The sequence below is a fragment of the Tripterygium wilfordii genome, chromosome 12 (genome assembly GCF_013401445.1).
Source record: "Tripterygium wilfordii isolate XIE 37 chromosome 12, ASM1340144v1, whole genome shotgun sequence".
Classification (NCBI taxonomy): domain Eukaryota; kingdom Viridiplantae; phylum Streptophyta; class Magnoliopsida; order Celastrales; family Celastraceae; genus Tripterygium; species Tripterygium wilfordii.
The window spans coordinates 9,671,215-9,743,303 of record NC_052243.1 but is presented as its reverse complement, the minus strand read 5'-3'; the positions used below and the strand labels follow the sequence as shown (position 1 = coordinate 9,743,303).

Here is a 72,089-nt window from a genome sequence, read left to right as displayed (position 1 = left end):
TCCCTTCTCAATTTCTTCTTGATTCCCATCAATTCCCTCCTCAAACGCGATCACCACTCATTCTACGTCAAATGGTGTTATGATCATAGCTACAGAAGTTGAGAGAGGAGTATGATTACTATAGAAGATTGATAAAGAGTGCTCAATAAATAGTTTTGGTCAAATTAAACATCCATATGCTAAAGTAACGAGATTATATAGTAAGTAATAATATTTTTTAATATAAATTAATTTTCTTATTCACCATATATGGCAATGGTTGCGGTAATAACCGTTGCCTAAAAGCATAAACATTAGGCAACAGTTAACTCTAACTATTGCAAAATATTCATTTCAGCAATAAGTATACGATAACCGTTGCCTAAAAGCATAATCATTAGCAACCGTTGTTATAACTCTTACACTCTTTTTAAGTACAAGCAATGGTTGACTTTAACTATTGCAAAACATTAATATTAGCAACAGATGTACAAAAACCGTTGCTAAAAATAATATTTATGGCAACGGTTAATTTTACCTTTGCCAATTATCTATTTAGCAATAGTTTGGTAACCGTTGCAGGATAACCACTGCCATACACCCCAATTTCTTATAGTGCATATATCCTCATCAGCTAGAGGGGGATTAGGGTTATCTTGTTAAGGTTTCTGCGGTGCATTCACCCTTACAGTTAGGGCTTCCACCTATTCCAAGAGCTGGATGAACTGCTCTTCAGTGATGGGAGCATTATGCTCCTCAAGCTTGATCCTCTATGGGTTATTCCCTTGCAGGAACCTAGCCCTAGTGTGTTGCTAGTTTGTTGACATCTAGTCCATACCATTTTCAGCTTGGGAAGTTAGATGATTCCCATAGACGGTGCCAAACTAATGACGTCCAAAAGTTTCTCGATCTTTCTGACAAATCAAGTGGTCGGGCTAGCAATAAGAAAGTGAATTATCAACTGATGTTTGGTTACTTGCATAGGGAAAAGCGTGAGATATAGGGTCCTCGAGGTGAATCCTCAGGTGAGATGTTTCGATGCTCAGATTAGATGAAGTGCTATTAAAAGAGTTGAGTGTATTTGATGCTCAAAAGTACTCTCTCTTTTAAGAATCAATAGTTGAGAGTTCAGGATCGTTTAATTGGCACTGAAGGGTTTATATGAGTCTGAGTAATTTAATTTTAGTAGGAGTAGATCTCTTTCTTTATGATATTTAGGAAGATTTTCCAGAGAATGAATCTCAGCCTGATTTCATTCCTAATAGAGTTTGTCTTCCTCAAAATTCCCGATTTCCAATGGTGTTTGGTCAACTAAATTTTTTCAAGATGATGTTGCTCAATCTATTACCAAGACGTCTTCCTTTCTTGAGTGCATTGTCTATCGACTCTTTGAGTACCGTTTGCTTGGCTTGGCACCTCAATCATGGCTTGCTCAACAGCCCAGCAGAAACTTGTTCGGTTCCTCGATGATATGTTACATCGACATCTTCGTGCCATGTGTTGCCATTCTAGTGGACGTTATTTTTGATATTATCATGTGTAAATATTTAATCCACAATTCAATTTGAATTTATGATTATCACTTTATATCATGTTGAAAAAGCTGGTCATATATTCCAATTGATTAACCGTTTTATGAAAAGTTGGATGCAAGGAAAATTGGAGTAACAACCCTTATGAAACATTGTTAACATGTGAAAAAAGATATGTTCACATGTCAAAAAAGATATGTTCATTTATAAAATATGTGTAAAACCGTAGATTTTGGAGGGTCTAGTTGAACTAGTCTTGAAAATTTTGGGTGAAATTTGAAATACGAACTAAGGGTGTGATTGAGAAGATTGTCAAAGGTTAGGGGTAGAACAATTATTGATTGAAAAATTGTGGTTAAGAGTGGAAATAATGAAAATATTAACAAAAATAATATGCATATATTATATATATATATATATAACTAAACATCGACCTTGAAAACCTAAAATAAAAACTTACCTGCAATAAACTTAGATATTTTCTCTGAGTTCATTCTCAAACTTCTTGCATGTTCCTGGGAAAAATTTATCGAGTTTCTAAACTTTTTGTAGATATTCATTCATAGGTGGTGCAATTACAAGGAAATCCTGCATAAACTTCCGGTACTAGACAGCTATTCCATAAAAACTTGGAACCTCAACGGGGTTTCTTGGTGCTTCTAAGTTTTCTATTACTATAATATTTTCGTCAGCCACAAAATTCCTTGCACGAATACTACATGTCCAAGGTATATACTTGCTCCAAGTAGAATTCATATTTGGTCCACTTCGCTTAAAGCTTTCGATCTCTTAAGGTATCTAACATGGCACAGAGATGTTTAGCATGTTTATCAACTAAGATTTCATCAACAAATACTACTATGAATTTATCGAAATATTTCTTAAACACCCTATTCATCAAATCCATAAATGACGCGGATGCATCAATTAGCCATAAATCAATCTTTGGAAATACAGTGCCCCCTTTCAATATGTCAAATAGGTCATTAATTCATTTATTCTTAACTGTTACTTTATTTATTTATTATTATTTTTTTATAATCTAATAATCTATATTCAATCTCATAGACCCATTATTTTTTAAAAAATAATATTGGGCCTCCCTACGGAAATACGATGGGGCATATGAATCCCTTATCCAACAGTTTTGTGATTGCGTTTCAATCATTTTTTTTTATTTTATGTTTATTTTTTTTTCTTTGCGAAAGCCATTCAGTATGAGACATTGCTACTGACTTAGTTCTTTGCAACAGATCTATTTCGTGTACAAGGGGTAATCCAGGTAATTTCTCTTGGAATGTTCATATACTCAATTGTCACTGGTATGTTTTCTAGTTGTGAATCCTGATTTTTACTATTTATAATGGCATCCCCTCTCAATCATCTTTATCAGCTAAACAAGTGGTGATAACACTCCTTGGTAGGATCCTTCTTTCTCCTACAAACGTTATCCATTTTCCCCCTTTAGTAGGTGTGTATACTTCATTGATTAGAAAATCCATCCTTTCTTGGTTCCTGACTAGCCAATCCATCCTTAAGATCTTTTAAATCGTTATCCCTTTTTCACGCTATCCATTCGCCATTTCTATGGGGACACCAATTCAAGTGCATTGCTAAGTATTTGAATGGGGACTTTGCAAAACTCTAAATTTCAAAGGTTAGTCCATTCATAATATTTTCTTATATTTCACAAAACCATAAATTCTAATTCACCGCTCAAATCTTGATTGCAAAGGTTCAGCTTTGATCAATCATCTGCTGCTTTAAAAAAATAGCCAAAATATTACAACTATAAAACAAATGAAATTATCATCCCTCATCAAAACCTCAACTATCTCACAATTAACCATTCCACAACAACATTTGTTTGCATAATTAAATTTTCTAAGGAACTCCATTTTCAATAATAAGTCTCCTAATTTGGCATATAAATCATCAATTATACAAGATAATTTTAATTCGCAAATGCCAATGCCTATTTCAACATATTCTCTTGATTTAAAGTTCTAACAACATCATCGAGGAGTAAAATAACACCTTATTTCGTATACAAGGGGTGATCCAGGTAATTTCTCAAGGAATGTTCATATACTCAAAGAACCCCCAGTGAATTTGGAAGAAAATTTAAAGTTTGAAACGGAACCGATGGACATACAAGATTTTCAAGAGAAACATCTTCGAAACAAGACGGTATAAATGGTTCAAGTATTGTGGAGAAATAACGTTTTTGAAGAAATTACATGGGAGAGAGAAGACTTGATGAGAGCAAAGTACCCCGAACTATTTAACGATGGTCTCAAGAATTTTGGGGACAAAATTCCTTAAGGGAGAGAGATCTCTAGCATATGGAAAATTTTACCAAGTACGTGTTGAAAAAAAGAAAGAAACGAATATACAAACGTGTTGAAAATATATACATATCTATAATATCGATAATTGAATAATTAAATAGGAGTATGTTATTATGCATATATGAGGATTAATTAAAAATGTACGTTAAGCTTAAATAACAAATGCATGCATGAACATATATAGGTTTACGTAAAGTAATGATAGCAAATATAGACTTTGGATTTGCATAAATGAATTTGATTGATAACTAGCTCCTAATAAGACAAGTCACTGAGTCTCACATGAGAACAAATGGGGAATTCCTATGTACAAACCAGACTGACGAATTCGGGTAAAACCGTATATGGGTAATATACACTGGTATATTCGTCAATCTGGTTTGTACCCGGATTCCCCATTTGTTCTCATGTGAGACTCAGTAACTTGTCTTATTAGGAGCTAGTTATCTATCAAATTCATTTATGCAAATCCAAAGTCTATATTTGGTATCATTACTTTACAGACTCAATAATTTGTCTTATTAGGAGCTAGTTATCAATCAAATTCATTTATGCAAATCCAAAGTCTATATTTGGTATCATTACTTTACGTAAACCTATATATGTTCATGCATGCATTTGTTATTTAAGCTTAACGTACATTTTTAATGAATTCTCATGTATGCATAATAACATACTCCTATTTAATTATTCAATTATCAATATTATATATATATATATATATGTATATATTTTCGACATGTATGTAAATTCCTTTCTTCTTCTTTTTTCAACACGTACTTGATCGTCTGATATTTTACCTTTTTTTATACCTCACTTTTATGCTCACTTTTGTCCCTTTAATTGAATTGAACATGAATATTACACTAATATTCATGATTATTGATTTTCAGGGTTATGAGACAAAAAGTGATGAAGGCATATTAATATTAATTTGTGGGCCCGGCTGGTGTTAGGGAAAAAAGTGTCTGCATGTTCTTGTTGAAGAAATAAAGAATCATGCCTATCACGTGTTCGATCATATGCCTCACTGAATTTTGGGTCTTCGCAACACATGTTCTATTTTACTGCAGCCAATTAATTTGTGAATTCATGCTAGATGATTTGATTTATATACTTCTAACTTTCTAAGGGTGTTGACCACCAGCTATAAGGGGGAGTACGTATCCTGATTTTGATACACTGTCCTGCCATCGGTGATCCATACGTGTGCTGGATTGGAAATTTTTCTGGGAGCAGCTTAGGATTAACCAGAATGCAAGCCATACATGTGCAGAAAGATACGAATGTCTAGTTTCTACAGCATTTTACGGTTTGTCCATCCAAGGTCAGATGAAGAAGAAATTGATGATTTTGCGACAGATGCGCAGTGTTGAAGTCTACGCGGGAATTATTTCACAGATTTTTCACAGTCAGGTTGTGTTGCTCTCACTCAGGATTTTTTTTTCTCTTCTTTAAACTATTTTTTACATTATCCCATACACTGAGGACATTGCATAATTCAAGTGTGGGGGTGGGAATAGCTTGTTTTGAAGAAAAAAAATTAGTTCCTTCCAATGTGATGATGAGACATAAATTGTTTTGGACTAAAATTAGTTTGTTAGTAAAGAGAATTTTCACTAGAATTGAGCTTGAATTACAATTTTCATGGGCCAATATTAACATGATATGTTGATTGAGAAAGAAGCGTGTTTAGACTTGGTGTAGACTTGCATAATTACCCTTGTGAGTTTTGAGCCTATATGATCGATACATTATGCATATCAATCCAATTTCTTTCTTGTGTGCTCTCATGATTATACGTTTCTCTAGAACTTGCTTTAAACCTTTTTGAGACTATATTGATACATGTGATAACATGAATATGATTGAGGCATTAGGATGATACCACCATAGCCAAATTGCCTATATCCTAATGTATTTATCCACTAGAAAGCCCCTTTGAGCCTAAATAAGCCTTTTTATTCATTAAACTTATCTACTTGACCATTTAACCCGAAAAAACAATTATTTACCTAATTCCAAGGGATTGGTAGAGCATATCATGAGATTTTTCAAGTGTTGATGGTGATCAAGTACGTTGAGTTTGATGATGAAAAGAATCAAGTGTGGGTGAATTCTTGTTTATTTTGGGATGTTATTTGGTTGAGAATAAATGTGATGTCGAACACATGTGCATTAATGTGTCGAAAAAGAAAAAGAAAAAGAAAAAAAAGGAAAGTTTATATGCATAGTGCAAGAAATCTTGAAGTTGTGAAGAATTGGTGGAGTATTGAATATTGAGATTGAATAATGGGCCGACAAGATGATATATGCCCTAATTTTTGTGCTCGACTAGTTCTTTAGAAATTTTGTGATTTCCTATACCAATTTTTCTTTTTACCTTCACCCTTGACCCCATTACAATCTTGAATAAAGACCTCTTGATTCATGAAGTTACATGTTTTTAGTTGTGTAGAATGGGTGGACAAGCAAGCATATGGTAGGACTGTTTTCATGAGATTAATTGAGTACAAACACTTTACTACCACTAAATTGAGTGAATCTTGAGAGTATTCCTTGTGAGAAGTTGAAATTGAGTTTCAATGTGCACTATTTCGATTGAGATATGTTGTGTTGATATTAGCCTAATTCTAAACATATATATTTGAGCATGATTCTTTGTGAATTTCTTTAACTAATGACTAGTTTATAAGACATCTTTGGTGCTTGAGCGGGATTGGAAGGACTATTTTAAATGTTTGTGGGTGTCGTTCTGGTAAACCCTCACGAGACTATAACTCGTCCACTAAGTGTCACTGTGATTCCTGCGAAAGTGAGTTAGGTTTTTTATTTTTATTTTTTTTTAATTTGACTCGAGGACGAGCAAAAGCTTAGTGTGGGGGTATTTGATCATATGATATTTTACCTATTTTTATACCTCACTTTTATGCTCACTTTTGTCCCTTTAATTGAATTTTTTTTGAGTACAAGTACAAATACAATATACGACACACCACCAGATCAAGCCTATGAAAGTACATGTGTCAACAGGCCCCACGCGGGAGGCACAAATCAAGCCCACGCAAGGGCAAACTATCAAGCCCACGCAGGGGTAGACTAAGCCTACACACCTCCTTATAAATATTCAGAGGAGGTGAGACTAGAACCCATGACCTCAGTCAGGGACATGCAAAGTCATTACCACTCAATCAATGGCTCATTTGCGTCCCTTTAATTGAATTGAACATGAATATTACACTAATATTCATGATTATAGATTTTCAGGGTTATGAGACAAAAAGTGATGAAGGCATATTAATATTAATTTGTGGGCTCGGCTGGTATTAGGGAAAAAAGTGTCTGCATGTTCTTGTTGAAGAAATAAAGAATTCTCAAAGTCAAGAGAAGTGGGACCTGATGAACCAATGAAATCAAGCAAAATATGAAATAAGAAAAGATCTTCGTGGACCTATGCTAAAGGAAGAGCAAGACAATAAGTAAAACCGAATCAGATTCAAAGAAGTAATCCCAATTGGGCAAGAAGTTTGTAGCAATTGAAGGAAAACTACTGTATATGAATTCAATAAGGAGAAGGAGTGTCAAATTTGAAGGAAGCTTTTGTGAACCCTATAAAAGGGAAGGCGCCGTAGTAGAAGAGACACGAATTGGAGAGCCACATTCTCTAGCTTTTGTTCTTGTTCTTGATTCATGGCGTTCCCATATTTAGTTTTCTTGTGTTCTTATAACATGAGTAGCTAAACTTCTTTGGTAGGGCTTGATATAGCCTCATATGATTATTGCAAGTACTTCAATTAATTGAATGCATAATTTTGGTTCATGATTATTGTCTTTAATTTCTATGCTTATAATCTATTGTTTGTATGGTTGATTGGCCACCAATTGAATGCTCAATTAGATTCATCTAGGTAGGACTAAGGAACGAACCGAATTCACATGTCTTAGTGGAACTAAAATTAAGGAAATCAATTGTCGACTGCCACAAACAAGGTTTAGGGGATTGATTGGTTGTTATAGTTCTTTAGATCGTAATGAGTTGTTAGCCTGGGGTTAAAAACTGCGAATCGAACAGATTAATCCATTGTTAATAATATTTGTTGGCACCATGAATGAACGAACGAACCAACATATTTAAGAAAGAATCAACCCTTGAATCAGAACCATAATTGTGTGTTTGTTAATTGGATGCTTGTGATAGGATTACTAGGTGAAATCATTGCCCTAGTGTTCTTCTCATATTGATATCATAAAAATCTGAATTTTAATTCCTTTGTTAGTTTAGTTTAATCACATCATACATATTCTCATTCATCACCTTTTCTCAATCATTCATCAAGTTAGGTACATTAATTAGATTAATTAGTCTCCGTGGGATCGACCTCGTACTTGCATACATTGTACTATTCGTAGACTCTTGTGCACTTGCGAGAAATATTACATTAGTACTTGGTAAAATTTTCCATATGTTGTAGATCTCTCCCCTTTAAGGAATTTCGTCCCCGAAATTCTTGCAACCCTCGTTAAATAGTTCGGGGTACTTCTCTCTCATCAAGTCTTCTCTCTCCCATTTAATTTCTTCAAAAACGTTATTTCTCCACAATACTCAAACCATTCATACCGTCTTGTTTCAAAGATGTTTCTCTTGAAAATCTTGTATCTCCACCGATTCCGTTTCAAACTTTAAATTTTCTTCCAAATTCACTGGGGGTTCTTTGAGTACATGCGACTTATCGTAAACATACGTCCGTAACACTGAGACATGGAACACGTCATGAAGTTTTGACAACTTAGGGGGTAATGCCAACCTATAGGCCACATGTCCTACTCTTTGAATGACTTCGAAAGGTCCTATGTAACGTGGTGTCAATTTCTTCTGCTTCATGTCCTTTAACACTCCTTTCCATGGGGAAACCTTTAAAAACACATTATCTCCCACGTTGAACTCCAACTCTCTCTCCCTCGATGACTCCTGGCATGTTTTTGTCTATCATGAGCAACTTGGAGATTGTCTTTAACCATATTTGCCTTTTCTAGGGTCCATTCCATTATTTCCTTGCTAGCTAGCTGGCAAATGCCTTCCTCATCCCAACATACTGGATTTTGACATTTTCTTATGTACAATGCTTCAAAAGGTGCCATGTCAATGCTAGCATGATAACTGTTGTTGTACATGAACTCAACCAGTTGTATATATCTCTCCCATCCTCATTTAAAGTCCAAAACACGTGCTCGTAGCATGTCTTCCATCGTATGTATTGTACGTTCTGACTAGCCGTCTGTTTGAGGATGATGTGCTGTACTAAAACTTAGCTGAGATCCCAACATCTTTTGAAGTTGTCCCCAGAATTTAGATGTGAATCGTGTATCCCTATAAGAGATTATCGATTTGGGTACTCCATGTAATTGAACAATTTCCTTCATATAGATCTCCGCTAATTTCTCTATTGACTCTGTTGTGCTAACCGACAAGAAATGCGCCGACTTTGTAAGTCGATCGACAATCACCCATATAGCATCCTTTTCGGTTCTAGTCCTGGGAAGTCCTGAGACGAAATCCATTATGATGTCTTCCCACTTCCATTCTGGTATCGGTGGTTGGGTCAACACTCCTCTCAGGCTTCGATGTTCTATCTTTACTTGTTGACACGTTAGGCAATTTGACACGTAATCTACAATGTCCCTGCTCATTGCTGACCAAAAATAATGAGGTCGAAGTGTTCGATACATTTTTGTAGATCCTGGATGCATCGAATATGGGGGACAAGTGCGATTCCCAATTCTTTGGTACCAATAACCGATCTCCCAATCACAATGATGATCCATCTTCAGCAATTCTATATATTCGATTCTTCCCCTTTTTGATTTGCTCATACCACTCAACACATCTAGAGTCTTGCAATTGCATAGCTTTGATTTCTTCAGTCAATGTTGGCTGAGCCCCGAAATGCATCAAAAATGATCCTTTCCCAGACTCTCCTTCTGCATGTACCCCCGTCCTTTGCAGTTCGTATCCAGGTTTCGTCTTGGTTACACCATACCTTCGCTTCCTAGGCTCAAACTTCATTTTTCTGCTCAATGCATCTGCAGCCACATTAGTTTTTCCGGGGTGAATTTCTATTGTAAAACCATAATCTTTCAAGAATTCCAACCATCGCCTTTATCGTAAATTCAATTCCCGCTGATCGAGTAGGTACTTCAAACTCTTGTGATCTGTGAAGATACGGAATCTTACTCTATAGAGATAGTGTCTCCAGATCTTAAGGGCGAACACCACTGCAGCCAATTCCATATCGTGCGTCGGATAATTCAATTCATGATTCTTTATTTGTCTTGACACATATGCCACCACCTTGCCATTTTGCATAAATACGCAGCCTAGACCTTCGTTGTACACATCATAGTCGTCCACGTCATTTGGTAAAATCAATATCGGGGCACTTATGAGTCTTCTCTTCAATTCATTGAAGCTTCGCTCACAATCATCCGTCCATTCATATTTCACTCCCTTACAGAGAAGTTTGGTCATAGGAGATACAATTATTGAAAAGTCTTCCACAAACCGACTATAATATTCTGCTAATCCCTTGAAACTTCGTACTTCAGTGGGGTTTCGGGGTGCTTCCCAATTTTCCTTGTGTCCTAGAAATGTAACTTGTCCCAACCAAAATTCACATTTACTCAATTTAGCATATAGTCTCCGATCTCGCAATATCCCTAGCTAGCACAATATGAAGGTGTTCTGTATGTTCCTTGAGGGTCATTGAATATACCAAAATATCATCGACAAAAACGACTACAAATTTATCCTGGAATGGTTTGAATACTCCATTCATCAAATCTATTAATGTAAACAACGTTTGGAGAAAATGATATGTGTTGTACTGTATTTCTCTGAGGTCTTGTACCCAATATATATACATATATTGCTAGCTTGATTCTAAGATGTCTTATATAATTACAGATAATACAATTGCCAATATAATTGCTAACTATCAGCTAATTGACAAGCCAATATTATGGCTATTAGTCAGATAATTGATATGCTAATATCATGACAATAAGTCAACTGATATACAGCTAACAAAATCCATAAATGTTGTCGGAGCGTTTGTAAATCCAAACGGCATTACCAGCTAAAAACTTCCTTGTCTGACAATTCTAGTCATAATTAGTGCACCAAAAAAAAAAAAAAAAAACCTAAAATTCTTTTCCTCTTTCCTCTTCCACTCTCTTTCTTTCCTCGCTGCAGCACCCGTTGATGCAGTCGGAGCCGATTAGACGCCTTTGAGTAAACACTGGACGTTAAAGACAGCCGCCGAATTCGCGGGAGGTGAGGACTTGGAAGGTATTACCTCTTTCTCTACTTGCTCTTTCTACCCTCACGGGCTCACCATCTTCGACATGCCGTATTGGTGAATACGGTGGACGTCGGGCTGCCGAGTCACCACTATGGTGAACAAGGCCTCGAGACGAAGTCAACTATGCCCACGATAGTGCCGTTCGTTGCTATTGAGAATTCCTTGAACTTGCTAATGCGAGTCGTGACTCGGTGATCAAGAGTTGCATGTAACATGCTACTCGGCATTCATAGTTAAAGGTGGGACCGCATGCACTAGCCAAAAAAAAAGGGCAATATGGTTTAATATTCTTAGGTGCATCGGTGCATGAATTGAGATTTTGGTAATAGTTTATATACATACACATATATCGGCTATATATGTATATGTTTTAGTAGAGAGGATTGTAAGGGTCCAATGGCCAAGATGTGATTCTGGTAGATCTAACACTACAGTGGGCCCCGCCTAATGTCCAGACCCAATGGACCAGGTGAAGGCCCGAATATATGTTTAGATTTTGATTGGGGTCGGATAATTTATTTGCGGTTCAATGATATTTGTACAGGTGATCGAGAAGATGCGGCGCATATGTTTGTGTACTGCTATCGAGGTAATGATTCTATAATTCTTGGCCTCTAGTGCCCGATATTCTTCTTTCATATGATTCTATGAATCGCTCCTTTCACTTGACTAGCTCTCGATTGTTTCATTTTCCATTCTTGGAAATCAGGGTCGTTCCTTGTTTCGTCTTATCGTTTCGTGATCTCTATTCATTGATCTCGCAATAGTGTACCCGTTGATAAATTCCTTCTAGTATTGTTGATTGTTCATGATTGTAATTGTGCTTTGATATTCGATTGGTTGTTTGGATATGATTATCCTTGTAGTTGGTTATCTTGTGTGATTGATTCTCTTGACATGTAAACTAATTGGCATGAAACCGTTTGGGTACTTTAGATTGCTAGAAAATGTTTAAAATAAGCAAATTTTATTCTAAAACATTTTGACCTTAAAATTAAATATTGAAAATATTATTTATATTTCCTTATAAGTTAATGTGTAAATCACATAATAGTATTTTGAATTTGATTAAGTTCTTCGTAGAGTCTTGCATAATATTTTAGAAAATAAAATATATTTTCTAAACAAAGATTGAATCGTTTTGGGTGCATGAAAATTTCTATTGAAGACATGCATCATGATTGATTGGTTTGTCTGGATGGGTGTCGATGGTGTAGTTGGCATTAATGTGATAGCATTGTTGTTTGTGGTGTTGGCTTTGTTGTTGTTAACTTGTGGTTTGTTGTTAGCTATGTTATTGTTGTCTGACAGATTATGGTTTGTGGAGTTGTATGGATGGTGGTTGGTGCCACGGTCTCCGATGGTTGTTCCGGACTACCGTGTGCTGCTTTTGAGATTTGTCAATGGTTTTGTGTGCCACAACCTCCGACGGTTTTTCAGAGTATCGTGTGCTACTATGTTTGAGATTTGTGGATGGTTTTGAGCAACACGGCCTCCGATGGTTGTTGGTATTGACTATGGTAAGATCATATTGATTATTGTCTGCCAATTTTATCTTGGTTGTTTAAGTTGTTGCTCTGTCTTCAAGTAGATTTAATATATTCTTTATTTTGTTGGATGTTTCGGTATTTGTTTATCGTTGTTCGATTTCGTTTGTGTGATTGTTGCGCACTCGGGTGCCTACCACATAGGTATTTGGGTTCCTATCGGGTACTTACCCCTACTAGGCTTTGTGGCTCACACTCTTTTTTGTTTCCCCCACTTTTAGGTGAGTTCATTGATGGTGGTCAGTTTTCAGCGATGTGATCTCGGTGACATGGATACTAGGATCTGTCGGGTTATGGGTAGTTTTGCTAGGTTATTGTTGTTAAGCTTCCGCGTATTGAACTTGGTTGGTTGTTTTGAAATTTTTTAATATTTATTTTAATAATAAATGCATTGTGAGGATTTTGACAAAATTTTTGGAAGTCGATGTTAGTTTGGTCTTTTCGCAGAACCCTTTGAGACGGGTCATTATAATATGTGTTTTTTTAAGTTCATTTCTAAAACATGTTTTCAAAAAAATATGTAAATCTCTATTGATATTCAAAATCAACGGCAATGCCAAAATCAAGGCATTAGAGGCAAACTATTCTTTTTCCTTGTGAATACAAAAACTGAAAACATGTTCATTTCTTCAATGCGTTCGGAGTATCCAATACAACCATTCTTTGTGATACAAACATATCTTAACTTTCTTTTTTGTCATAGGCTCGTATAACCGACTCCAAACTTTTGGGATAAAAGCTCGGATGATGATGATGATGATACCAAGAAAACATTTGTTCGGCAATGAGACGAAGAAAAAAAATTATCATCAAATATTCAAATTATTTTCACCATCGAGATTAGGCATCTTCTAGTTCTTGTTAAGGTCAACTATATTTGAAAACAATAATAAAAGCTAAATCTTTTTATCAAATATATAATTTTTTATTTTGCACAAAATGTTTTTAATTTGAACTCTATAAATATCAACACAAATAATAAAACTCATATACTTCAATATAAGTAAAAAAAAAAAAGAAAAAGAAAGAATGAGTTTTCCTTTTGATAATATATTCAAAGTAACTCATACTTGTCTCATTATGTATTGGAAGATATTGAAAAGTCGGCAATGGCAACATCAAAATCAAGGCATTAGAGGCAAAATATTCTTTTTCTTTGTGAATACAAAAGCTGAAAACATGTTCTTCAATGCGTTCGGAGTATCCAATACAACCACTCTTTGTGATATTAACATATCTTAACTTTCTTTATTGTATATATACTAAGAAAGCATCTGATCGGCAATGAGACAAAGATGAAAATAATTTATCATCAAATATTCAAATTATTCTCATCGCCGAGATTAAGCATCTTCTAGTTCTTGTCAAGGCAAACACAATGTCCTCGTCGATAAGGTGTCAAGGTATTCCTGAATCTCCTTCTCAAGCTGCTACAAAGCTTCATATGATGAATTATATTGAAAAATAATAATAAAAGCTTAATATTTTTATCAAATATATAATTTTTTTTTTTGCACAAAATATTCTTAATTTGAACTCTATAAATAGTAACACAAATAATAAAACTCATATACTTCAATATAAACAAAAAAAGAATGGGTTTTCCTTTTGATAATATCTTGATTTCCATTTTATTTTTCCACCTCCTCTTCAATTCATCATTCATCTGTGCCACATACAATTTTAAGGATAACTCATTGGTTGTTCCTGTTCCAAGGCTCGTTGAGCATATGTTCAAGTTCCCTTTTCTTTCTGCTTCAGAGGTTTCTGTTGAAGATCTTCATCAATATGTCGGTTACTACAAACTTCCTCATACTAAGGATGCAATGTAGTTGTCCTTGTATTATTGTTTTTCATCAAGTGCATATTGATATATGTCAAATGTTCTTCAATCTTAATACATAATATCAATCTAAGACTTGTCATTTGTAATTTTTGTGCAGGATGTTCTACTTCTTTTTTGAGTCACGAAATAGTAAGAACGATCCACTCGTGTTATGGTTGACTGGAGGGCCAGGTGCCAGTGGCAGTATTGCTTTGTTTTATGAAAATGGACCTTTTCATATCACAGATGAGTTAACTCTTACACCGAATGAATATAGCTGGAATAATGTAAGTTGTCTTGATATTGTCTATGTGTCTTATTTATTAGATCATAACTAAAACAACCACTGTCTTGATATTGTCCCTGTGTCTTTGAGGTTTGATAACAAATTTGTGTAGTCTTATAACCTCTTTTTGAACAATTTCACCCACGAAGTCTGCTTCACAATGTTAAGCTTTATTCTTACATGTACGGTATTCATAGGGGGCTCTAGGTGCTGTAAAAATCAATACGTGGTATCAATTTTTTTAAATTTTTAAAAATTACATTTATATTTTGATCGATTTTATGAATCCATTGATATTTTTTTGAAACAAAAATCAAATTCAATATAAACAAATATATGTAATGTTTTTTATTTACATCCAATGGTCCAGAATTATCATGCACTTTTCATGTTGAATTCAGTTTTGTTTCGAACAAAAAATATATCATTGAACTCGTAAAATCGATCAAAATATAAATATAATTTTAATTTTTTTTTTAAAAAGGGTATACTTCGTTATCCTCTTTTAGAATTCTTCTTTGTATAGCTCATGATTTTGTCTTTTTTTTATACAGATGTCAAATATTATATATGTTGATCAACCTACCGGAACAGGTTTCAGCTATACAACTAATGACGATGATATAAGAAACGATACAATTGGTGTGAGCAACGATTTGTATGACTTTTTGCAGGTCTTGTTTTTTCGTTCTCATCCTGTCTATTTTAATGCTTGAATTCAATTTGTTATGTGACATAATCTTTTTTTATTTGCAATGGTAGGAATTTTTGGATGCACATCCTGATATGGTTTCAAATGAATTCTTCATAACTGGAGAATCTTATGCTGGACATTTCTCTCCTTCTCTCGCTGCTCGTATTTTCCGAGGAAACACCGAAGAAGAGGGAATTCCGATAAATCTCCAAGTATTTCTTCATTTTAAGGCATAATATTCAAATGAGTTATTTTATTGGATTTGTTAAACGTTATTCTTTTACAGGGATTCGCTATTGGTAATGGACTTACAAATCCAAGAATCCAATACCTATCACTGACAGATTATGCCTGGCACAATAAATTAATTATAGAAAATGATTACCACTCTATTCAAAGTGAAGCGGCTCCAGAATGTGAATCATTTGCAAGAAATTGTGGTGTGTATTACTTTTGACTTCTGATTTTACTTTTCTTGTTTTTCTACTTGTTTGTACATGTTAATTTGTGGCTAAATAGCTTCTTATTTTTTGTCTCTCAACTATATCTCGAGTTTCACTTTCATTCTTAAACTATTTTTTGTCCTAATTTCCTCTGTCAACAATCATCCATGTGGTACCCCTTCCATCCCTAAGATAATTCCAACCGACAAAAAAAAATGATTGTGGCATCCTAAATGGCATATTAGATAAATCTAACGTGACAACCTTTAACAAAACTGAACATTTTATCCTTAAACTATTAAGGATGTAACATTTTCTATCCCCCAACTATTTTAGTATGTATATTTTGTCGTTTATATCAAAATGCATCATAACCTGAGAAAAATAACATGGAGATATATGTTAATGCACTGTTATAACTTTTAAAGATGTTTATGTGTGGTTTATGTAAGTTATAATAGCTTATGATATAAATAACAAAATATACATTCTATAATTTGTTTAGGGATGAAAAGTATTACACTTGTAATAGTTTAGGGACAAAACATTCATTTTTAGGAAAAGTTGCCCATTGGATTTTTCTCGACATAACATGTAGTTGTCACATTGAAATTTTTTGATCTCAAAATCACGTGAAGGACGAAAATGGTACAACATGGTAGTTAAGGGATAAAATTCAGTTGAAAATTAATTAAACGACAAAATTGAAATTGGAGGTATAGTTGAGGGACGACAAGTATCATGTAGCTGTTAATTTGGATGTGTAAAGATTATTTAGATTCACTAACTAAGCATTTAAATTATAAAATTTATTTGATCAATATAACTTGTCTCTTTTACTTTGTTGTTAGACATGGGTGTTCCAAATACTTGTCACACTGCGTTTTTTTATTGTCAAGACATATTCATGACAATCGTCAACATTGCTGGAAATATAAATGTAAGAAATCATGAGAAAATCTCGGCAATATGTATCTATATATGTATTCATGAGAGAGAAATTACAACAAAAATTTAACTTGAGCATCTCCATGCATGGCAATACAGTCTTATGATATTAGAATAGATCGTCATGGTGCATCAGATTATGATTTCTCAAAACTAGAGAGATTTATGAATCTCCAATCAGTAAAAAATGCTCTTGGTGTGAATAAACAATTCGCTTTGAAAAATGAGACTGTATATGGGAGAATGTTAGGGGACTACATGAAGAGTTTTGATGCAGACATTCCTGCTTTACTGGAGAATGGAATCAAGGCCCTTATCTATGCGGGAGATAAAGATCTTACATGCAACTGGCTTGGTAATTCTCCTACTATAATATGTAAATATTATTTATAATTATTTTCAAAGTACACTTAGCATATATTCTTGGACGATTTATGTTTGAATAGGAAATTTAAGGTGGCTCCATGAAATGAAATGGCTTGGCCAAAGAGAGTTTATAAAAGCTCCAGTTGTTGATTTTAAAGTTGATAATATAACAGCAGGATTGATGACGAGCCATGGATCTCTCACTTTCATCAAGGTTTGACAAGTTTTGTGTGTACATGCCTAAATGTTTAATGCTATAATTCAATTTGACTTTATGATTCTCACTTTATACCAGGTTAAAAATGCTGGTCATATGGTTCCAATGGATCAACCGAAAGTTGCTTTTCATATGATAAAAAATTGGATGCAAGACGAGTTGGAATGATAGGCTTCATGAAGTTTTTTTGAACATGTGAAAATGATTTTTTTTCACATCCTGTGTTCTCGATGTGGTGTATTCCGTAAAACTTTTTTTTTGGTAAATGGGATGACTGAGAACCCCATCACTTCTGTATGATATTATAATAAAGCATCATGGTCAATCAACTTATGACTTCTCAAAACTGTTTATGAATATGCATTCAGTACATAATGTTTTTGGAGGGGATAGAAAAAAATTCTCACCAAAATTATACGATAAGTGGTATAATGATGTGGATTTACTATATGAAGAGTTGTAATACATAAATTCCTGCTATTTTGGAGAATAAAATTAAGGTACTTATCTATGTGGAAGAGAAAGATTTCATATATATCTTTATGGACCATAGGTCTTACATTTTGATTTTTATAATTAAATATTATTGTGCTATTTGATTAATTTTTTTGTTACATAATCATTCAGTAACTAAGTTTATTCTAGTGTTTTTATAAACCCTAATCGGTGCAACTCATGCTTTTAATTCAAATAACATCCGATTGAACTAAAATTTGACATGAATATTTCTACGTGCTAAATCTTTATTATGATGCACATAAATTGATTTTTCAAATTGAATTTCATATTGACTAATATATTGTACCAAGCGGGAAGGTCTCTTGCGCTTACAAGTAAATTTTTTAGATTAAATCAAATAAACGTCAAAAGTGCCAAAATAAATGGTAGCCCAAAAAATCGCGGTGGCACCTACATGAATTCACTAAGAAGAAAATTAAGCTGAATTTGAAAATTACCATGTGGCAGTTGACGTGACCATTGTGATGACATGTACACACGATGTGGCAGACTTCCATAAAGAATTTAAAGATGCTGATTTGGTGCCAGGATCAACCGTTGGAGGATCCAGCATCTTTGACAGATGGAATGGGGATTCTTTCCTAAAATATGGTGGATCTGATAACTGATTTAAGGTATATATATATGGTACACAGATGGGGAATCTTTCCCAAGATCAGTCAATCTTGAAAGAAGAAGAGCTACCTAAATTGGGATTGCGGGGTCACCGGACCTCTATTTTGAGGTCTTAATATCCTTTAATTAGGATGTTCTAGCACTTAAGTAGGGTATTTATTTTTAAATAAGTTATTTTTACTCTTATAGTTGCTTCCCTTTGGTTTTGCAGAAAACCGAGCTTAAACGACTGAATTGGAGACTTTTGGAGCTGAAGTAAGAGCTGAAAATTCATCAAGTGTCCGGATTGATAGTGTTGTCTGGCCACCTACAAGCTAAAAAGAGTCAGTGGCTTCAATAGAATTCAAAGCAGCAAGTTTCCAGACACCAAATATATATGTCTGGACACCAACCATCCGGACACCCCAAGGTTCTGTTCGGACACTTTTTTCACAAATCAAGGCAATCTTCACCAAATTGAAGGTGAATGAAGTTTCCAGACACTCCATAAACTGTTCGGACACTTCCTTCACAAAAAGAGTCAGGAGCTTCCTCAAAATCTAAATAAGTAGAAAGTGTCCGGACACCTGTCGCGATTCTCTTTTTGCACAAAAATTTTAGGGGCATTTGGGGCAAATCTTATTTGTAATCAATGGGGGACAACTTTGTAAGGGTAGTTAGGTATTTTTCATTATAAAAAGAGAGTAAAAACCCTAAGATTTGGGTTTTGCCTTATTCCATTCATTCTACAACATTGAGCCTCCTTGTAGTTCTCTCTCTAGGTTTTGTTTAGTTCTTGTGATTTTGATTGTAAACATATGTTTTTCTTCTATAAAATTGATATTTATCTTCATTATGATGGGTGGCTAAGTCTCTTTTCTTGTTTCTAGTCCAGAACGGTGGGTGCAAGATTTTGATTGCTCAAGGTATGCTTTAAAAGTCGTAGCTTTGATCTCTCTCCTTTAATTTCGTGATAGTTTATGTGATTGGGTGTATGAGAATGGCATGTTTGATTGTGTTCTTGGATTGTCCAGTCTAGGGATTCATTCTTGATAGTCTTTATGTCTTATGAACTAGATCAGAATTAAAGTAACCATTGTTCTTCCAAAAATAATACTAATTGTGCATTTCATTTTGGGTAGACTAGGATTTTCTGTAGAACTATTATATGCCTTCACAATATCAAGACAAAAAATTTTACCCAGAAAGTGTGCCTCACAATATTAAGCTTTAACTCTTTTAAGAGTAGCTCACGATTTTGTCTTTTTATACAGATGTCAAATATTATATATGTTCATCAACCTACTGGAACAGGTTTCAGTTATACAACTAATAATGATGATATAAGACACGATATAATTGGTGTGAGCAACGATTTGTATGATTTTTTGCAGGTATTATTTTTTCTCTTCCTATCTAGTTTAATGCTTGAATTCAATTTCTTATACGACATAATCTAGTTTTACTTACAATGATAGGAATCCTTGGATGCGTATCCTAATATGGTTTCAAATGAATTTTTCACAACCGGAGAATCTTATGCTAGACATTATGCTCCTTCTCTCGCTGTTCACATCCTTCGAGGAAATATTGAAGAAGAGGGAACTCCGATAAATCTCAAGGTATTTCTTCATCTTAAGCCATAATATCCAAATGTGTTGTTTAGTGGTTTTGTTGAATGCTTTCTTTTTTTATAGGGATTTGCAGTTGGTAATGGACTTACAAATCCAGGAATCCAATTTCTATCATTTCCAAATTATGCATGGCAAAATAACTTAATTACAGAAAATGACTATCACTTCATTAAAAATGAAGAAGCTCCGGATTGTGAATCATCTACAAAAAATTGTGGTGTGTGTATCACTTTTGACTTCTGATTATGATTTTATTTTAGACTCTTTTTTGTACATGTTAATTAATGGCTAAATGGTATTTTCTATCCCTCAACTATATATCGAGTATCATGTTCGTTCTAAACTAATTTTTTTGTCTAACTTCATCCACAACTATCATGTGGGTACTCCATATCCCTAAGTTAATTTTGATGAAAAAAAATTATGTCGTCTAATCCTAGTTAATTTTTTGACCTCGGGGTCATGTGAAGCATGAAAAATGGATCCACATGGTAGTTGAGGGGTAAAAATCAGTCGAAAAGTAGTTAAATGACGAAAATGAAGTTTGGGGTATAGTTGAGGGAAGAAAAACATCATTTAACTGTTAATTTACATGTGTAAAGATATTTGTTTCCTGCAAAATAATAACATTGACTAAAATATTATTTAGATTCATTGAACAATTAGGTGTATTTATATTATAAAATTGACTTGATCAATATATAACTTATCTATTTTCTTTTGTTGTTGGACATGGGTATTCAAGATGCTTGTCATGCTGCGTTTTATTATTGTCATGAAATATTCAACATGATCATGAACCTTTGCTGGAAATAGAAATGTAAGAAATCATGACAAAATCTTATCAATATGTATCTATATATGTATTCATGAGAGAATATTACAAAAGTTTAACTTGAGCATCTCTATGATATACAATCTTATGATGTTAGAATAGAGCCACATGGGACAACAAATTATGACTTCTCAAAATTGGAGAGGTTTATGAATCTCCAATTAGTAAAAAATGCTCTTGGTGTGAATAAACAATTTATTTTCCAAAATGACATGATTAAGTACTTCTTGAAAGTTAGGGAATTGATGACCTGAAGAGAGTGGCTTGAGAAGAAAATCAAAAAGATGATGTGTTAGATTGGTTAGCTTCAGCAAGCAACACCGAAAAAATACCTCGGTAAACTCAAAAGTCAAGTATTTTGATTAAATCGATTGTCGAAATACAAACAAAACCTACTTGGAAAGACCCACATCTGACAATACCTGTTCGAAGGAAAACTCCCCAAATATAAAAACTAAGCCAAAAATGTCCAAGCAAGAGCAGCGATTTATGATATCATTTAAGAAACGTTATACAAGAGGTAACTTACACTTCCATAACTCAAATTTCTTGCACCTCGGAAAGCAGACTATGCCTTGAGAGAAGTGAACGAAGGAATTTATTACGTTCTGGCTATTGTTGACCCACAATAAAGAAGAATGCCGAGTAACTTGTGCGTAAATGTGACAAATGCCAAAAACATTATGACTATAATTCGAAACCTTTGTCCTTCCGCACAATGGGGACTTGACTTGCTATGTCCCTTTTCCTTAGGCACCACCTCAACGAAAATTCCTCATCATTTCAGTTGATTATTTTACTAAGTGGGTAGAAGTCGAGCCACTCACTACCATTATCGATCACAAAGTCAAACAATTCTTTTTGAAAATAATCATATGTAGGTATGGGATTCTTGAGATCTTAATAACTGACAATAGGAGACAATTCTTGACAATGCCATCAAAAATTCTGCGAAGAACTAGGCAAGAAGCTCGGAGTTACCACTGTAGCTCATCCACAAGCCAACGAATAAGTTCGAAGTGACAAATTGAATCATCCTTTGAGGACTGAAAGCTCAGCTTGACAAAGCTAAAGAACTTTGGGTTGAATGATTGCCAAGTGTCTTATGGTCCTACAGAACAACTCGTCGAACCTCAATAGGAGAAAACTTTGCTTTCTTGCACGTTCGAATCCAAAGTTGTTATCTTGCTCGAGATCGGTGTTCCTACAACTCAGATCAAAAAATATAGCAAGCAAGAAAATATTGAGATGCTTCTCAACAATCTTGACTTATTAGAAGAAGCACTAAGGGCAAGAATATGAACTACTGTCCATAAAAAAAGAACTAATCGATACTAAAATAAAAGAGTCCGGGAAAGAAAATCCGCTATTAGAGACTGGGTACTTAGTAAGGTCAAAGCTTCCATGAAACACCAAGGAAAACTTAGAAAAATTTACGAAGTTTCCTTCCGAGTAATAAAAGTTTTAGTTTAGGGGACTTACAAGATAAAAGATCCCAAAAAACTGGGAGAAATAACCTCCATGGAACGCTAGAAACCTCCATAGATATTATTTAAGTTTTTTCAAATACATTTTTGTTCATTTTTCATTAATAAATTATGTGCTATTTCATTTTGAAATATTGTTCATAGTTAACTTTTCTCGATTTGAATATTACAACTTATAAAAATCCTTCTACATTACAATGGCCAAGCAATCATTAACATTTCTCGATTTGAACATTACAACTTAGAAAATCTTCTAAGTTACAAGGTTGAGGAATCATTAACCTTTCTCGGTTTAACCATTACACTTAGAAATGCTTCTAAGTGTGCCAAGAAATCATTAACCTTTCTCGGTTTGAACATTACAATTTAGAAATCCTTCTAAGTTACAATCACCGAGCAATCATTAACCTTTCTCGGATTAAACATCACAACCTAGAAATCCTTCTAAGTTACAATGGCCGAGCAATCATTAACCTTTCTCGATTTGAACATTACAACTTAGAAACCCTTCTAGGTTACAATGGTTGTGCAATCATTAACCTTTCTCAATTTGAACATTACAACTTATAAATCCTTCTAAGTTACAATGGCTAAGCAATCATTGACATTTCTCAGTTTGAACATTACAACTTAGAAATATTTCTAAGTTACAATGACGAGCCTTGTCAGTTAATTCTTAGTTTGATTACTACAAATTAGAAACCTTCAAAGTTACAAAACCATTAAGCTTTTCTCGATTAAGCATTACAACTTAGGAAAACTTTATCTAAGTTATGACATCCGAAGAAGACATGCGAACAAAAGGATAAATAGGCAAACAAAAAGATAAAACGAAAAAATGAAAATATACATAACAAGAAAAGTTATGACATCCAAAAAGCACTAGAGACACGAACAACCAGAATATTATTCAGACAAAATCAAATATTGTTCAGGCATTTCCAAAAGAAGGGGGATTCCCGGTGGTAGGCTCCTCGACATAATTGATAGTTGATGAGACTTGATCAGCAGCATTAGCATAGTCATCAAAAACATCTTCATCGTTAGTTACGCCTTCGATGTCAACATCTTCATCTTCCTTGTCAGAATCTTCTTCAAGAAGAGCATTCCTTGCTTCCTCGGCTACTCTAGAGTCTTCATAAGACTCTACCTTGTGAGCTTCTCCATTGTCCTTTCCTGCCAAGGCCGGGCAAAGAGGAGTCATCATCTCAACATCTAGGCTTGCTTGGATCAGTACTCTCCTCGCCTATTACAAGGAAACTTGGATGCTAAAGAAGCCTTCCTATCAAATGATAAGTCTATATTCATAAGAATTCTTAAACGCTTTCGCCACAACCTTCAAGCCTTCTTGGAACATTCAAGCTTCCACCCTGAATTTTCTGACCATTACCATATTTGTGAGCCACTGAAAAATATTAGCCACTCAAAATTTGCCAATAGTCTCCATCGAGTTTATGTATGTCTTGACTCTAGCAAAGAGCTCGTTTATGTTCTGTGGAGCCACTCAAAAATATTAGCGGATTGTTTGGATAAGTACCGCAATTTCTACTAAGACTTGTAGATTTGAGACGTCATGGCATTCTTTGGTGAGTATGGTAAGGAACTCTCGAAGTCCTTATCGTGCTTGATGTTCATCAAGCTGAGATATATCTTCCTCGACTTTTTTGTACTTACAAAGTGGGTAAGTTCTAGGATAAGTATCCAAAATTGATGATGTTGTGATGAGACAGGTTTAAAAATCATGTCCTCGTTTCTCTAGTAAGAGAGGTTGGGAAGCCTTTCAAATAGCTAAATTGATCACTCCTCAAAACTCCATCATGAATTTGAGACTCATGATGTGATCGATGGGATCACTTTTCCCGTCGTACTTCTCCAAGGTTGGAACCTTGAAGTTGGTGTCAGCTAGTTGTCCTAGACTGTACCCCAAAGTACTCACCCTTGTAGGGCTATGATTTTTTGGTTCATTATATCCTCTAACTGCTTTCTTATGCCTTCCCTATAGTCCTCCTAGATAGGTTTCCTTGGGTGCTCTAACAGATTCCCTGCCTCAGGTAGCATATATCCTCATCATCTGGAGAGGGAGTAGGGTTATCTTGTTAAGGTTGCTGCGGTGCATTCACCTTTACAGCTAGGGCTTCCACCTATTCAGTGATGGGAGCATTCTACTCCTCAGGGTTGATCCTTTGTGGGTTATTCCTTTGCGGGAACCTTGCCCTAGTGTGTTGCTAGTTTGTTGACATCTAGTCCATACCATTTTCAGCTTGGGAAGTTAGATGATTCCTATAGACGGTGCCAAACTGATGACGTCCAAAAGTTGCTCGATCTTGCTGACATATAAGCTGGTCAGGCTAGCAATAAGGAAGTGAATTCTCAACTAATGTTTGGTTACTTGCATAGGGAAAAGCATGAGATACGGAGTTCCAGAGGTGAATCCTCAGGCGAGATGTCTCGATGCTCAAATTAGACGAAGTGCTATTAAAAGAGTTGAGTGTGCTCGATGCTCAATAGTACTCTCTCTTTTAACAATCAAGAGTTGAGAGTTCATGATCGTTTAACTGGCACTGAAGGGTATCTGAGTAATCTAATTTTGGTAGGAGTACATCTCTTTCTTCATGATATTTAGGAGGATTTTCCAGAGAATGAATCCCAGCCTGATTTCATTCGTAATAGAGTTTATCTTCCTCAAAATTCTCAATTTCCTATGGTGTTTGGTCAACTAAAATTTTCGAGATGATACTGCTTAGTCTATTATCGAGACGTCTTCTCTTCTCAAGTGCTATGTCTGTCGACTCTTCGGGTACAGTTTGCTTGGCTCGGCACCTTGGTCATGGCTTGCTCAACAGCCCAACAAAAACTTGTCCGATTCCTCGGTAATATGTTAGCTCGACATCTTCATGCCACTTGTTGTCATTCTAGTGGACGTTATTTTTTGATATTATCATGTGTAAATATTTAATCCACAATTCAATTTGAATTTATGATTATCACTTTATATCATGTTGAAAAAGCTGGTCATATATTCCAATGGATCATCCATTCTATGAAAAGCTAGATGCAAGGAAAATTGGAGTGACAGCCCTTATGAAGCATTGTAAACATGCGAAAAAAGATATGTTCACATGTCGAAAAAGATACGATCATTTATAAAATATGTGTTTTCTATGAAAAGCTTAATGCAAGGAAAATTAGAGTGACAGCCCTTATGAAGCATGTAAACATGTGAAAAAAGATATGTTCACATGTCGAAAAAAGATATGTTCATTTATAAAATATGTGTTTATTAAAAGTTCATTTCTAAAACCTGTTTTCAAAAAAATATGTAAATTTCTATTGATAGTCAAAATCAATGTAACTCATACATGTCTCTGTTAGGCACTTGTCCCACATCGCCCAGATGTGGGAGTGGAGTCCTGTTTATAAGGGGAAAGGAGGGCCTTTCCCTAGTAGCCAAGGTTTTCATGAGGGTAGGGCCACGGGCCCGGGCCTGATTGGGCCTTGGTTACAGCCGGCCCACTAGGTGGGAGTCCGGTTGGGCCTTGGTTGTTAGGAGATCCTTATCAATTGGTATCGAAGCCACCCAGCTGGACGGCTGTGGGCTTGTGTCCTAGCCCCCTTGTCCCTGGAGGGCCGGGGCGGGGCTGCGTTCACGGAAGGGGCGACCTGTGATCCGGGTAGGGCCGCGGGCCTGGGCCTGGTGCCACAGAGTGGGCCAACGTGGGCGTTGGCCTTGTAAGAGCGAGGGAATGTTAGGCACTTGTCCCACATCGCCCAGATGTGGGAGTGGAGTCCTGTTTATAAGGGGAAAGGAGGGCCTTTCCCTAGTAGCCAAGGTTTTCATGAGGGTAGGGCCACGGGCCCGGGCCTGATTGGGCCTTGGTTACAGCCGGCCCACTAGGTGGGAGTCCGGTTGGGCCTTGGTTGTTAGGAGATCCTTATCAATTGGTATCGAAGCCACCCAGCTGGACGGCTGTGGGCTTGTGTCCTAGCCCCCTTGTCCCTGGAGGGCCGGGGCGGGGCTGCGTTCACGGAAGGGGCGACCTGTGATCCGGGTAGGGCCGCGGGCCTGGGCCTGGTGCCACAGAGTGGGCCAACGTGGGCGTTGGCCTTGTAAGAGCGAGGGAATGTTAGGCACTTGTCCCACATCGCCCAGATGTGGGAGTGGAGTCCTGTTTATAAGGGGAAAGGAGGGCCTTTCCCTAGTAGCCAAGGTTTTCATGAGGGTAGGGCCACGGGCCCGGGCCTGATTGGGCCTTGGTTACAGCCGGCCCACTAGGTGGGAGTCCGGTTGGGCCTTGGTTGTTAGGAGATCCTTATCAGTCTCATTATGCCAAGAAAGCATTTGGTCGGCAATGAGATGAAGGAAATAAATTATCATCAAATATTCAAATTATTTTCACCATCGAGATTAGGCATCTTCTAGTTCTGTAAGGCTAACTATAATTGAAAATAATAATAAAAACTAAATGTTTTTATCAAATATATAGTTTTTATTTTGCACAAAATGTTTTTAATTTGAACTCTATAAATATCAACACAAATAATAAAACTCATATATTTCAATATAAGCAAAAAAAAAAAAAGGTTTTCCTTTTGATAATATCTTCAATGTAACTCATACATGTCTCATTATGTATTGGAAGGCAAAATATATTGAAAAGTCCGGAATGGCAACATCAAAATCAAGGCATTAGAGGCGAAATATTCTTTTTCCTTGTGAATACAAAAACTGAAAACATGTTCTTCAATGCGTTCGGAATAGCCAATTCAACCACTCTTTGTGATACTAACATATCTTAACTTTCTTTATTGTATATATACCAAGAAAGCATTTGGTCGGCAATGAGACAAAGAAGAAAATAATTTATAATCATTCAAATTATTCTCATCGCCAAGATTAAACATCTTCTAGTTCTTGTCAAGCCGAACACGATGTCCTCGTCGATAAGGTGTCAAGGTATTCCTAAATCTCTTTCTCAAGCTGCCACAAAGCTTCAGAGGATGAATTGAAAAATAATAATAAAAGTTAAATCTTTTTATCAAGTCGACAAAGAAAATAAAATGAATTATCATAAAATATTAAATTATTCTCACAGCCAAAACCGTCGAGGTAATTTAGGCATCTCCTTGTTAAATGGAACTATGTGATCGAAAAATAAAAAATAGTAGAAGCTAAATGTTTTTATCAAATAAATATATAATTTTTATTCTACACAAAATGTAATTAATTTGAACTCTATAAAAAAAGAAAACTCATATTCCTGAATATATATAAGCAAAAAAATAATGGGTTTTATAGTTTGTAATATCTTGATTTCCATTTTATTTTTTTTATTTCTTCTTTATTTCATCATTCACCTATGCTAGATACACTATGGATGAATTCCTTTCATCAACAACTTTCCATTCACCCAAACAACAAGCTGAAAGACTCATAACATCATTCAAATTATTATTTCAAAATGTTATAAACTTTTTGGTTGTTCATGAGCCAAGGATCGTTGAGCATAAGTTCAAGTTTTCTTTTCTTTATAATTTGAAAATTTGTGTTGAAAATCTTCTTCATTACGCTAGTAGCGGCCAACTTCGGCATTCCCGTTAGAGAATGGAGGTAATGTCCTGTTTAAGCCGGCAACATCAACGCCAAAATGAAGGTATAGAGAGGCAAAGATAATATTTTACGAAAAAATTGATAGAAAAACCTTCTTTTTCATGTATTGGACACTCCTACCAACATATTTTTAGTTTTTTATTCGCATATATGGATACGGAATATACTTTATCTTTCTTGTATGTATACAAAGGAAAACAAGTAATTGAAATCAGGAATGATAGACATCTTCTGGTTAATTCCAACTATGTGATAATAATAAGAAAAGCAAAATAAATATATATTATCCTTTACAAAATGTTAATTTCAATTCTATAAATAGTCATCATAATAAGGAAACTCATATATCTCAATATAAACAAAAAAGAATGGATTCCTCTCTTGATAATATATTGATTTTCATTTTATTTTTCCATCTCTTCTTCATTTCATCATTCACCTATGCAAGATACACTACGGATCACTTTCTTTCAGTCCATCCATCCAAACAAGAAGCTGAAAGACTAATAACATCATCCAAGTTATCATCTCAAAATGATATAAACTCTTCGATCGTTCCTACACCACGGCTCGTTGAGCATAAGTTCAAGTTTCCTTTTCTCCCTGCTTCAAAAGTTTCTATTGAAGATCTTCATCAATATGCTGGTTACTACAAACTTTCACATACTGAGGGTTCAATGTAATTAAGTAGATCGGTGCCTTGTATTGTTGTTTTCAAATGCATATTGATATATGTCAAATGTTCTTCAATCTTTACACGCATTATGAATCTAAAACTTTCATCATTTGTAACTTTTGTGCAGGATGTTTTACTTCTTTTTTGAATCTCGGAATAGTGTGAACGATCCACTCGTGATATGGTTGACTGGAGGGCCAGGAGCTAGTGGCAGTGTTGCATTGTTTTATGAAAACGGACCTTTTCATATCACAGATGAGCTAACTCTCATACAGAATGAATATAGTTGGAACAATGTAAGTTTGCTTGATAGTCTTTATGGCTTATGAACTAGATTAGAATTAAAGTAACCATTGTTCTTTCAAAACTAATACTAATTGTGCATTTCATATTGGTTAGACCAGGATTTTCTATAGATCTATTATATGCCTTCACAATATCAAGACAAAAAATTTCACCCAAAAAGTGTGCCGCAGCTTTAACTCTTTTAAGAATAGCTCACGATTTCATCTTTCCATACAGATGTCAAATATTATATATGTTGATCAGCCTATCGGAACAGGTTTCAGTTATACAACTAATGATGATGATATAAGATACCATACAATTGGTGTGAGCAACGATTTGTATGATTTTTTGCAGGTATTATTTTTTCTCTTCCTATCTAGTTTAGTGCTTGAATTCAATTTCTTATACGACATAATATAATTTTACTTACAATGACAGGAATTCTTAAATGCGCATCCTAATATGGTTTCAAATGAATTCTTCATAACTGGAGAATCTTATGCTGGACATTATGCTCCTTCTCTCGCTGCTCGTATCCTCCGAGGAAATATTGAAGAAGAGGGAACTCCGATAAATCTCAAGGTATTTCTTCATCTTAAGCCATAATATACAAATGTGTTGTTTATTGGATTTGTCAAACGCTTTTTTTTACAGGGATTTGCTGTTGGTAATGGACTTACAAATCCAGGAATCCAATTTCTATCACTGCCAAATTATGCATGGCAAAATAAGTTAATTACAGAAAATGATTATCACTTCATTAAAGAAGAAGTGGCCCCGAATTGTGAATCATCTACAAAAAATTGTGGTGTGTATAACTTCTGACTTTTGACCTCTGATTATGATTTTCTTTTTGTCTATTTTTTATACATGTTAAGTAATGGCCAAATAGTATTTTCTATCTCTCAGCTATATATCGAGTATCATATTCGTTCTTAAACTTTTTTATCTAACTTCGTCCATCAACTATTAATTTCCATGTGTAAAAATGGATCCACATGGTAGTTGAGGGGTAAAATTCAGTCGAAAAGAAATTTAAATGAAGAAAACGAAGTTTGGGGTATATTTGAGGAACGAAAAGTATTATTTAACTGTGAATTTGCGTGTGCAAAGATATTAATTTGTTTCCTGCAAAATAATAACATTGACTAAAATATTATTTGGATTCATTGAACTAATTAGGTGCATTTAAATTATAAAATTAACTTGGGCCTAGATTGATAAAACTTTTTGAAAGTAGCAGAAATGGTGGTTGCAGAAATGCTAGACAATTTTAGGAGCAGATATGCTAATTGAATGCTTTGTGATGTTTGGTTGAAATTTTGCTGGTAACATTTAATCTGTGTAGCATATTGTGATAAATTACGTGTAGGGGTATTATGCATTTTAGTTGTATAAGATAAATATAACTGTATCCAAACATTAAAATTAATTTATAAAATTAATATAATCAAATAAAATTTAAATAACAATGAATTTAAAGTTACTTAATTTTAATATAATTAAATAAAAATTAAAGATACTTACTTTATTATAAATTAATTAATTAGTTAAAGTTTTAATAACAGTTAATTTTTTCATTATTTTTTTATTATAAATTAATTTTTTTATTACTAATTCACCTTCATACGTCGCAATAGAGAAATGAGCTAGAGAGTTCTCGGTTAGATAACACATAAAAGTGTATGGGGACAATATCGACTTTGTACAGTGATATGCTACTAAAATGGTTCATACAAGTAACATGTCAAAAGTAGAATAAAAGACTGGGAAAAAATTTCTCGAATTATGTGCCAGAAAACCTAGTTGGCTTGGAGTTAGCATTTATACTACAAACGGGGCCATGTTTAATATAACTTATCTATTTCGTTTTGATGTTAGACATGGGTATTCAAGGTGCTTGCCATGATGCGTTTTATTATTGTCATGACATATTCAACATGATCATGAACGTTGCAGGAAATATAAATGTAAGAAATCATGACAAAATCTCATCAATTTGTAGATATATATGTATTCGTGAGAGAAAATTACAAAAGTTTAACTTGAGCATCTCTATGATATACAGTCTTATGATATTAGAATAGAGCGACATGGGACAACAAATTATGACTTCTCAAAATTAGAGAGGTTTATGAATCTCCAATCAGTAAAAAATGCTCTTGGTGTGAATAAACAATTTATTTTCCAAAATAACACTATATATCAAGGAATGTTGGAGGACTACATGAAGAGTTTTGATGTAGACATTCCTGCTTTATTGGAGAATGGAATCAAGGTCCTTATCTATGCAGGAGATAAAGATCTTATATGTAATTGGCTTGGTAAGTCTCGTAGTCTAATATGCAAATATTATTTATAATTATTTTAAATGTACACTTTGCATATATTCTTGGATGATTTATCTTTGGGTAGGAAATTTAAGGTGGCTCCATGAAATGATTTGGCCTGGCCAAAGGGACTTTATAGAAGCTCCAATTGCTGATTTTAAAGTTGATAATGAAAAGGCAGGAGTGATGAAGAGTCATGGATCTCTCATTTTCATCAAGGTTTGACAACTTTTGTGTGTCCATGGGTAAATATTTAACGTATAATTCATTTTTTTTTTTACGTGCGTAAATCGTTAATCTATAATTCAACTTATCTTTATGATTCTCACTTTATATAGGTTGAAAAGGCTGGTCATATGGTTCCAATGGATCAACCAAAAATTGCTTTTCATATGATAAAAAGTTGGATGCAAGACGAGTGGGAATGATAGCCTTCAAAAGAAGTTTTTTAAAACATGTGAAAACGTCTTTCTTTCAACGTCTTTCTAGATATGGTGCATACTATTGGCTTTTTGCTTTGTTTAACTGGAAAGGAAATGTATGTACGAAAGATGGGAATGATCAACTGTTGTCTTTGGTACACTATTTGACCAAGGAATAATAATCACATTTACATTAGTTTATTACAAATCCAATGTTGTTTGGTTTTAGAAGCATGGTAATGGAAATGATCATTCTCTTCATCAACGTAATAGTTATTCTCATCTCCCTACCCTATGAATAATCACCCTCATTCCCATGAGAATGGTGAACTTTTGTTTTTATTTATTGTAAATACAATACTCTTTTCTCAAGATTATTAGTCAACGTAATATGAAATCACTGCGGAAAATAAACAAATAAGAACACCACAAATTTAACGAGGAAACCCTGACTAGGAAAAAACATCGGGTCTATGAGCGACCATCCTATCAAAGCAGTCTACTATGTGAAGAAAAGCTTACAATCTATCGTTACCTACGACTCGATCATACAACTTGACTCAGCGTATGCTTTAACCCCAAATCAACACATCAATGATGATTTGCAATTGCTCTTGGCACCTCCAAGAAACTCTGTACTCAAGAATGACCCAGGTAACTTCTGAGGTAGCCTGCTTCGGTTACTTCGAAACAGTGCAGTCTTGCTCTTCTTCTTCCTCTTATGGATCAGTCAGAGAAATCAACAGAGCAGCACTCAAACCCAAAACTCACACTCTCTCATAATGAATATAGACATGAATCACTCATCAGAACATCTAATAGAGTGGAAAAACAAAACAAACAAAAACATACTCGAAGCACAAATATTCCTCTCAAGGTTTTTCTCTCCAAGCTTCAATCATCTTCATTCCATGTTGATGTGCTTTATATAGACACCACGAACCACTTCTGATAATCTCAGATGTTGATCAGGTGTTTATCTTGAAGATAATTGCTGCACATGATTAAGATAAAGACCAACACATATATATCCAATTAATATACATTAGTTCTTATCCAACAAATAACAAACAAAGAGTTCATATCAACTTCAACTAATCCACAAGGAGTACATATCAATCTTCAGTACTTTGCTCCTATCACATCTCCTGTATTAGATAATATCCAGATCAATTTTATCTGAATAAAAACATGTTCCAAATCAATACAGAGAAAGAGTTCAAGCAAAACAAAAACTGTAGATTCAGATCTGGTAACCTCTGAAGCTTACCAGAAGCTTACCTCAAGACTATATCATACAAGTGTCATCTCTTATCATAGAAGTGTCATATCAGTGTAGGATTTTTAATCCCAATATTTATTATTATACTCATTTTATAAGCATTATTGTAAGGTCTTATATTGTATTATAATTGCCCAAATATTTTTTAAAAGTGTCTCAAAATATAAATAGAATAATATGATATATAGTTTTGTATATTATAATTTTAGATTCTAATAATATAATAATATGAGTGTCTTATTTTAATATTATAACATAATATTTAACAATAAAATATATGTCGTAATATGTTGTATTTTAACTTTAGGACAACCAAATGTAACCTTCCGGATTCATATATCCCACTCTAAAGGCTGTGTAAGGCCTTACCATTTGGCCCGGCATAGGGTAACTTATATACAAAAAGTAATATATATTGTAATTTATATAATATATATAGTAACTTGTATAATATACATTGCTTCGCATGCTTCATACAGTGATTCTAATGCTGTGCCTGCGACAACGAAATCTTTTGCAAGCTCCCTGCCATTACAAAAAGAAGGGGAAGAAAGTGAGTAATATAGCTTCAGGATCACAAAAAGATGCATTTAGATACATGGTTTGTGTGCTATATGCTATATTAAATTTAAAGAACAAACAGAGACGATATTTGAGGAACCGTTGTTTCTTTTAAGCAAAGATAAAAAGATTAATTTAATTCCATATGCTACGCTGAAATAAATAAAAATTCAAAAAGTCAAAAAAAGTCAATGTCGGAGCCCAAAGGCCCGAGCCTTATGGTCCCAGGCCGGGTGTGGGCTTCATTTTGCAAGTCCACTCCGGCTGAAGCCCTATGCTCAAAATCGGGCTTGGGTCTAGGCCCCTGAAAAAGTCAGGCAGGCCCGGCCCGATGTCAACCCCTTATTTGATGATCACTTTTGAATTACTAAACATCATAATCACTGATTTTTTACAACACTAGTTTTGTATATATTTGTTTGAATTGATTTTAATTTTCCATTTTGAAAATGCAGTTGAAGATGGTGGCAAGGCATCGGAAGAGCATTGAGTAAATTTGCAAGTGTATGATTTGCACATTAGTAATAATGATAAGTAAGATCGTTTTCTACAAAGATTGATTGAAATTCACTAAATAACAATTATAAATGACCCTAAATTCCATTTAAAAATCGATAGGGTAGTTTGTAATTAAGTTAAATTAATAGATAGAGACTAAAACGTAATGAATCAAGAGAGAAAGCACCCATGCATCTAATTTTATTGTCATAATTATACTCTATTCCTTTGGCATACTAATTCCAAGTATCATCCATATTGATCGTCGATTTTCCTAGTCTATTCAATACTCTATTATTGGTTATACTGAAAGTACTTCTATTAGCAATTTCTGTTATTCCTAACATTCGAATTGAACTGGTAAAAATTTATTGAGTACTGTGAACAATCATGTAATAACCACATAGGTCATTCCTATGGTTTATGCAACCTATAGTATTTATTGTCAGAAACATAAATCTAAACATTAAATAAATAGATACTTAATTAGGGAATAACAGAAATCATAGAATATTCATGACTAGGTTACATTAGAGTCCTAGTAAGAGGATTAGTTCCTCATACTACAGTAAAAGAAAGTTGAATTTAGAATCTCATAGTTGAAAAAAACCAAACATAAGAAAAACTGGAAATTCGGAGCTAAATCTAATCTTTCTCCTCGGGTGATCTCCTTGTATCTAAAAGCTGCGGAATTCAGTAGCATCCAAGGAGGTGGCCGGCTATGCCCTTTATAATGTAAGGTTTCCTAGTTCTAAAACCCTAGAGACTCCTTTCCTAATTAAAACACAAGATATCTTTTACAAGAAATCCTAATAAGAATATAGTTTTCTAAATTTACAGCAAAACACCAAAACTAACTCTAACTCTTCATTACAAAGGTCATGGCCCAGGCCCAGGCCCAGGCCAAGGCCAATGATCTATTAATTAACAATCAGCCCATATTTTTTTTTTTTTTTTTTTTTTTGAAAGGCCACTCACACGTTAAGCCATGCCCGAGGGGCATGAAGGCCACCACAGCGGATGAAAAACTACCCAAATCCCAAACCCCCCTGGTGAGAATAGAACCCTGGACCTCAAGGTCCTGGGCAGACAACCTAACCGATCAGATTATCTCCTATTCTCATCAGCCCATATTTTTCACTTGACAAATAAATGACTTGAAAATCATATTTAAATTAAATGAGACAAAAACAAGCAATAATGAGGTATTAAAAGATATAAAATATAACCACATCAAATACCCAACACTTGCAAATGAGTCATTGGTTGAGTGGCAATGACTTTGCATGTCCCTGACCGAGGTCATGAGTTCTAGTCTCACCTCCTCCTAATATTTACAAGGTGTGTGGGCTTCGTCTGCCCCTGTCGACACCTGTATTTTCAGAGGCTTGATCTGGTGGTGTGTCGTATATTGTGTTTGTACTTATACTCAAAAAAAAAAATACCCAACACTTCAATTTTTACTCGTTCTCGAGTAAATCCAAACTGAAGAGAACTAAAACCTAAACTAAATTCAAATGAAATGAAAAACGATGATGAAAACTGACTTTCAGCTTCTCCAATTGTTCTAAGAAATTAATGCTACCCAATCACAGTAAAAAAAACATATCAACTCCCAAATCGGAGACAATAATCTAAATAGAATCAATAATCTTCACATCCATGACAAAATTAAGCAGTTATTGAACCTCTATTTTGAGGTTCCAATATCCTTTAATTAGGATGTTCTGGCACTTAACTAATGTATTTTTACTGCATTTTAGCTTAGTTTTACACTTACAAATGTTTCACTTTGGTCTTGTAGGAATCAGACCTTGTTTGGGCAAGTTGGAGCACTTTTTGGGCACTTTTTGCTGTGAGGTGTTGAGACACCTCCCAAGGTGTCCGGACACCCACATTAGGTGTCCGAACACTTCCTTTGAACAATAAAACAGAGATTATAACGAAGATTTGATGAAGCCCAGGTGTCCGGACACCTTCCGAAGTCGTCCGGATGTCTACCGCAGATCTGTAATTTTCTACACCAAAATTTCAAGGGCATTTGGGGTAAATCATGTATGTAACGAATGGGGAACAATTTTATAAGGGTAGTTAAGTATTTTCTATTGTAAAAAGAGGGGAAAACCCTAAGATTTGGTTTTCTTTCTCATTCATAGACTACACAACATCTAGCCTCCATAGTTTTTCTCTCTCTATCTCTCTCTAGGGTTTTACTTAGTTCTTGTGATCTTGATTGTAAACATTGGATTTCATCAATAAAATTGATTTTATTCTCATTATAATGAGTGGCTAAGTTCCCTTTCTAGTTTCTAGTCCCGAACGGTGGGTGCAAGGTTTCGATTACTCAAGGTATGCTCAAAGAATCGTAACTTCGATTTCTCTCTTTTAAATTCGTGATAGTTGTGTGATTGGATATAGGGGAATGACATATTTGATTGTATTCTTAGATTGTCTAGTCTAAGGATTGCATCTAATATGTTCGATTGAGAATTGTTAAACCAATTGCATGATTTCCCTAACTAATCGAGTTTTCCATTGTATAGCTATTAATTATGTGTATTGATGATGGGGTTTTGGGTTAATTTAGAAATGTGCATGGGAGAGTTATGGTTAATTGATCTTTGAGTGTGAAACTAGGGTGTTAGCCAAGCCGAGCCCTAAGGGGGAACATTTATCCATAATATTAGGTGTTTATCCCTTTGTGTTTATCGTAGATTAAGAGACCCGATGGCCTACATGTATGAATTGAAGTCTTATAACCCAATTCTCTTTGCATATGCATGATTGCTAGTATCACACAATGCATTGTGTATGGTTGTGTGTGTTTGCAATGATACCTTGAGTATGAGAACCGAGTAGCCACCAGGATGGTTAGAGACTAGATTTTTAATTAATTGTTTTAAATCCAATTCGTGCTTACTTTGATTACAAAATCGCTCATGCTTCCGAGTCATTCGGCCCATTTCATTTACCGCTTTTATTTGATATTCATTGTGTTTAGTAGTGTTAGCTAGTCATTTGCATATCATTCACTGCAAATTTGCATTGCTTCCTTGTGGATCGATACCAGACTCACCGGTTTATTACTTGACGATACCCTACACTTGGGATAAGTACACACACACTTTGGTGTTGGTCAAGTTTTTGGCGCCGTTGTCGGGGAAGCGAGTGTCAAAGACGGAGCTGGGTGGCTTGTAGATGCTAACTTTATGCTATTAAACGTCATCAAATAAGGAAGGAACACGGTCATGCTTCAAGGGTAACTTTGTTCCTCCCTTTTACTTGCTTTCTAGTGTAGTTGCTGAAAAGAGAGAAAAAAAAATTGTGAGGAGAACTTGGCGGATGGGGCTAACTTAGATTTCTGTAGGCGATGGATGCCACCTTGTTTGCTGCTTGGTAGTGATACGTTGTTTGAGAGAGCTTTGCGCATTTTTATTTCTATCACTACTTGCTATATCTTGGTGTGTTATTGTTCCTAACGTGGATTGTTGTTCTATTCTTATCTCTGCTCGTGTTCTTGCTCGATATTGTTCTTGGTTGTTCGTTGATTGAAAATTTTATGTTACTTGACTTGGTTGGTTGCCATCTTTTGTGCTACTTGCTCTCTTCGCTTGCCATCATGTCTCAACCTAGAGATAATGTTAGTAAGCGTGGGTCTAATAGAGATGGGAGAGGTGGTGATATAAATGCGAGGAGTGTTCATGGAGGTGATATGAATCTTGATGCATTACGTTGTCTTTTGCAACATGTGAATATTGATGAGTTGATGAATCCGGTGCAAGGGCAAGATGCCCAAAATGTACCAAATGCCCAAAATTTGCCAAATGTTCAAGTTGAGCATGCTTTGCAAAATGCACCTCAACCACTTCAACAAGACAATGCGGCGCTATTTGCCCCTCAAAATGTTTATCAACCTCCCAATATGCCTCCCGCACACCATATGCCTCTCCCATACAATTATGTGCATCCCATGTACTATCAAATGCCACAATATGCTCACCATGGGCAAAACTTTCATGCACCTCCTCCCATGGAGTACATTCATGCCCAAGCCCAAGAGCATCGCACTTTGAGGGAGCTTACGCATCCTGTATGGCAAACCCAACCTTCTTGCATCATCATGCCACCGAACCAACAAAATGTGAGCCTTAAACTATCCATGTTCCAAATGATTCCCAAATTCCATGGAATGGAATCGGAATGACCATATTCACATGTGCGTGATTTTGAATCGGTGTGTACTACTTTTGGTGATGTCACATGCACACAAGAAATTTTGAGACTCAAACTTTTTCCATTCTCTTTGAAGGATCATGCAAAACAATAGTTTGAGAACTTGCGTCCCCAATCCATTGCAACTTGGGCGGCAATGCAAGAAGAATTTCTCAACAAATATTTTCCTTCCCACCGTACCATTTCTTATAAAACACAAATCATGAATTTTCATTGCAAAGAACATGAAACTTTCTTCCAAGCTTGGGAAAGGTTTAAGGATTTGTTGTTTATGTGTCCTCACCATGGATTTCAAAATTTTCAAATTGTGAATTTCTTCAACAAATCTTTGACTCCATCTTTGAAAAAATTAGTTTCAACTATGACACAATGTGACTTTTTGAATAAGGATGCTAATGAAGCCTTTACTTTCTTTGATGCGTTAGCAGAGGAATCCCGATCTTGGGAAGCTCCTCCACTAACCCGACATGATGTTGTGCCAAGCTCTTGTGGCAAGTTTGTGTTGAATGAAAATGATGATGTGCATGCTAAACTTGCTTTGTTTTCCAAGAAATTGGAGTCCCTAGAGTCACTAAATGCCCCTATAAATATGGTTGGTGTTGATGAACATGTTGCTTGTACTTTGTGTGAAAGTAGGGATCATAAGCCGAATGAGTGTAATGCTTTACCGACTTGTAAGGAAGTCCTATTTGGGCAAGGTTATAATGGGAACAATTCTCAAAACTTTAGGAAGCCTTACCCTACCAATAACCAAGGCAACAATTCTTACAATGAGAATTACCCTTGGAGGAATCATCCAAATTTTGGGTGGAGGAATGATGGGAATGATCAATCTCAATCACTCCCCAATCCACCCCAACAACAATTGGCTCCTCCAAGTGTTGCACAACCAACTCAACAACCTTATATTCCACCCCCTAAGAGGTCTCTTGAAGACACTCTCAACATTTTCATGCAAGCTCAAATTGGGGAGAATCAAAAGGCCAACAAATTTCAAGAACAAACCAATAGGGCCATTGAGGATATTAGGAGTCAAATGACCAAGGTCACATAAGCTCTCACCACCTATGAAAAAGGAAAATTTCCGGCTCAACCTTACCCTAATCCTTCCAAGCAAACCAATTTGATAAATTCATCTAGTGGGAGTGGGGAGGTTAGTGGACATGAGCAAGTGCAATCCATCCTTACTTTAAGGAGTGGAAGAGTTATGGATAGACCTTTACCCTTTGAGAATAGTGATGAAAATGATATGGTGCAAGACTTTGGTGATGGTGTGAAAGAGAGAGAGGAAGAGGAGTGAAAATGAGAAACTTTTGCTTGGTGAAAAGAGAGTTAAGAAGAAACAAAGAAACCAAGTAGAAGAAAGTGAGAGACAACCAAGAGAGGATAAGGTAGAGCCTAGCAAGGAGAGTGGGTACATCCCCAAGCTACCCTTTCCCCAAAGGCTAAGAAAGAGCACCAATGAGGCATTGCATAAGGAGATGTTTGAGCTATTTAGACAAGTTAAGATCAATATACCTCTCCTAGATGCCACTAAGCAAATACCCTCTTATGTCAAATTTCTTAAGGATTTGTGTATAGTGAAGAGGAAATTATATGTTAAGGAGAAAGCTTTCCTAGCGGAGCAAGCAAGCTCCATTATTCAAACCAACACCCTTCCTAAGTACAAAGACCCCGGTTGCCCTACTATCTCTTGTGTCATAGGGAATCATAGGGTAGAGCAAGCATTGTTAGACTTGGGAGCAAGTGTGAATCTCCTTCCGTACACAATCTATCAAAAATTGGGGTTAGGTGAATTGAAACCCACTAGGATTACCCTACAATTAGTCGATCGATCCATGAGGGTTCCTAGGGGTATTGTTGAAGACGTGTTAGTACAAGTGGACAATTTTTACTATCCCATGGATTTCATTGTGTTAGATACTCAACCTTCCACTAGCTTTAGCACTTCCGTTCCGGTCATTTTAGGTAGCCCATTCCTAACAACTTCCAATGCCTTAATCAATTGTAGGAGTGGGGTGCTACAACTTTCTTTTGGGAATATGACTATGGAGATGAATATCTTTAGTGTGACTAAGCTTATGGGTGAGTGTGAGGATATAAGGGATGTAGATTTCCTCCATGCCCATGTTGAGGATAATTTGGAGTTAACCCTTGTAAAGGATCCGGTTGAAGGTGTGCTAGCATTGGGTGCAAAAGTTAGTCAACCTTTGTGTGAGAAAGATGACATTGAGGAATTAGAGCCTCCTACACTTAGAGTTGAATCATCCCAATTGCATCCACCACCAAGACCGGAAAGAAAACCTTTAATAAGTGGAGTGAAAAAGTCTCCTAAACGCCACTTTGTGCCAAAAGTCATTGAAAAAGTTAGGAAGGTGTGGCGGTCCAAATCTCGGGTATAATTTTTTCCTGGAGATTTGAGGACAAAGGAGAATGGACCTTTAGATGTTCACCATGTTCCTCAACATGGAAGTAGTGATTTTGAGGACACTAGTGAAGGGAAAGTGTTTAAGGTGAATGAGCAATGCTTGATACCATTCATGGAGAACTTTGATGCTTTGGTTGTTCCCCGGGATCTAAAGGATCCCACCCCTACCTAGTTTGTGGAAGATTCCACACTTGTACCATAGTATGGTTGTAATTAGTTTTGGTTTGATTTCAATTTTTGTGTGTGTCTTGTATGCTCACAATCCATTTCACAATTTTCGCGCCTTGTGCACTCATTGAAGTTGGGGGGTGAGAATTGTGAAATGGTTGTGTGTTATGTTGTGATTTTCTTACCCTTAATTTTGGTATGTTTTTGTATGTTCACAATGCATCTCACAATTTCAATTTGTTCTTGCCTTGTTTTCCATTCTTGACATTGGGGACAATGTCTCATTTAAGTTGGGGGGTGAGGGAATTGTGAATCCATTGTGAAACTTGCTTTATTTTGGTGTGCTTTTGTGAATATCAAAATTTTAAGAATTTTGAAAAAAAAAATTATTGTTGTGTCATGCTTGGATAGTGTGATTGGTATTAACTTTTTCGGGATATGTTTTTGTTTCTCATGATTCCGACTACTTTTGAAGAGTATGGTATGACTTCCTACCCTCTATCCTATTGTGTTGTGCTTTGTTGTTCATACATGCTAGATGAACTTTAGGAGGGGATGGGTAGACGCTTTTGGGATTCACTATCAATTTGAACGTAAATTTCTTATTCTTGTTCAAACGTGTAAGTGTAGAGTAAGTTCTTTAATTCCTTTTGTGAAACCGATGCATGTAATTGAGTGGGATGATTATGATCAATTTCTCTTAGGATGATTGAGACGTAGTTTGATATAAAGTTGTGTAGTTGAGCAGGCGTCTTGACATTGAAGCATTTGTATGACTACGTTTTGGGTCTTTTTATCTGAAAAATTACCTTTTTACCCTTCTCATTCCTTGGAGCCATTTTTATTGATATACATTGGGTTTTGGGAGATTCTCTTCATTGATATTCATCTGACATCTTATGAGCGTGTTCTTCAATAGCTTTGCAAACATTATATTTGATTACTGAGAAGTGTGATGTTTTGTATTTGTCACTTGCTTGTGAACTTAGGATTGAAGGATTCATTAGGTTGAGAGATTTGAGTTTAGCCTATTCATTTGTGAGTGATTATAAGCCCTAAATTTCTTTAAGCCTCTTGATTTCACTTACAAGCCTTGTGTGAGCCACTTCCCCAAATATTTCCCACCTTTGGTTGCAAGGTTGAGTAAAAGCTTGAAAAAAATAAGTTGGTAGTAATATTACCCTTTCTTATGTTGGGAAAAAATTGAGGATTGTTGTAGAAATGTTGTTCGCTTTCGAAAAAAAAAAGAGAAAAGGAAAAAAAAAGAAAAGAAAAAATATGCATAGAAAAGAGAAGAAAAACATGAAAAAGAGATGTATGCAATAAAGTTAATCCTTTGTGTGTAAAGGATAAGAAGTGTTTGAATTTGTGGTACAATGCAAGGGGTGATAAAATGAGAATTTAGCTCACATGTTTGAACTTAACCTTGCAACTTGTTACCTAGATCCAAATTCTTCCTACCTTGTCCCATGGCCACATTATAACCCATTTAACCTTTTGATGAATTTGATCCAAGGTAAGCAAGTGAGTTGGTGAATGCATTAGTTGCTCTTGTAGGTGATTTCTTTCTCAAAGCTATGCCCATCCAAAATTATCTTTCATAAACACATACATTTAATCCAATTGTGTAAGTCATTCACTTAGCACAATGCTTTTATGTTTTTGTGTACATTTGGGATTGGGGATTTATGAACACCAAAAGGTTCCATAACAAGGTTTTACTTGTGTGAATGTGTTGAGTTGCCTTACTTGATTGCACATATATTTTACATAGTATAAAATGTTCTTAGTCATCTTTGAGGAGATTGAGATTGGTTGTCCAAAGATTTTGCATGTTTTCGACTAGTAGAGGAATTGGGGGATTAACTATACTTCTTGCATGTGAGAATTTAAGAATCATTTATGATGCTTTCAAAGTAATAGTAGATCCCTTGCCAAGTGTTTGTGGGTATCGCTCTGATAAGCTCTCACGAGACTACAACTTGTCCACTAGGGTGACCTAGGGGTTTAAAGGCTTGTTGCATGTGCTAAATGCAACAGTGATGCCTACGTCAGTGAGTTAGGATTTTATTTAGTAGATTTTAGTTTTAGGTAGTGGTTGCATTGCTAGGGACTAGCAATGTCTAAGTTGGGGGGGTGTGATTAGACCTCAATTTTGAGGTTCCAATGTCCTTTAATTAGGATGTTCTAGCACTTAGCTAATGTATTTTTACTGCATTTTAGCTTAGTTTTACACTTACAAATGTTTCCCTTTGGTTTTGTAGGAATCAGACCTTGTTTGGGTAAGTTGGAGCACTTTTTGGGCACTTTTTGCTGTGAGGTGTCCGGACACTTCCTTTGAAAAATGAAACAGAGCTTATAACGAAGACTTGATGAAGCCCAGGTGTCCGAACACCTTCGAAAGTCGTCCGAACACCTACCGCGGATCTATAATTTTCTGCACCAAAATTTCAAGGGCATTTGGGGTAAATCATGTATGTAACCAATGAGGAACAATTTTATAAGGGTAGTTAGGTATTTTCTATTGTAAAAAGAGGGGAAAACCCTAAGATTTGGTTTTCTTTCTCATTCATAGACTACACAACATCTAGCCTCCATAGTTTTTTTTCTCTCTATCTCTCTCTATGGTTTTACTTAGTTCTTGTGATCTTGATTGTAAACATTGGTTTTCATCTATAAAATTGATGTTTATTCTCATTATAATGAGTGGCTAAGTTCCCTTTCTAGTTTCTAGTCCCGAACGGTGGGTGCAAGGTTTCGATTACTCAAGTTATGCTCAAAGAATCATAGCTTCAATTTCTCTCTTTTAATTTCGTGATAGTTATGTGATTGGATATATGGGAATGACATATTTGATTGTATTCTTAGATTGTCTAGTCTAAGGATTGCATCTAATATGTTCGATTGAGAATTGTTAAACCCATTGCATGATTTTCTTAATTAATCGAGTTTTCCATTGCATAGCTATTAATTATGCGTATTGATGATGGGGTTTTAGATTAATTTAGGAATGTGCATGGGAGAGTTATGGTTAATTGATATTTGAGTGTGAAACTAGGGTGTTAGCCAAGCCGAGCCCCAAGGGGGAACATTAATCCATAATATTAGGTGCTTATCCCTTTGTGTTCATCGTAGATTAAGAGACCCGATTGCCTACATGTATGAATTGAAATCTTATAACCCAATTCTCTTTGCATATGCATGATTGATAGTATCACACAATGCATTGTGTATGGTTGTGTGTGTTTGCAATGATACATTGAGTATGAGAACCGAGTAGCCATCGGGACGGATTAGAGACTAGATTTTTACATAATTGTTTTAAATCCAATTCGTGCTTACTTTGATTACAAAATCGCTCATGCTACCGAGTCATTCGGCCCATTTCATTTACTCGATTTTATTTGATATCCATTGCGTTTAATAGTGTTAGCTAGTCATTTGCATATCATTCACTTCAAATTTGTATTGCTTCCTTGTGGATTGATACCAGACTCACCGGTTTATTACTTGACGATACCCTACACTTGGGGTAAGTACACACACTTTGGTGTCGGTCAAGCAGCAATTCAATCACCACATATCTTTTAACTTTAACTACAAAACCTCAGGAAATTAAATTCACTCAGAACAAAAGGTACACTAACGTCAATGGCGGACCCAGTCCATTAGTACTGGGGGCATGGGTCCCCAATCAAATTTAATTTTTTTACAATAAGTATACTAGATGCTTATGACAAATTGAGTTTAAGGCTCTCAATAAAAAAATTAGGCTCTCAGTCCACTAGCTAACACTCATAAATTGTCAAGCCAAGCCAACACTCATAACTCATAAGTTGTCATGTCAAGCCCACATGCCAAACCCAAGCCCCTCAAATCCTCTCAATCTCTCAACCCATCTCTCCTTGTGCCAATAGTTAACAAAGTCCTAAGCCCCTACATAAAGAACCCAAAAAAATTTCTAGAGGTGCTGCCCCTAGTCCCCCGCATCACTTTTGTAGCCCTAGTGACTTCAATTCTTGGGTCCGTCATTGATTGACATTGCGCTAAATGACTATCAAAAGGTGAAGCAATTGGCATGAAAAACAATGAAGTCACCACCAATTGATTTTTAGGATGCAATTGGACACCCGTTCTGGTCTATGAGAAAAGTGGGTAAGAAGGTCCATTGAGCATGAGGAAGGTGTTAGGCACCTCACAACTCCCGAAAACAGTTACTTTCAAAAATGCTTTCCTATTGGGTTCTAATTTGTTTTTGAGGAACGATTGTATGTCCCAATTTTTTAATGAGTTTTTCATATGCCCGAAAAATCATGTATTATCAAATGGGGGAAGTGTTCTATTATTTTTAGACCAAGCATTAATTATAAAAATCCAATTTGATGGGTTTTATTGGAATGTGATGAAAAATTCAGTTGGAGTGATTTTGAGAAAAAGGTGCACATGATCACTTTGATCATTCCCGGCTTGACAAAAAATGAATAAAAATCCCACTTGGAGTGGGTTTTGATGATTTGAAAAAAAGGTGCACGGGATCACTGTAGCCATTCCCAACTTGGCCAAAGAATGTTTGATGAAAAATTCCACTCGGAGTGTTTTTGAAAAAAAAAGGTGCACGAAATCATTGGGGCTATTTCCGGCTTGACAAAAAATGTTTGTTTTGCTTGGTCTGGATGAAAAATCCCCCCAGCCCATATATAAAGATTTATATATACATATAAACATATATACAATATGCACATATACACACACATACACACATATAAAATATACACACACAAACCCACGGTATATACACACACGTGTACACCCTGTATATATATACACACATAAACCGTGCATACAAACACATATATACAAACACACATAAACCGGTATAAATACACATACAGACACATATATACAAAAATAAAAACCCATCATATATGCATATACAAACACATGTATACAAACATCAACACCCAGATATTATCACAATGAACAAAACCGGGTACCATAACCAAATAATAACACGATGATCAAGCAGAGACATCAAAGACAGGCATCAAATACTAGTTTCAAAACCTAATATGAAAGTAAACAAGCAATCAGCATAGTGAGCATGCAGAGATCTAAACCTAGGTATCAAAAAAAAAATTTGAAACCAGATATAAAAAAAATAGAACCGAGAAGATGAGGTGCTAAGAGTGAACAACCTTTCACCTTTCCTCTTCTTTTTCTCCTACTTTCAATCACACGAAACTCTCTTTCTTTTTTCCGATGTGTGGCTGTGTTACCTCAAAACCTTCTAATATTTTTCTCTCAATCTCCTTTTTTCTTCTCTGTATTTTTCTTTTGTTGTTTGTGTCACTTTCCTTTTGCTCTTCTGGTGTGCGGCCCCCTCACTTGTTCCAAAACCCACCCTTTTTAAGCCCCAAGGAAAAGGCTTCTCCCTTTTTGTCCTATTCTCTTGCTCTCTCACGATATTTTGTCCTTTTCTTTTCTCTTTTTTTGTGTTTTTCCTCCTCACGCTGTCTTCCAAACTTTTCCTTTTTAACTTATATTTTTCTTTTAAATCTCAAAAATACCCCTTAAACCCTATTTTTTCTCTTTTTTAAAACCCTCGAGACTAATCTTTTCGTCTTCCCTTTTCTTTTGCAAAACCTTAATAAAGATACCACATTTTCCCTCTTAAAGTTTTTATTCACTATTTTTATTAGTTCTTTTACTTTATTAGATATATTCTTTTTGGATTGCATTGAGCAATTAGACACACACCCAAAATTAGGGCAGTTTTCGATATGCTCTTTATGCTGTTAGTCCACTAAACAGAAGGAGAAGTTCATTGACAAGAATGGATGGTCCAGAGATAATCTCGTACAACTCAAATCCTAGCTCAATGCAACCCAAAAAGAATATATCTAAAAAATAAAAGAACTAAAATAATAATCGTGAATAAAAACATTAAGAGGGAAAAGATGATACCTTTATTAGGGTTTTACAAAAGAAAGGAAAAGACGAAAATATTAGTATTGAGGGTTTTAAAAAGAGAGAAAAAATAGGGTTTAAGGGGCATTTTCAGGATTTAAAAGAAAAATACAAGTTAAAGAAGGAAAAATGAGAAGACAGTCGGAGGAAAAATAAAAAAAAAAGAAAAGAAAAGAAAATCGTGAGAGAGAGCAGAGAAATGACAAAAAAGGACAAGTTTTGGCTTTTTCCTTGGGGCTTAAAAAGGAAGCAAGAGTGAGGGGTCCACACACCATAAGAGAAAAAGAGAAACAGCACAAACAACAAAAGAAAAATGCAGAGATTAAGAGAAAAATACTATAACGTTTTGAGACAACACAGTCACGAGTTTCGTGTGATTGAAAGTAGGAGAAAAAGAAGAGGAAATGAGAAAGGTTGTTCACTCTTAGCACCTCATCTTCCCAGTGAAGTCGTCAGTTAAAGCAACTAACATGAAAAACAATGAAGTCACCATCAATTGATAAGTTTGAAAAAAATGTTATTTGGATAGAGTTTGATGAAAAATCCCACAATGGAGTGGGTTTTGTCATTTTTGAAAAAAGGATTTTTTGGGACTGGTTGATGTACCAAAAAGAGCCCATAATCAATGAAAAAGGTTAAATTCAAGCCATACTTACAATTATATTTTTCATGAGAAAAGAAAGAATTCATTTAAGATCCATTGAATGGGTCAAATATCTTTAAACCTACATTTGAGTCCTCAAATAAATTCTCCTAATCCCTAAAAACATATTTGTTTTCCGGTTTTATGAAATCCAAAATGTTTTGAATGAATGCCAATGGAATCCCAATATCTTGAAGGTTCCTTGGTATTTAAACAAAACATAAGGGTTCCATAATTTAATCTTGGTGTGTTTATTAAGGTGAGACGGTTTGAATTAATTCTAAAACTAACGAGTTGCATTTATTTTCATGGCACTCAAAAAATCCTAACATACATCTAGGAATCATGACATAATGTGAGAATTCAAAGTTCTAAGCATGCATTCTAATGCAATCATCATTCACAAAATCAATCCCTAATATCTATATGCTTCTAACACCCTATATTATTATGTATGCATTTTCAATATTTTTCACTACCCTATTACAAAAGTTTACATTTTACAATTATATACAAAAGAAAAAATAAAAAATGAGAAATACAAATATTATACAACAATTGAAATATTATCCATGGGGCCCGTTGCTCAAATCCGGCCCAAATCTGCTAAGTATATCATTTGGCCCAAGTAGGGACAAGCCCGATCCAAGCCCAACATCAACACAAAAATGGGGGGTCAAATGGGTATTCAAATATAATATCAAACCAAGTCCATATTTAAAGATTCACATACACATATATACAATTTACACAACCATACCATGTACACATACACACATATAAAATATATATGCACAAACCCACGGGATATACACACATATATACACTGTATATATATACACACAAACAAATCCATACATACACATACAACATATATATATATACACACACACTCAGACACAATATATATATACCCACAAACACACCATATATACACGCACGCACACTGTATCACTGGCCAAGACTTTGAAATAGATACCAGATTTTCACGAGGAATGGAGGGTTTCTTTGCTACAAGCCTACAAGGAGTTAGCTAAAAGCTTCAGCATTTGTTGACAAACCTCGTAAACAGAATCGGGGCTACGTGAATGTTCATTGAGATAAGCTTCAGCAGTTGAGATAGAAACAGAAATAGAACCCATTTGACAACAGACCATTTGATAATAGAACCCATTCGATAGGAACAGAGGCCAAAGAAAACAGACCCAGAGAATAGAACCCGGGAGTGACAGAAACGTATCATCTCCCATTCAGAAATGGAACCCGAGAAATGCAATAGAAACAAGTCAACAACACCAGAGCAATAACACCAGATTATCATCAGAGCAAAGAGACAGAGGATGATAGAAATTTGTACCGATATTTACCTTTTCCCGATTTCCCTCTCCTCTGGTTCCTCTTCTCCAGCGGCCGCTTTTTCTCTTCCCCCACTTCGTCTCCTCTGGTTCTTCTTCCCAGCGGCGTTAGATTTCTTCTCTGCAATTTCTCTCTCGGTTTCGATTTCGTGATTGCACGGCGGCTGCTTCTCTCAAAATCCCCTCTGTTTTTGTTCTCTCTTCTCTCTACGATTTCTCTCCTTTTCTTTTATTTTTTTCCCTTTTTCTTTCTCTTATGCCTGCCCCCCTCCCTTTTCTCTCAAAAAAATCTAAAACCCTATTGTGTGCCCTTTATATTGTGCAACCATCTCTCCATTAAAACCCTAACTCTTTCAATTTTCTATTTTTACCCCTATTTTTCTCTCCTTTTAACCAAGATGACTACCCTTTTAGTCTTTTCCATTTAATTTATTTATTTTTCATTCCATAAATATTTTTTAGGGCTTTGTTTTTGACAATTAGGCTCAAACTTGAACTTATTTTTAGAATTGAGCATTAAATTTTGAGTTTATGGGCTCACGGGCTTTTAAACAAAGAAAATAATTTGGATTTCATTTTTCTTCTTTTAATTTTTATTTTGGATTTCATATTTTTATTTTTTATTTTATTAATGTTTTTGGCCGGACGAAAACCGATTTCTACAAAAGGCATGCGGACAGAATAATATAAACAATAAAAGCAAAATTCCACATGCATGTTGCAAAGGAAGGTCAATATCAAATGCAAATATAAGATATCATGAATGGATAAGTTGAATGACTTTTTCTGGTTTTGCAAACTATGAAATTGATTGTTGGGCTTCCACGACGATGGGAAAGGGCGAGGTGCTGGGTCCACGGCCCATTGTAAAGGTCCAAAATGTCTTGTAAGTCGAAATCTTTGAAGTTTCAACACATTTGTTTTACCATCTAATTGAAAAGTAATGAAAATAAAAAATCATTGTTTGATGATCTGAATAGAAATAATGGTTGTTTGATCCAATAATTATATTATTTGAACTTCTGGTATTTCAGATGCACAATCATCATTTCAATGGTTCATGTGCTAACCTTGTTGATTTTGTTAAATGTTAAATATTTTTTAACAATCCTAGCCATTTTTTATTTTAAAAAAAATGTGTTTAATGCTACTTCTCTAAAATTTTGACTCTCCCACTTTTCTCAAACTACTAGATACATTGTAGTGTTGATCAATTTGAAGAATTTAATTTCACTTGCAATCTTTAAGTTACACCCCTACAACTCTATTATTGGCGTGCAACATATTGGTTTCTACGAGAAAAAGAAAAAAAGGAAACAATTGTTCATTGAGAGTGGGAAGTTGTAGGAGTTTTAATCCTAGTATGTAATTGACAAAGTGCATGGTCACTTTGTTTTGGTTATGTTTTGTCTACAGAAAAGTAACCTTGAAATAGGTTACTCAGAAAAGATCAGTTTAGATTTGTCTTGACTGCATCCGTGCAAGTCATATGGATATATCATGGTTTTAGTTGGATTAATCTCCTTGTGGTAATCGTCTTTATCTCAGATATGATGCTTATCATTTAGGTACTTGATGGACGCTGATCCTCTAAGAAGACTAACCAATTTTTGTTTGAGAAGATTGGTTTATTGATAAACTTATGATCCTCCATGTTTTGTGTAAAGAATGTCGAATGCCATGGACACCCCTTATAATTGGGTCATTTCTACATGTACATCTCATTTTGAATTTATAAGAATTAGACCCCTGTGCTTTGATTTCGTGTCATCACAAGTCCCCCATTACGAATCATTATTCACTAACCCTCGAAAAAATTGTAGCTTTTACAAACAAATTTATAATATAATTGTTTCACGTTTGCTTTATATAGGAGGTATTTATTTTTTCAATAGCCACACTGAGAACGTGAAGAGTTTTGAGCTGAAATAAGATAAAGGACAATGAAATAAGAACCTGAAGTGCCATTAGCAGCCATTGAGAGGACCCAACTCTCTGATTAGAGTGTTGGGATGTGGACTTGGTTAAGGAATTGTTAGAGATGCCCACTTTTGATTTTTGGAGATGGAAAGTTTTGAGATTTGTGTAAATAGTGTTTTATTTGGTTTTTTAAAAATTTTATTAAGTTCAAATGACACAGTATTGGCACCAAAAAATATATCTTGGGCCTAATAAGCCTAGTCCATGTACAAGGCCCAAGGTGCAGCCCATACGGTCCATCATGTTTTATCACAGCCCATGAGCCCATTATATGAAGCCCAGATGGTGAGTAACTGCCCAGGTGTAGTTGTGCTGAGAGTGATCCATGAAAAGAGGAAGAAGTGGTGGCAGTTATAACAAGGTGGTCCAGGTGGCAGCTTGTGAGAGATTTAAGGGAAAACTGACATGAAGAGGTGATAATGACTTCAAACTGACAAAAAATGGCACATATGAAGGATAACTGCAATAGAATCATGGTTTATGGGGAGATTTTCGTGTAAGACAGAAGATATATATAAGATGGTAGACAGACGGAGGAGGGACACAATCAATCAAACAAACAAACTACTCAAGCCCAAAGACAATTTCAACTTCCAAGCTTCCTAGCATTCTAGCATTTCAATTACATTTTCTAAATCTTTGTCAATTTCAAGCTATGTCGTTCATTCCAAGTTTTCTTGTATTTATTTCCTGTCAAGGTTCAATACCAACCATTGTTGTGTAAATTGATCTTGGTGTCTATTTATGTTTCTTCATTTCAATCTCAACGAAGCGCACTTCAGTGGAGTTGGGGAACCTAGAACTATTGAGGTTCCAAGATAGTTCGTTCAATCGTCTAGATAGAAGTCATATTTACGTTCGGTGCATTTCATTCACATTAGTGTAGGAAACTATAAGCCTTGACACACTTGTAAATCATCAACACCTTGGGCCACATTTTGGTGACAACACATAGTTTTAGCGTCTATCATTAGTCAATGATGGTTAAAGAACGTAGGGACTTGGGATGACATGAAATCAAAGCATATGGGATCTAATTCTTCCAAATTCAAAACGAGTGGTGCATGTAGATATGGTCTCAATCACAGAGGGTGTCCTTGACATTTGGTCTATAAAGAACACACGTCTCTCTTCAAGACTGGATTTGAAGCCAATGAGAATGAATTTCAAGATCTTGCTACAACTTTGATTATTTCATCTTGTATTCTCTTAATTCTTGAGTGATAGATCAAATGTATAAGTAAGTGAGAAAGTGTTTGAGTGAGAGTGAAAACACCAAAATACTTTGTAAGCATTGTCTGGTGGATTCCAGAATTTTAGACGATCTTCCAAAGATCATTGTTGGACTCCAAGATTGGTTAGATTTAGGTGGATTCCCCGCAAGATCATAAAGTAAAAAATCTTTAATGGATTTTGATCAACAACTAAGGTGAATTCTTGTTAAAGGAAACATACACTTGATTAAGGTGGATAGTGTTAGGCTCTACATGTTGTAACATTTTTCACATATAATAGATTTTTTTAAGGTTAATCGTTTTATAAACCCGAGGTTTTCTCCCTCATGGGTTTACTAGTAAAATTGTGTTGCTCGGTCGTTATTTAACAATTCCACAAAACCATTGATTAACGAATAGTGGAAGTACACATGTTTTCCCAAGTGGCCCATCGCAATAATCAGGACATGGAATCTCTTTATTAGAACAATGATTGTATTTTTTTACGTAGACCTTAATGTCTTGTTTCTCCTTTTGACTTTTCTTCGAGCATTCATATTCATATTCCACGTCGTCAATTTCTGCGAAAAGAGGAGGAAAGCTTGTTCTACAGTCGGAGCAATTTTGACCCCACAAAGATTTAGAAATTGATAAAAAAAGTCAACAATAGAAGCCCACTTAAAAAAAAGTCAACGAAAATCATGGGCAAGTGAATTCTCTGTCGTGTTACTGTGACAGACCAAAAAAAAAAACTAACAGTGTATATCCTTGTGTCATTATCCAATCTCAACCATTTCCAATTCATTGGCAGTAACAGTTTGTTGTTGCTGATACCAAAAGCAATCACCGAAGGCTCCCACTATGAACACATCTTATGAATTATGATTGCCTAACAACCGGAAACTTCCATGAAAAAATAACGTAAAGCAATTGATTGATTTATTCCATTACTTTGTCGAAAAGTTTCTCGACTTTTTTTTTTTATTAGAAAATAAAAGAAATAATCTTGAAGTTTCAGATCCGCCATTAAAGCATCTATCTGTCTATCTATCTTGCTCCAAACTGTGAACGTCTGCAACTTGACGGCGATGCTACAAGGTACCATTTCTTCTCTCTATCCAATCTAAATCCAGAGTCTCTGTTTTGTTCGAAAATGGCTTTCAGATCTCGAATAATGCGTGTTGAATTTTATTTTGTTATTATTTAAATTTATTTATTGAAAGACTCAGTTAAGGTTACGTGTTGATTTTTGTTGGTTGTAGCTTCCAGTTGGAAGTAATTCTGGCATTGGTTTTCTGCCATTTTTCTACATTTGGTCCTCAATATCTGTCAAATTTGGAGTCTTTGATAGCTGTTAAAAATTGTATTTGGTGTCGAGTAGTCTGGAAGAAAAACTTAACCCGCAAAGTCTTACGTTTTTTGAGTCGGTTACTGGTACTAGTCGTATATGGAAAGAGTCATTTGAAGTTTCGTGGTTGTTTCAAACTTTCCCCCTTTTCTTTTGATTAGTTGTATATATATTTTTGAGGGTTATTTAGGGGCTTTGCATCTGGAGGTTTTTGGTTTCATTTTGTGTGATTTAGCCCAGGAATCAAGAAAAGAGAGCATCTGATTTTTATTTTTGCTGTTTTTGGCTGTGAAGCAGAGAAGAGGATTTTCTTTTGAGGATTGAAGCTTTGTTATTTATAGTTGGATTTTGGGTTGATGGGTGGCGGAAGTTCAAAGGAAAAGAGTTGGAGGCAGACTTCATCAATTCGTTCAAGCTCATCTTCGCGGGATTATTCACAAGCACCATATGCATCGCAGCAGTTTTACCCGTCATCTCAAGACTATGCATCGCAGCAACCTTATCCATCGCAGCAGTATTATCCGTCATCTCAAGACTATGCGCCCCAGCAATATCCCCCACCTCAAGACTATGGTGCCAATAAAAGGAGGCTCGAGAGGAAGTATTCAAAGATTGCAGATAGTTACAACTCCTTAGAAGAGGTGAGCTTAATTTTGATGGCTTTGATTGCATAGAAATTTTTTTTTTCTGGGCGATTTGGTTGCTGAAATAGTGTCTTGTGGCCATTTCCTGTGTTGATGGTCTCGTAATTATTTTGCAAATGTTTTTATGGATCCCTGAACAATTTATTTTCTTGATGGTTAATATATTTATTGTTGTCTGCAATTCTTTAAATTGTGTTATTGGTTTAAGCTGCTAATCCACCCATTGCAGAAATTTTGTGATTCAAACGGCCATTTTCTTATTGCAGGTAACTGAGGCTCTTGCATGCGCTGGCCTAGAGTCTTCAAATCTAATTGTTGGAATTGATTTCACAAAGAGCAATGAGTGGACAGGTGCAAAGTCTTTCAATAAGCGAAGCTTGCATCACATTGGAGATTTTTTAAATCCCTATCAGGAAGCAATATCGATCATTGGGAAAACCTTGGCTGCTTTTGATGAGGATAACTTGATCCCCTGTTATGGGTTTGGAGATGGTATGTTTGAAGCCTTAATTTTCTGTCTCATTTAATTTGTTGAGCACTCTGGGACTAATCATTACTTGAATGTATTGCCAGCATCAACACATGATCAAGATGTCTTCAGTTTCTATCCAGATGATAGATTTTGTCACGGATTTGAGGAAGTCTTGAGTCGTTACCAGGAAATAGTGCCTAATCTACGACTTGCAGGTTTGAATTTTCTCACTTTTGTCTTGTCCGTCTAGGCAATTTTATTTGTAGCTTATGCTTATTTCATTCTCTCAGGGCCAACATCCTTTGCTCCTGTCATTGAAATGGCCATGACTATCGTTGAACAGAGTGGTGGTCAGTACCATGTACTATTGATTATTGCAGATGGACAGGTAATTTGTCTTCATCATCGGGGAAAATCTTAATTAATCTTGCAAGTATCTTAGGTAGTTACAGTTAAGAAGGTTGACATGCTTGTTTACACTTTGTGATGACCTTTTCCGAAGTAAGAAATGTCTATTCAACATATGAAAACACAAACTAATTCAATCTTATTATCAATACTGAATTTTGGCAATATGTTACCAATTGGTTTGCTATCAATCGACTACATGTATACTTTTGCTATGTTTAATCTTTACCAATTGAATTTGTCTCAGGTGACCAGGAGTGTAGATACCGAGCGTGGCCAGCTGAGTCCACAAGAGAAAAAGACTGTTGATGCCATTGTACGAGCAAGGTGAATATGGCATACCTTATCATCTCCTGCAGTTGTTGTTTATCCAGTTTATCTTTCGTACGTTCTTATGCGATTGTTGTGTTATAGCAAGCTTCCTCTCTCAATTATATTAGTTGGGGTTGGAGATGGGCCCTGGGACATGATGAAGGAATTTGATGATAATATCCCTGCCCGAGACTTTGATAATTTCCAAGTAAGTTTTATTTGTCAGGGCATTGATATACTTTATATTTTTATTTGTTACTGTATAACAATTTTGTATAATGTTGCTGGCAATGCTTCCACTGGCAAGGTATTTTTTCTTAATTTTTTTTTCTTGTCTCCTGTATAGTTTGTGAATTTTACGGAGATTATGTCTAAGAATATGAGCCAATTGCGGAAGGAGACTGAGTTTGCCCTTGCTGCTTTGATGGAAATTCCTTCACAATACAAGGCAACAATAGAGCACAATATCCTGGGGTAATGAATCCTTCCCTTTCTAGATATTTATAAAAGATTGTCAGATCCTGATTTCATTTTCCTGTTAATGCCTGAGCAGTAGGCGGAAAGGAGATGTTCCTGAGAGGGTTTCCCTCCCTCCACCTGTATATGGCGCAGCATCTTTCAGCAGCTTGAAACCTTCTCATTCTACTAGTTTTGTTAAGTCTAGTGTGCCACCGTATAAAGGAGACAGGCAGCCTGCGAGCTCAGCTCCACCTGCTATGGCTTCAACTTATGATAGCCAGGTATTATCATCTTTTGAGAATAAATATGTCAAATTGATCAGCGTAGAAGCTTCACTTTCTTCCTATTTTTCAAGTTTCAACTCTTTGAATAGAAAAGAGAATTTTCAAGTTATTACTTGTGCTTTTGAGGTACGGTTTTCTATTTGGGTCGAGCACTTTTCTTTTGCAAGGTGAAGAAAAATCTCTTATAGATAGAATTTACTTACTGTTTGTGATATGACCATGTGGGAGCATACTATCAGTTAGGGTTTACTCTTTGATTCACACTTTACGTAGGGGCTAAACTATCAGTTAGGGTTTACTCTTCTATTCACACTTTATGCAGGGACTAATTTTTTTGAGGTGTTAGGTCTTTATCTTTGACTTTTATATCGTTACCAAATCATGCTGAAGCGGTTTGTGATGGAAGTTATCATTCGTAGTTACTGTTTCTAATGAAAATGGTTTCTTGGTGGTACCGAAATGAATCAACTTAAGTGACCGCCAGCCTAGCCATGCTTTGAAGATAATGAAATGTGTGTCGTGTGTCTATTGAAGAACCACCACTTCTTATACTATTCTGCTATGGATTAAATGCTTGACCCTGCCTATTGGAGTGGTTACTGCTTCCCTGCATTTCCGTTGCTATTGCACAAAACTTGTTTCAAATGACATTTACCAGAAGTGATCTTTAATCACTTTCTTCCTTCCTCGTGTCTTGGTGGCCAGGTTTTCCTTTAGCATGGAATCTTATTACTGTCATCGACTCATCGTTTGTCTGATTAGATGTGTATAGTAAGACTACTATTGAGAATCCAATACTCAAGACTCATATGTTTTCTGGTGTTGGACAGGTTTGCCCTATTTGCCTTACGAACTCCAAGGATATGGCCTTTGGTTGTGGGCATCAGGTACGTTTACCCTCTCTTTCTCCCCCTCCCTATCTTACATACACATACACTCAAGAAAAGAGAGATGCATTGCTCAGTTATTTTATTAATTTTTCTTCTTTGTTTTTTTTTTTTTGTGCCAGACGTGTTGTGAATGTGCAGAAGACCTCGAGACATGTCCGATCTGTCGAAGTGAAATACAGATTAGAATAAAACTTTACTAAAAGCCCTATCACCATCTCATTTATGATTTTTTTTCCCCTGTGGTGCCCAAACATGTTGGAGATGCTGAATTCAGCTGATTTTTTTTTTCTTTCTTGGAGTGTTTTAGAAGAAATGTTAAGAAAATGCTAATAGAAATGGTTCGTGGTTGTTGGGCTTGAAGTTATGTATATATTGGCTTTAGAATCAGATGTTTCTTGTTGTTGCACAAATTAGAGGGACCATAGTCAACATAGTGAGGTTCAAGATTCCAAGCCTGAGGTGGATTAGGATCAAGATTCCAAGCCTGAGGTGGTTCTATCTTGAGCAAGATAGATCAAGATTCCTATTCCCTTTTCTGAATAATTAATTTATAGATTGCTTTCTCTTATGGGTTTATCTTCAATGTCAGTACGTTGATTATATGGTCTAACATTAAGTGGTTGATTGGGTGGTAAGTTGTAAGGATTAATTTTTTGTCAAAGGTAAAGAGGTTTTAGGTTAACTTCAGCGTCCAACAAGTTTCTTTGGAGTTACTCCATGGCCTAAAGGTCATGTAATTGTCTAGTACATGTGAGAAGGGATACTCACGTACCCAAAGTTTACCATGTAGGGCATGATCTAATGTGTAGTCATGTCTTAGATGAATTTCCTCGTAAAAACAAACAAATAAATAAAATTTATGCCCTGTTTGAGTTGTGGCAAAGTTACTTGCAAGATTCATGTTCCAAATGTTGGTTGTGGAAATCAATTTTAAAAATTGGTAGAAACGTTTTAGGATCGGCTTAGCATAGTTACAAATAAAAAATTTAACGAATGATAACCTATATGTTATTTGGCAAACACCTATTGTGTCTAGCATGTATTTAAAAATTTATTTGGTTACAAATAATATTTTAACATGTTAAACAAACATACAAAATCATGTTTTAATGTTTGATAAATAATCCTAACATGCTTCTAGGCTTATATCTACACAAAAATAAAACTAGCTCATTCAATCACATAAGCATAGCATCATGGGTTTAGAAAGTAACCAACATCTTCAATTACGAGGTCCTACGCTTTCTTCATTTCTTGAATGCACCAACCACCCCACGACGTCTACCAACTTGGAATGTCTATCTCGTTTCCTTGATATTCCCCTTAGAGTCTCTGCAAAAGCAAACAAAAATCTCTTAGGGGGTGAGCCTACTAGTCATACGTCACAAGCTCTCCTTTTCTCTCAAAATATTCTTTTGATTTTCAATATTTTCAGCTTTGAAAATTGTGTGTGAAAGAGAAGTGAATATGATGTATCTATACTAAAATAAGGACTAGGGCTTTTAGGAATCAAGCCTCAATTAGAACTCGTGTGCAAGCTGAACTGTGCATCCAGCTGCCATGCCGGATCGCATGGTCCAGCGCTCGGCCTTTCTTGCCTAGGCTGCCAGCACAAGTGTTGGGCAGCCCAGTTCCTTTTGGGTCGCATGCACCCTCTCGGGACTGTGTGCACTCATGCTGACTCCAAACTGCGCATCTGAAATTAATTTCATAAAAATTAATTTACAATCTAAATTAAATTCATGCATCCTAATTTTAATTATAAATACTAACTTCAAGAAATTTGTATATCTATATAAAATTAATTTTATTCTTGGGCTTTCATCGATAAACCAATATCTATAAAATTAAATATATTGTAATACAATATCTTCCTTGACTTTCTAAGCAGAACCAAAGTGAATTCAAGATTTCTATCGATCTTCCTATAATAGGAAGAGAGACTAAAGTGGAGCTATCAAGGGAACTTTACAAGACATACAAATTGAGGCTCTCGAAATATTATCCTTTACTGTCAATCCCTATGACTAGGAATAATATTTTAATCCAATGTTCGTTTGACACTACCTGAATTATGGATGAACTCCTAGAGATGTACGATTCTTACATTGAGGTTTTTTTTATTAAGAACTTGTCCCTAACCTATGAGATGTGTACAAATATATCCTCCATGCAATACCCGGTAAGTTGGAGTGAGAGTTTGTGTACTATCAAACACTCCAAAAATCCATATTTCTTCTAAGCTCTCGGTTCCTTTGTATCTGTCCACAAAACGTATTAGATTGACCAGTTGATCAAACTAAATAATAGCGCTCAATCCATAAGGACCACTATGCATAGTTTCGGATAGATTAATTTGAAACTCTCAAGTGGGTGCTTACATCTTACATTTTCGTAACCCGAAAATACATGAATGACTATTGTAGTTGTGCTCCCAAACCTTAGTGGCATACGTTCAATCCATTGAGTATATCGACAATGGTGCGTGTCTCACTTATTGATGAATCAAAACGAACACTCTATAAATGCAAAAGTATTGATCTACTCAAGCGTAAGCGATATCGTACTTTCACAGTTATATGATGAACAACTCATCGATAGTACTTTTCTGGTTGTTCGTTTCTATATAAGTCCGCCAATGTATGTTGCCTTACATACACTAGTGCATCAATCCGAGAATCCTATCGAGTAGTCAAGACAAACCACCCCCTATTTGGAGATGTTCGTGCACTACAACCTATATCAACAAAGCGACTAGTTTTGTTAATCTAGTTGTGACTATTTATTTCGGATGTAATAATGAATCTTGTGTCTGTTTATATTCACACGTAAAGCGTATTTGAATATCCAAGATTATTATATATAACATCTCTAAACGTAACATTCATATATAAATGAAATATTAAATAAAACTTTAAAACACAAATACAATAAGAAAATGTTTACCATAAATTTCAATATCGTCATTATACATGATATATTTTTAATACATTTTCCCAACAATGTTCCAAAAGAATCCTGATTCGAAGCATTTTGATGACAATTACCAATAACTATTTTACCCAAAAATGTCAAGGAAGTTAAGTTACTATGTCTTATCAAGTATCATAGAAGTACCAAAAAAACATAGAGGACTAACAAATCATGTGAAGTAACGAAGTGTAATGTGAGTGGATGGGAGTTGGGAGTTACAAAATATATGTGAAATCCAATCTTATGGTGAATTTTAACAAAGCCCATCATCCGTAGTCATAATTGAACATGGGCCTTAATGCTAGTCCAGCCCAACAAGAGGGGGAAACACAAGTGCAACGGTGCGTTCTGACGTCAGTCACTAAAGCCCCACGAGCGGCTGTTGCGGAGAACTAGAGAAGGGTTTTGGGTTGTGTTTTTTGCAGAAACTCGGACTCCCTCCGATGCAGATGCTTTGAGAAGGCCGTACCGGTGACTCCTTCAACTTCAACAATGAAGCTCCTTCAATTCATTCATGGTACTCCCCTTCATTTCCTCCTCTCCGATTCAAACCTCAAAAAATCCAATATTGTTGCCTCATTTTCTTCAGGACCTCAAAATCGTTACCTCCTGCGAGCGATTGGCCGCCGATACTTCGCTGCTGCTGCCGCCACGGAAGAGTACGCCAAGCGCAACTACGCCAGCGATGTCAATGGTTACTATGCTGCCATTGGTTCTCTAACCAATCTACGCAGGTCCTCAAATCCTTGCACTGTATTATGCGCAGATATTTATGTGTTTATGTAAATTGTGTTTTTATTTGGTTTCGTTCGTGTGTGTGTGTGTGTGTGGTTATAGGAATTTTCTATTGAGGGATGCCTACGATGATATGGTGTTGGATGGGGTGCAGCCAACGCGAGACATTTTCCATTCTCTGATCGTGGGTACCATGAAAGGTGCTCGCTTGCAGGATGCTTTTTTCTTCCGAGATGAAATGAAGGCGATGGGTTTGGTCCCTGATGTATGAAATTTTTTTTTTGTAATAAAATTTTTCCACTTGAAAGGTTGTTGCTTTCTTTGTCTAGCTTGATTATATTGTCCCGAATATGAGCCCAATTGTTTATTTTTTGAATTTCTTTTATGATTCCTGGACACGTTTGGTTTCTGGAGACGTAAGAAGGAAAATGAAATGGCATTGCCTGTCATGCGTTATATGAGCATGCTCTCTTCTTCTCTTTTTTTTTTTTTCATCTTTAATTTGATGGCATTGAGAAAGAAAAGTGGAAAGCATTGACATTGGTGGTTTATTATGATTCTGATTTCCGGGGTTTTATGACTAATCATAGGTTTAGTGAATTGCAAATGAATGAACTATCTAAGTTCTTTATTATTTTGTGGCCAATGTGGAGAATTGATAGTGGATTGCAATTTTGTGAAGACCACTCCTTTTTCCCCTGAGCTTGCCTTTTGTGTATTGATACCTGCATTGATTTGTCTCTATTAGGAGATACTTAAGACCTGCGCTCCCTCCCTGTGGGTAAGTGTAGAGAGTTATCCTAATCTCTATTAAACCTCCATAGTGAAACTTTTATCTATTTAAGCTGAATAAAGTTTATTGAGAGAGTTATTATTGACTTTGAGCTATTTACTAAATTTTCATAAGCACACTCTGTTGCTGATAGCTTCTTTTTTTTTTTTTAAAAAAAATTTTATGTTTCCAGTATTCTTTTTGCTCCTTGTTATGATGATGAATATTTATTTATTTACTGAATAGGTTTTCATGTACAACCTTTTGATCTCAACTTGTGGCAAATGCAAGAATTCTGACCAGGCAATTCGGGTATGTTTGAGCTGTTTTTTTTTGTTAGCAACTTACATTTAATGTGTATTGTTTTGAAATCTTTTGAGTCATTCTTGCTCTATAATATTAAATGTTTTGTACCTAAATCTAGTATTTTCTTTTTTGATTGAAGATCTTGGAAGAAATGAAGATGTGTGAAGTGACACCAAATGGGCAAACTTATGTCTGTCTACTTAATGCTTGTGCAGCCGCTGGTCGATTAGATCGAGTGTATGCTACTTCTCTGGGAAAGAAGATCCTCTTCTCAGTTCAATGCCTTAGCTTAGTGACTGATTGTTGTATTGATGCAATAATTTTTTGGGTTGTTTGTAGTACATGAACACGTGGTGACATATTTATTATCAATTGTTGTGAATTTTACATGTTTTCTTTTATTATGTTGAATACCCGTCCTAGGTTATAATAACTAGACAATTGATGTTGTCAAACATGCCTTTTCAATTATCTGGTGGACCTAGGTTGAAGATTTCTTGCATAATGAACAATTGACTCATTCTGAACTATACCCTTCCAAGTTGTGTGCTGCCACAAGTTTTCTTGTAGATCTGCTCAGTTATATCTGGTGCTAGAAGTAATTAATTGTAACCTACATTTAAATGTTACAGGTATGCAATTGTACGTGATATGACTGCAGCTGGAGCTGGTTTGAACAAGTTCTGCTATGCTGGGCTTATAACTGCTCATGTTAACAAGACACACACAACGGATGATACAGCTTCTAAAGTAAGTAGTGTTAGAATATACATAAATGGTGTGAAATGCTCCAACCCAACAAGTTAACTTATTGGGTTGAATGACAAAGTAACTAATTTTAACATGATATCGGAGCGGGATGTATTGGGTTCGAACCTTAACTTCCGCAATTGAAACCTCCATTTGTTGTTGCCCCAAGTGTGGGCTTTTGTGTGTGTTTGTTGTTGCCTCAAGTGTATGCCTTGTTTGTTGTGCACGTGTTGGGCTGTCGGATTGTCCAGCCCACAAGTGAGGGGAAGTGTTAGAAAATATATATAAATGATGGGAAATGCCCCAACCCAACAAGTTAACGTATTGGGTTGAATGGCAAAGTAACTAACCTTAACAAGTTGAAAGAACTCTCTCTGCTTTAGATGTTTGTGTTTCTTCATTTCATCAAAAGCTAAAGTTTTTCTGATGTCTTACTTCTGTTGAAAGATTCTTGAGTTTGTTGAGCGGTCAAAGGGATGGTCATCAGTTGAAGCTTCTAGTGACAGTGCTGAAAATGTGATGATGGGTGTTTATGAAGAAGAATTATACAATACACCAACTGCTGAGTATGCTCATCGGCGTAATGGATTTTTGATTAGGGAATTGACTGTTTATCATGCTGCATTTCATGCTTGTGCCGAACTCAGGAATGTGGAGGTAATGTCTGACAACTCTAGTTATTTTTAAACTACCACAATTGATAGAACAAATGTTTGCTGTTCTGTCCATCGGTCTCCCCCTATGTTTGTGTGTGAAGTGTGAAGTGTGAATGTGTTTGCATTTGGGCTGGAGTGCCAAACTGCATGTGTTCTAGGGAATGTGTTTACTGAGCTGTGTGCTGATTTGCGGTGCCTGTTCCTCAATCGCTGAAGTGTTTATGATGATCTATTTGAATTTTAAATGGAATTATGTTTTTGTAGTGAGTGAAATTGTTTGATAACTTATGCAGCCTTCATCAAGAGCCCTTTAATACCAACAGTCTACTACCATTAGGATTTCAGGATCTCTTGGTGTTTGTCTTTACAAATATGAGTTACATGTTATTATGATTGCAGAATCAAGTTAAAACCATTAAGTCTGCCCATGGTTTGAGAAGTATCTTATTAGGCCTTCGAATGTCAAATGCTTTGATTGCAAACGAGTAGATTTTCATGTCAAGTTGAAGAAGCAAATGGTTCTTTGTAGACTGGATATGGAGAAAGCTTTTGATGATTTAAATTGGGGTTTTCTCCTCTAAGTTTTGGAGAAAAAAGGTTTTGGTCCTAAGTGGATTTCCTGGATCAAGGAATGCATCTCTACCTCCTCTTTTGCCGTCCTTGTCAATGGGTGTGCTTCGAATTTCTTTTCTTCCTTCAAGGGTGTTAGGCAAGGTGACCCTTTGTCTCCCTTTCTCTTCATTCTGGGTTTGGATATCTTAAGCATATTTGTTGACAGGGCTGTTGATATCTTAAGCATATGTGTTGGTCTCTCTCGCCCGATTTAGGTTTCTCGGTTAAATCCTACTACACTCATCTTGCTTCTTCTAATCAGATTGTGGAGCCTCCTAGTTTGCACTGGAGTTGTATTTGGCGCAGTCGGTGTTCCCCTAAGGTCTCTTTCTTCTTTTGGGAGGCTTTATGGGGTAGAATTCTCACCATTGACAACTTACAAAAAAGAGGCTTCTTTTTGCCTAACAGATGCGTCCTTTGTAAGCATGATGAAGAAACAATTGCATTGTCCCTGAGTTTCTAAAGTTTGGAGCATGGTATGGAGTCTTATGGGAGTCAATTGGGTCCCCTGTAGTAATTTGAGCTCGGAAATGGAAGCTTGGCAGTCCCTCACCTCATGTAAATCCAAAGCCAAGTATCTGCTTATGGTTTTTCAGGGCACCTGTTGGTTAATCTGGAAGGAGCGAAACTCTAGAATTTTCCTCGAGAAGGAGTGTTCGATGGGGATCTTTTTGGATTATTGGCTTTCAGAGCTTAAGCTCTGGTCGATTGGGACTTGTTCTAATATTTTTTAATATTTTTCGATTATATCAAAATTCTGTAATCAAGTTCGCTCTTGGGTTGCACCCCCCTGGTGCCATTAATAAAAAAATTTTCTTTTCAAAAAAAAAGAAAGAAAGTCAAATGCTTTCCACTGAGGTACTCATGGTCATCTTGGAATGAGGTTGAGAGGGTTAATTTGCAAACTAGACATGTAGTAGTTGCTTTGTGTTATTTGATCTGTTAATGTCTTCTCTAGTTTATGTTTAGTTTGAATTTCTGCAAAGACTTTCTAATATATCTTATTTCTAGTCCACAAATGCTGATATTCTTGACTGACGATTCTTCCTTTTTGATGACGTTTAATATGCTGCATAAACGAATTTCTACCCTTTTGATTTTTATCTCAGTTATTAATTGTATACATTTTGATAACGATAGGCTGTGAAAACTCTTCTCGATATGCTTCAGAAGGATGGAAAATCTCCTGATGTCTTCATTCTTATGCAAACTATGAGGTATACAATTATTGGCTAACTGTCTTTAACGTAGTCACTCACACTATGCACTTTTTTTATGCATTATGGATATTATATTTCTATCTATGTATTTATGTGTAGTAGATTGTCAATGGCCAATTTAATGGAAACAACTCATTGGTAGAGATTAAACTTTAAAGTGTGATAGGAAAGACATGAGATATGATTAAGTGAGTTTGTTTGTAGTTGGGGTTCCAGTGTAGGTGACACAAGCAAGTTCACATGAGGAAATTAATGGTTTCATTGACTGTTGTAAAGCTTCACCACAAGGCAAATGCGAGGACGAAGGCAAAACCAGACATTGGTGAGGAGATTATATGTAGAGCTGTTCAACTATTTCACTTTGATGGAAAGCCTCTTACAGAGGCTTGTCCTACAAAAGCAAAAGTTTGGAATAGGACCTTATCATAATCTTGTGGTAACTTTAGACATTGACAATGATGTGGAGGAAGAAAAGGCAGATCTAGTTCAGTACCAGGACTCGAAGTTGTGAGAGATCAAGAGAGAAGGGACTAAACAAAAAAGCTTTACCTGGATAAAAAACCCTTGGAAATCAACATTTTAAGAATTTTGCTCGAAAAGATGCACAAAGACATAATGAATGTTAAGGAACACAGTTACTAATTATTTCACATAATTTTCCATTAATATGGACATCGTTTGCCACGACTTAATCTTCTAGTGCATGTTTCAGTAAATTTCTTTATTTCTTTCTGTTTAATTTTATTTAACCTTGGAAAAGAGGATTTGACCGGAAAGTAGCTTATTGGAAAAGGAGATTCCTATTGAAAGCAGAAAGAGTAACTCTCATAAAAGTACACTATCAGTATCAAGCTTAGCTGTGTGCTATAGGTCTTTGCTCCAAATTCTCTGTTCTATTGCTGCCCAAATTGCAGTTGGTGAAAACAGCTCTTATGGGGTGACTCTGGAGAAAGAAGGAAAAATCATCTAGTGCAATGGGATGTAGCTATGTTTCCTAAGAATATTGGTGGCTAGGGATCACTTCTCTGACAATGTTCAACAAGGCTTGCTTTGAAAATGGATGTGGATTCTGCACTGAAAGTTATAACTTTTGGAGCAAGCTAATTGCTGCCAAATATGTTTTGCAGACGAGATTTGATCAGCTTCCATAGAAGTGAGGCTCATGGCTTTGGGATTTGGAAACATATTAGAAAAGACTACGAAGAATGGTATATATTTATCCTATTCAATTTGGGGGGGGGATGAAATTATCGGATTTCAGATTTGGAAACATATTAGAAAAGACTACAAAGAACGATCTATATTTATCTTAGAACCTTATCGGCATAAATTGGGTGATCAGAAGTAGTCTAGCTTCAGAATACATTACACTGAGACTACTATGCGTAGACAAGGCAAAAAGTGAGATATGCAAAGGATTCCAATGTTGCTGGCTTATATGAGTAGATAGGAATAGAAGGATTTTCCCTGGATAGGAGACTGACTCAGACTGTTCGTATATGATTGGCTTACTATGACAGTGCTGGCATCTGGCATTTTTTTTTCGCCTTAACCTTTGTTTGTGTGTTCATCTTTCCCTTTTTTCCTGGGGTGTGTTGAGGGGAATGGGGGTACTCTGCATTTGTTGTCTTTTGTATTTCTTTCACATTGCTGCCTTATGGGAACAAGTAACATATGAATGATAAATGCATATCATATGTGGCTTATGGTAAGACGGCTGACTGGTGTTGGGCTCTCCATTCTGCATGTTCTCGGTGATCTTTGTAAGACAGCTAACTGTATGGCTGACTGGTGTTGGGCCCCCTTTCTGCATGTTTTAAATTTCCCTTTCTGCATGTTTTAAATTTAGTGATCTCTGGTAGAACAACTAAATGTGGACTTCTTTATGGTGCTATGTTCAATCCTTATAACTTTTTTGAAATGTATATTTTTTTATTGATTAATTTTCATTATTTAATAGGGTTTGGTTTTTCCATTAATTGTATGCAGATGCTATCTACGATGTGGAGACCTTGATCGTGCTCTTAAAATATTTGATGACTACATGAGCTCGGGCAAGCCTCCTATGATAGAACTTTTTGTGGTATGTTGGTGACAAATGTTATATCCCTGATGTGATAGTGAACTCAGAATGAAAACTTTGAAAATGGTGTTTCCTCTGTCCATTCATATCCTTCTGAATATTCAACTCATCGTGTAACAAGATTGCACATGCTTATTGAAGATTGTCTAAACTGATTTTCACTTTGGATCCATGCTTGGCTGTTTCCTTTGTAGTTGCTAGTTTTAAGTTTTTAACTTGATAAAACTTCTGACAACTGGACTCTATTTCCTCTTAAGCAAAGTTAATTTTCTTTACATTGAGCACATTTGTGATGATAAGCTTCTCACTTTTGTGCACTATAGCCTTCTAAGCAAACCTGATTTTCTTTACCTTCCCACACTAAAGATGATTATGCTAGTAATCAGTTAATTTACTTGTTTCTCTAGACACTTGCAGAGGGTGCGATGATTGGACATACTCCAAGGGGAATGCAAGTTGCTTGTGAAATATTGGTATGGTTGTTAGAATTCACTCCTTTTTACTGGCGTTGTTCTGATACTATTTTTTTTTTTTTTTTTTTCCGTTATGCTTCATCCATCATGTGGTTACTTGAGTGATGCAGGTGAATATGAACTCCAGGAACTTTAACTTGCGTCCAAAAATGGGAAGTGATCTCCTCCTCCTAGCTTCACAGGACAAGGTGGGCAAATAGCTAGTAAATAATTTTTCTTTTAAATCTTGAGAGAACTTTTCATTTATAATTGAACTTCAACGTCCTTATACAGACTGGTGGATTTACCACTGCCAATTATATATGGGACCTGATGCAAGGGCAGAGAATGGTACCTATGCTTCCTGCAGTAGAAGCATATTACAATGGTTTAAAAGTGAGTTTTCTTTTTTTTTTTGGCCAGTTTTTTTTTTTGCCCCCTAAGCATATTACATTGATAGATGTTATCAATTGAGTTATTTTTTTCTATGCCATTAGTGAGAAACTCCTTTGGAGTTATGCATTAGATCTTAGGCGAATGCTTAATTGACCTGAGCACCACGAGGATGACTCGATAGTGATCTCATGTCTCGACTTCTTATTTTGGGTTCATTGCATAAACTAAAACCCTTTTTTTTTTTTTTGCTTCTTTTAGGAACGCGCGATACCTGAAGATGATCCAAGGTTGTTACATGTCTCTCGTACTTATGACAGCTTGCGCTTAAGACGGCCTTAGTCAAGAAGTTGAGAGAACGCAGAAACATGCCTGCAATAATATTTCCTGAAGTAGAAATGTAAGTTTCTGAGCTATTCAGTGGAATCTTCATTGTATAATAACAGGCAGGTGATGTTATTTAAGGTTTGTTGTTAGCTTACTAAATGATTAGTGGATTTTATGGCTTGATTATTGGGAACCAATTACGTTGTTGTTAGCTTTACTGAATGAGTAGTGGATCCATGGCATGAATACTTCTGGTAACATTCCACTGCCATGTGGTATTGGCATTTTTGCATGGTGTTAAATCTCCTCCTTTAAACATCCTCTGATTCAACTTTAATTTCACTATAACGTGTTATATTACAATTCTTAGGTATGGTTTGGAAAATGTGTCACATCACACTACATCTTTGTTTTTTCATTTTAAAAATTTGTCTAGACTTTTTCTCTACTATTAGATGATGTGAATTATAGACTCTGTGGAATTGTGGAGCCCCCAAGTCTCCATTTATTGGAGGAAAACTAACCTAATGGAAAAATGGAAAATATATCCCAAGAAAAAAGTTTATCATGAAAAATTAATTAAAATTTACACTGGGGACTAGTGTTTGTTAATGTTCTTTCTTATTTTTTATTGTTTGTTTGTTTGATAGAAAAAAATATAATTTGAAATACAAAGAGAGATTTTAATGGACAAACGTTGTATAATTCACGTGTGTATACGTATATTATCAATACATAATAACTAATAATTTTGACATATACTTATATTGTAGAGGAATAACAATTTTGTTTTCTTGTTTTACTTTTGAGACAATAGGCAGTAGTAACATGATTTGATACCTCGATTATGTAACTCCAAAAGAGAATTAGTCCAATAGAATATAAAATAGTTTTGGGGCGGTTAAATTTACTGTTATTTTTATTAAATACAAGACCGTGTGTTAAATAGATCACAACGTCAATTTAAAATATATGTGTTTTATAAATAAACTATTTCAAATTTATTAGTGTACCCTTAATGTATTTTGATTAAAGCACACCCACATATGCACCGCCGCTTTTTTGTTAAATATAACACCATGGATTCAATACAACAACCATGGGTTCCTAATGGTCATACTTGGCCAAATTGAGGAAGAGAATATGGAACTTTGACGTTAGAATCACTTTGCAGAGTCATTTCATTGCGAACTCAATCTCACATTGGAAGTATGTGATTCTGGTGTGGTGTTTATATGGGCATTGGGCTCTTGAACCTCACAAGTTAACTTTTGAGGTGTGGTTCTCCCAATGTTCAATCACATTTAATGACCTACAGAGTAGATGTTAGCCCTTACATGTGTTGGTTCGTTATGTGGTAGCATTCGTGTGCACCTTGCACCAATGATTGTTGAGAGGGTTGATAGGTTGGAGACCACTCTTGGTCCTCCCAACCAAGATATCGCTGAATAGCTATCCGAAAGGTTGGATGCTCTTGCGTGTCCTTGGTGGCCCTAAAAGGTTTCTACAACGACTTGTCCGCCAAATCACACTCGAAGGTGTCCAAGTTAGAGGCAAAATTGTTGCTATTGAAAAAGGCAATGGGAGGCTCTTGGGTGGGAGTGCTTCCCAGACGAAGATGAAGGTCCTTGGACTAAAAACCTTCAGCGGAATTCGAAATGTCAAAGAACTTGAAAATTTCTTGTGGGATATGGAACAATATTTCAGAACAACAAAGGTTGCGGAGGGTGAACTAGTGACTTTCACTAGCATGTATCTACTGGTGATGCTAAATTATGGTGGAGATCTTCGATGAGTGATGACGATATACGCCCTAATATTTCTATGTGGGATGCATTAAAAAAGGAATTGGTGGATTAGTTCCTTCCGACGAATTCGTCGCAGGTTACAAGAGAAGCGCTAAAGAAATTGAAACATAGCAAAACGTCATGAGAGTATGTGCGGGAGTTCAGCTTTTTGATTCTAGACATCAAGAACATGTTGGATGAAGATAAGTTATCCAATTTCATATTAGGCATGCCGCCATGGGTACAGATGGAACTAAAGCAGCAGAACATGAAATATTTGTCCTTGGTCATTGTTGCAGCTTGATGCTCTTGTAAATTATCAACTATCTAAACCCATTGAAAATTCATACCCTTCAAAGTCTAAGGATAAAGGAAAAGTGAAAAAGTGGAACGATAAATTCAAGGCAGGTGATAAAGGAAGGGTAAAGAATTGGCGGAGCGAAAGAGTAAGTCCTTAGGCAGCAGATGTTTTATTTGTAGTGGCCCCCATTTGGCAAGAAATTGCCCGAAAAAGGAGAAGTTGACCGCCTTGGTGGCTGACAAAGAGAAAAGTGATACCAACAGAGATGTTGCCCACATCAATAAGTTGCATTTGCTCAATGCAGTACACACTAAAATTAGTCCATTATCTAGATTGTTGTATGTTCAAATTGGGCTTGGCAATGTCGGGTTGCAAGCGTTAGTAGATACTGGTGCTTCGTACAATTTCATGGCAAATCGGGTTGCTTTAACTCTCTATTTGGAAGTCATTGCAGATGCAAATCGTGTGAAGATAGTGAATTCAGATGCTCGTGTAGTGTAGGGCATGGTGACAACATTGATTGCAATGGGTTGCTGGGTTGGTTTAGTGAGTTTTATTGTGACTTCCGTAGAGGATTTCGATGTGATCATGACGAATGACTTATTCTTGAAGGCCAAGGCAATGGTGATACCTCACTTTGGTGGTTTGATGTTTATGGACGAGAAAAGTCCAGGTTTTGTTGCTGAGATTGTGGTCCTTAGTACTAAGAGCGCGGTGAAACACTCAGATGGTATGCTATCCACTATTCAAGTTGAGATGGGCTTGAAGAAGGGTTAAGATACATACCTTATTGTTTTGTTTGAAGTAAAGGTAGATTAGTGGGAGGGAATTCCTGATGGTGTAGCAAATGTGCTGGATGAGTTTGTTGATGTTATGACAACTCACGAAGTCTCTCCCTCCACGTCGTGATATGGATCACAGAATTGATTTGGTACCAAGTCTTCAACACAAGTACCCCATCATATGAGTCCTTTGGAGTTGACGAAATTGAGGAAACAACTGATAGACTTACTTGAGGGTGGTCTGATTCATCCCTCGAAGGCCCCTTATGGTGCACCAATGTTAACTACCGGATGTGCTTCAACCTATGGATCACCAGACATCTCTTTTTTTTTGGATAGGAAAGAAGTGTATTAAAAAGCAAAAAATGTACAAGATACGAGGCGCATAGTCTAAGAAAGTCTAAGGACTAGTGGCGAATCTAGAAAATAAATTAATAAATTAAGGGGGCTTAATTTGTTAGTGTTTGACCTATGGGAAAAAATTTTGGGGCTATTTACTGAAAAATGATCGAAAATAATTAAATATCTATATATATAATCATTAATTTAAGTAAAATATCTAAAATTAAAATATAAAATGTTCAAGATAACAAAAAAGCATTCATTTAAGTTGTGCTAAACGATTTTTCAATTGAGTATAAATCATATATCATCATGTATGAGTATGTATCAATAATTATTATTTTTATATTAACCATACATATTAGTACATAGTTATTAGAAAATATAAGTATTTTTAGTAATATATGTTATGAGGAATTCTCTCATGAGTTTCTAAAATGAGGTCCTAACTTTTAAGATTCATTTTTAAGGTCCAAAACATTTTTCAAAAATCTGAAAAATATATTTGTGTTT

The 72,089-nt window shown here is 35.7% G+C and overlaps 4 protein-coding genes and 1 pseudogene across 5 annotated transcripts; 4 read left to right on the top strand and 1 right to left on the bottom strand.

Annotated features, from left to right (window-relative positions):
* Positions 1-12,418: 12,418 nt before the first annotated feature.
* On the top strand, positions 12,419-17,714 carry LOC120010543 (serine carboxypeptidase-like). The gene is made up of 12 exons (XM_038861328.1): positions 12,419-12,689; positions 12,790-12,845; positions 12,989-13,111; positions 14,456-14,595; positions 14,711-14,879; positions 15,433-15,552; positions 15,641-15,784; positions 15,859-16,012; positions 16,867-16,955; positions 17,063-17,318; positions 17,410-17,543; positions 17,625-17,714. The coding sequence occupies exons 1-12, from the start codon at positions 12,419-12,421 to the stop codon at positions 17,712-17,714; spliced, it is 1,746 nt and encodes a 581-aa protein (XP_038717256.1).
* Positions 17,715-26,765: 9,051 nt separating this feature from the next.
* LOC120010541 (serine carboxypeptidase-like) lies at positions 26,766-31,945 on the top strand. Its single transcript, XM_038861327.1, has 10 exons — positions 26,766-26,823; positions 28,698-28,902; positions 29,027-29,195; positions 29,422-29,541; positions 29,626-29,769; positions 29,842-29,995; positions 31,069-31,157; positions 31,256-31,511; positions 31,603-31,736; positions 31,856-31,945. The coding sequence occupies exons 1-10, from the start codon at positions 26,766-26,768 to the stop codon at positions 31,943-31,945; spliced, it is 1,419 nt and encodes a 472-aa protein (XP_038717255.1).
* Positions 31,946-38,704: 6,759 nt separating this feature from the next.
* On the bottom strand, positions 38,705-38,804 carry LOC120011618 (annotated as a pseudogene).
* A 14,301-nt stretch (positions 38,805-53,105) lies between these two features.
* On the top strand, positions 53,106-57,767 carry LOC120011269 (E3 ubiquitin-protein ligase RGLG2-like). 2 transcript variants are annotated; one of them, XM_038862347.1, is made up of 11 exons: positions 53,106-53,366; positions 53,911-54,257; positions 54,527-54,752; positions 54,834-54,947; positions 55,023-55,120; positions 55,388-55,467; positions 55,555-55,660; positions 55,799-55,926; positions 56,006-56,192; positions 57,026-57,082; positions 57,205-57,285. In XM_038862347.1, the coding sequence occupies exons 2-11, from the start codon at positions 53,973-53,975 to the stop codon at positions 57,283-57,285; spliced, it is 1,362 nt and encodes a 453-aa protein (XP_038718275.1). In that variant the 5' UTR covers positions 53,106-53,366; positions 53,911-53,972. The 2 variants fall into 2 exon arrangements, with proteins under 2 accessions (XP_038718275.1, XP_038718274.1); XM_038862346.1 differs by lacking the exon at positions 53,106-53,366 and having other exon boundaries at positions 53,973-54,257; positions 57,205-57,767.
* A 2,653-nt stretch (positions 57,768-60,420) lies between these two features.
* Positions 60,421-68,682, top strand: LOC120011576 (pentatricopeptide repeat-containing protein At4g35850, mitochondrial). Its single transcript, XM_038862722.1, has 13 exons — positions 60,421-60,575; positions 60,648-60,792; positions 60,896-61,058; positions 61,812-61,877; positions 62,011-62,108; positions 62,504-62,621; positions 63,069-63,278; positions 65,030-65,106; positions 67,099-67,192; positions 67,600-67,665; positions 67,776-67,853; positions 67,939-68,040; positions 68,299-68,682. The coding sequence occupies exons 1-13, from the start codon at positions 60,551-60,553 to the stop codon at positions 68,377-68,379; spliced, it is 1,323 nt and encodes a 440-aa protein (XP_038718650.1). The 5' UTR covers positions 60,421-60,550; the 3' UTR covers positions 68,380-68,682.
* The last annotated feature ends 3,407 nt before the right edge of the window (positions 68,683-72,089 follow it).

Excerpts from the sequence above, each read along its gene's own strand:
- LOC120010543 (XM_038861328.1), top strand. The coding sequence starts at position 12,419 with ATGGGTGTCGATGGTGTAGTTGGCATTAATGTGATAGCATTGTTGTTT. Across the intron at positions 12,690-12,789 it reads TGCTACTATGTTTGAGATTT|TTGTTGCTCTGTCTTCAAGT; the intron begins GTGGATGGTTTT and ends TGGTTGTTTAAG. Across the intron at positions 12,846-12,988 it reads TTATTTTGTTGGATGTTTCG|GTGAGTTCATTGATGGTGGT; the intron begins GTATTTGTTTAT and ends CCCCACTTTTAG.
- LOC120010541 (XM_038861327.1), top strand. The coding sequence starts at position 26,766 with ATGTGGGAGTGGAGTCCTGTTTATAAGGGGAAAGGAGGGCCTTTCCCT. Across the intron at positions 29,542-29,625 it reads ATTTGTATGATTTTTTGCAG|GAATTCTTAAATGCGCATCC; the intron begins GTATTATTTTTT and ends TTACAATGACAG. Across the intron at positions 31,512-31,602 it reads TCTTATATGTAATTGGCTTG|GAAATTTAAGGTGGCTCCAT; the intron begins GTAAGTCTCGTA and ends ATCTTTGGGTAG.
- LOC120011269 (XM_038862346.1), top strand. The coding sequence starts at position 53,973 with ATGGGTGGCGGAAGTTCAAAGGAAAAGAGTTGGAGGCAGACTTCATCA. Across the intron at positions 55,121-55,387 it reads TGATTATTGCAGATGGACAG|GTGACCAGGAGTGTAGATAC; the intron begins GTAATTTGTCTT and ends AATTTGTCTCAG. Across the intron at positions 56,193-57,025 it reads CTTCAACTTATGATAGCCAG|GTTTGCCCTATTTGCCTTAC; the intron begins GTATTATCATCT and ends GGTGTTGGACAG.
- LOC120011576 (XM_038862722.1), top strand. The coding sequence starts at position 60,551 with ATGAAGCTCCTTCAATTCATTCATG. Across the intron at positions 60,793-60,895 it reads TCTCTAACCAATCTACGCAG|GAATTTTCTATTGAGGGATG; the intron begins GTCCTCAAATCC and ends GTGTGGTTATAG. Across the intron at positions 61,878-62,010 it reads ATTCTGACCAGGCAATTCGG|ATCTTGGAAGAAATGAAGAT; the intron begins GTATGTTTGAGC and ends TTTTGATTGAAG.